Raw genomic sequence first — 70,051 nt, 5'->3', positions numbered from 1 at the left:
TGGATCAAGTATGAGGGAGATAAACCACCTGAAGGCAAGCTTGTCTTCAGTATTTGAGATGAAAGATTTAGGTGCAGCGAAGCAGATCCTTGGGATGAGGATTTCTCGAGATAGATCTGCTGGCACATTAAATCTATCCCAAGAGCAGTACATTGAGAAGGTGTTGTCCAAATTCAAGATGAATAACGCTAAACCCAGGACTACCCCCTTGGCAAATCATATTAAATTGTCAAAGGGGCAATCTCCCAAGACAGTTGAGGAACGTGAGCACATGGCATCAGTTCCGTACGCTTCTGCAGTTGGGAGTTTGATGTATGCTATGGTCTGCACTAGACCTGACATAACACATGCAGTGGGAGTTGTTAGCAAGTACATGGCAAATCCAGGGAAGGAACATTGGGAAGCTGTGAAGTGGCTTCTAAGATATCTGAGAGGTACATCCAATACTACACTTTGTTATGGCAATGGCAAAGTAGTTCTGCAAGGTTTTGTGGATGCTGATCTGAGTGGAGATGTAGACTCCAGCAAGAGCACATCTGGGTATATCTACACTATAGATGGAACAGCAGTGAGTTGGATGTCTAAGCTTCAGAAATGCGTTGCTCTTTCATCTACTGAAGCTGAGTACGTGGCCATAGCTGAAGCTGGAAAGGAGATGATATGGATGACAGACTATCTAGAAGAATTAGGCCGGAAGCAGTGCAAGAAGATCCTTTATACAGATAGTCAGAGTGCCATACAGTTGGTGAAAAACCCAGTCTATCATTCAAGGACAAAACACATTAGAAGACGGTACCATTTCACTCGCAGGTTAGTGGAAGAAGGCGATATGTGTTTGGAGAAGATAGAGGGTGCAAAGAATCCAGCAGACATGTTGACAAAATGTGTTGATGTTGGAAAATTAAAGCTATGCAAAGCCCTAATTGGTATGGTGTAGGATCAGTCTCCAAGTGGGAGAATTGTTGAGTTATGGAGTCTGCTCCCTGTATTTATAGCTTGGTCAATGGCTATATTAGGTAAAGCTATATTTGGTAAAGCCATATATGGTGTGGCTATATCCGGTAAAGCTATATATGGTACATAGCTATATATAGTAGATGGTTAAATCTAGTAAAGCTATATTTAGTAGACTGAACCATATATATATCCCGTCCAGTAAAGCTTTGAAATGTACTTTCTATTCTCTGTACTCTCTCTTGTTGTACATGCCTGAAGTCATCAATAAAAAAAATTCTTTTAGCCAGAGCTCTCCTTGCAATTCTCTCTATCATTTTCTTTGTGATCATCTAGATCGAGCATGTGCGTTGTTGTGCGATCCTAACACTCTAGTCGTACCCAATGCTTTCTGAAGGCTTTTCCAAAACTTTGATATGAAACGGAGATCCCTATCTGACACAATGGATACCGATACCCCGTGCAATCTTGTTACTTCCTTCAAGTAAAACTGAGCCCATTTATCCACAGAATAAGTGGGCATGAAGTGAGCTGACTTTGTGAGCCTATCAACCACAACCCATATAACTGTGTAGCCTCTGGCCATCCTCGGTAATCCCACTATAAAGTCCATAGCAATGTTCTCCCACTTCCATTTAGGTACGCTAAGTGGTTGTAATAGCCCCGTCGGCTTCTGCCTTGGGGCTTTGACTTGTTGACAAACATGACACTTGCTCACGAACTAGGCCACATCACGTTTCATATTCCGCCACCAATAATGTCGTTTCAAATTCGGATACATCTTGGTACTGCCAGGATGTAGGGCAAATGGCGAGTGGTGAGCCTCGGTTAGGATTTTTACCTTCAGTTCTTCTTCATTTGGCACACACAATCGCCCATGGTACAAGAGCCCCCCATCTGCTGTCAATGAAAACTCCTCTGTCTGATTGACATCTATCAAACGTCTTTTTCCAACCAAATCTAGATCACCATGTTGTTTATCAATAAGACGTTTCCTCAAGGTCGGTTGTATCGTTAACTGGGCCAATTGAGTGGTGACCTCCCCCACGGCCACTGCTAACCGGTGTGTTCTAGATCCTGCTGGATCGCTTTTTGTGTGGTGATTAGAGTAGACGTGTGTGCTGATTTCTGGCTTAACGCATCAACTACCATATTCACCTTTCCTGGGTGATAGAGTATCTCCACGTCATAGTCTTTAACCAACTCCAACCACCTGCGCTGTCTCATGTATAACTCCTCCTGAGTAAAGAAGTATTTAAGACTCTTGTGGTCAGTGAAAATTTGGGTCATTTCTCCATAAAGGTAGTGTCTCCAAAGCTTTAGTGCAAATAAAACTACTGTGAGTTCTAGGTCATGAGTGGGATAGTTTCGCTCGTATTCTTTTAGTTGACGCGAAGCATAGGCGATAACCTTCCCATGTTGCATGAGGACACACCCTAACCCCCTTTTGAAGCATCATTGTATACTACAAAGCCTCCATCTCTTGACGACATGGTAAGTATCAGGGTTGTTACTAGCCTTTGTTTCAGTTCCTTGAAACTATCCTTGCACTGATCATTCTAGGTGAACGACTTTCCTTTCTTGGTCAACTCAATGAGGGGGGTGGCAATCTTGGAGAAATCCTGCACAAACCGCCGATAATACCCTGCTAGACCAAGGAAACTTCGTACCTCAGTCACTGTGGTCGGGCGAGGCCAATTCGTCACCGCTTCAATCTTTGCTGGGTCTACGGTGATTCCCATTCGTGAAACTACATGCCCAAGAAATCCCATCTGTTCTGCCCAGAATTCACACTTGGAGAACTTTGCAAACAACTTGTTCGTTCTCAAAGTGGTCAACACTTTCCTGAGATGTTCCTCATGTTGTTCCCTAGTCTTGGAATACAGAAGGATATCATCGATGAAAACGATCACGAAGTTGTCTAAGAATTCTCTGAACACTTTGTTCATCAACCCCATAAATGCTGCTGGAGCGTTGGTCAAGCCAAATGACATTACCCTACACTCGTAATGTCCATACCTTGTGCGAAAGGTTGTCTTTGAGATATCACTCTCCTTAATCCTCAACTGATGGTAGCCTGACCGTAAGTTAATCTTTGAGAACACAACTGCTCCTTGCAACTGATCGAACAAGTCGTCGATCCGGGGTAAAGGATACTTGTTTTTAATTGTTACTTTGTTAAGTTCCCGATAGTCCATGCATAAGCGCATAGAGTCGTCCTTCTTCTTCACAAATATCACCGGAGCTCCCCAAGGAGACACACTTGGTCATATAAAGCCTTTGTTTAGTAGCTCTTGAAGCTGCAACTTTAGTTCTTTCAGTTCAGTAGGGACCATTCTGTACGGGGCTCTTGATATAGGGGTTGTTCCTGGATCAAGTACAATTTTGAATTCCACCTCACGCTTCGAGGGTAGGCTTGGGAGATCTTTTGGGAACACGTCGACGAATTCTCTCACTACTAGCACTGAGTTAATGCTTGCCTCGGTTCGCCCTAATTCCACCACATGAGCTAATATCCCCCAAGCACCCTGAGATAACATCTTCCTTGACTTTAATGTCGAGACTATCCTCGAGACCGTTCCCACCCTAGTCCCCTTGAACTTAAAGCTTGACTAACCAGGAGGTCTGAACACAACCTCCTTGTTCAAGCAATTGATGGATGCATGGTTTTTAGCTAACCACTCCATCCCCAAGATGACGTCAAAATTGGCCATATCTAAGGCTATCAGCATCACATCCATCGTGTGATTTGACACACACAACTAACAATCCTTTACCCTCTCGAAAGCTTCCATACTTACCCCTGCTGGGGTACCCACAGAAAACCCGTACCCTAGCAATTAAACTTCTACTCTTACGTGTTTTACGAGATTAGTCGAGATAAAAGAGTGGGTTGACCCTGAATCAAATAAGACTCATGCGTAGTACCCAAGAACAGAGAGCGTACTTGTGACTGCAGTGTTGGAGTTTTCTGCCACCTGTCGAGTGGTAGCATACATTCGCCCTTGTTGCAGAGCTGGCCTCGGGTTTGAGGTCGGTTGGTTACCAGGGGGTTTATTGGTACTAGTTGCTCTCTCTTGGGTGCAATGCGCGACAACGTGGCCTTCTTGGTGACAGTTGAAATGTAACGCCCCTAATTTTCTCTACCCTAATTAGCGACATTACCTTATACTCATCTAATCAACAGGACAACAGTTCACGTGAGCCAGCCTCAATAACGATAATGCATTCATCAATATAAGTAGTTCATACCTAGGAAAACAATAACGACAACCTAGCCTAGAAGTAATCAACAGAGAACTAGAGGAAACAACCGCAAAACTATGAACCCAAAAGAATCCAACAAGGCGCCTACGACACTACAGACTCTCCTCAAGATTTCCATGGCCCTTCGCATCATCCACCGCCAGCCGTACATGGGAGCCTTGCCCTTACCTGAAAATATGGGTAGCACGTGGCTTGAGTATTATATAAAATACCCAGTAAGTCGCCCCACTGTTGGGGTTAAGCATATATTCATACATCCGGACACAAGCAGTCACACACAATACACCTACATGTCACACACGATACACATACATGACGCACACAACACACATACATGTCGCACATAATACCCATGCATGTCGCACATAACAGCCATAACCTGTCGCACATAATAACCATATATATCGTACATAATAACCATACATGTCGCAAAGTGTTAGAAGAACGAAGCTGAGAGGGGGGTCTGTCTTCCATTCCTTCCCATGGCCTTAGGCCCTTGCCTTGTCCGGGCGAGGGTGGATGCATGGTAATTTCCCACACATGGCCCACGTGTGTGACTGTGGGCCCACCAGGAGAGCTCGCAAGCGAACTCCGTGGGCCTGGCTTGGTCGGGTATGTATGACATACAATACCGGACGCCATGGACAAAGGAGGGCCTGCATGATATCGTGGCGAACACAATATCGAATATACGCATCCATACCATCAGTAGCATAACGGGGGAGTGCCCCAGGTACATAACCATAGCGTGCATGAGGTTCTTAATGTATACCTCCATGACATTATACATACCACATTCCATCCCCTTGCCGCATTACATAGCATAACCGGGTCCACATTGAGCAAGCACGTCATAGCATACTAGTCATCTTATTCATGGCATGCGGGGTTCTCATTACAAATCATGACATGTCAACCAAGCTTATAATACATACGGGGTATCAAACCGTGTCACAACATCATATTCATAAACATGACATACATAGCAATTCACTGCAAGAATCACATACATAAACATAGCATGCATAGCATTTCACTGCAAGAAACATCTAACCTAGCATACAGCAACAACATGTGGTGCATGCAAGGGCCATAGGGCACGCACCAACATACATACATAACTAACGCAAACAGTAAGGTTACTTACCTCCTTGGCCTTGGCCAAAGTCACCCACAATGCTAACTCCAGCGCCTAACTACCTCCTATAAGATAACATGATACACTTAGAGCCCTTTCACAACTAGCTCTTATGACTAGCTACCAAGGTACGTCCCTATCACAATCTATTTTATCACAATGGAGTTATACTGACCTCAGATGGCTGAAACAAGGGTGGGAATGGCTCCAGAAGGGTCAAAAACCTATAAATCGGTATACTATTCGGATGTCGAGCCATCGAGCCGCGCCGTCAAGCCGCACAGCCGAGCCGACAAAGCCGAGCCGGCGGTGGAGCAGAAACTAAAAGGCTGCGAAGAACCCTAACAGCGCAGGGTTTCTGGGCGCACCTCTGGTTTGGGCCGAAAAGGAACGAGGCCCAATGGTGGTGTCTGAGCGCGGCTTGCGAGGTGTGGGCTGCACGCCAGCCGAGACGAACCGCAGAATGCCGAGGGTCGACCCAAGCCCGCCGCTTCGTCTTCCTCGCCCGAACGCCTCAATAGCCCTAATCGCGGGCTTGGCTGCTGTCACCTGTGGAAGCGTCGTCGTTCGTCCATCTCCGGTGGCACGTCTGTCCCTCCTTGCCCGATGTACACTAGCGCCTGCTCCTACCTAAAGCTCGCGGCGTTATTGAACCCGATCTGAAGTCTTGCGACGTTTTCGATCCCTCACCTAAACCCTTTGGCTCCTCCCTCACAGGTATGACAGTCACTCAAAAAGGAAAAGACGGCTACTAAGGTACCTAGGGTTTAATACGCATTAATATGCCTTGGCTGGCAAGGCATGCCTCACCAGACCGGTGAGATTTAAGGAGTTTCCCCTTTTCTTTTCTTTTTTTTTTTTTTGCCTTTTTGAAACCCCTACCGTTACCTGAAACATACCCTATTCTTAAACCTGCACTGTCCTGGGTGACGTCTCCCACAGTTCGTGCAATGTGATCTGTCACGTGGCGTGTTCTATGGGCGAGCCTCTGGTTGCCTGCGCTCTTGGTTTAAATTTGCCTTTGCCTGGTGCCAAGGTACCTTTGAGGAGGTAGGTGACGTCTGCTCTCTCTTTCTCTTCTGGTCAACCGACGTGTTTAAGTGGGATTGGGTGTCTTATGTTGGATATTCCCTATCAACGAGCGTCTCGACAAGTTAGAGTGTTGTTGCATAGTCAGGTGGAAGGTGAGCTAACACCGCCCCTCGGACATCGGGCCGCAAACCCATAACAAAACATTCTACTTTCAGCTCTTCTGTTGAGACCATTATCGGGGCGAAATGGGACAAACGGGTGAACTCTCGTTCATACTCCTCTACTGACCTGTTTTCCTGTTCTATGCTTAGGAATTCATGTTGCTTCTTATATCGCACCACTGGTTTGAAGTATTTTCGGAGAAACGCTGTTCTAAACTGCGTCCAAGTGATGTCATCCTCGTCTGCAGCAATTGCCTGGGAGGCTGATTGCCACCACAGTTTAGCATCTTCGCGTAACAGGTAGGTCACGCAACTCAGTCTATGTTCTTTCAGACACTTCATGCGTCAAAAAAATTCATCAATAGCCGACAACCATAATTCAGCTACGCGGGTCCTTGGATTTTCCCTCGAATACTTTGGGGTCCCGACGTTTGAAAGCTTGAAAATACTTACTTTCTTCTGATGCGTCTGCGTCCCCCCGGTTGTGATGGGTCGTCTGCCTGGCACTTTGCGCTAAGGTCAAGATCAGTTGTGCCAATTGCCCATTTGTCTGTGCCATGGATTGCATCAATCCCATCATCACAGTCATATTAAGTACTTCCGGAGTATCAAGGTTTGCTCTCGGTAGACCAGATGGGGGAACTCCTATCCCTAGATTTGGGTTTGCATTTACTGACTATTCTTGAAGTCGGGCCTCTAAAGATGGGTTCTCCTGTACCCTTGCCGGCCCGCTTCGAGCACGTTTACCTCCCCAATTTGTTACTTGGTCAGACATCCTTTCACCTATTTCGTTCCTAATCCACAATTAATTACCTCGTAACTTTTTTTTTTCAACCGAGTATTATGTAACGTATATTATACACTACTTTATGACTGACGAGTACATAAAACCACACATGGTAGTCAATCAAAATATCAATACTCGACAATACATATTCGTACATTAAGCAACATGCATTATCCCCTAATTTTGATTTACAAGCGTATATAAAATCATCCATGATAACCAATGTAATTTCAATATTCGACAATACATATTCCTCCATTATATGGCCAAGCGTACCTGGAAGTGACCAGGGTTTGTCGTTCAGTCATGGGCGACTCTTTGGCTTACGATGTAAGCAGTCTACAAAACCCCATAACTAGGCTCTGATACCAACTGTAACGACCTGACTTATCATATAAGTAGCGGTCAAGGCCGTTATGAAAAATAATGTGATTTATTTGGAAAAGAATGAAAACTATGCAAAACGATCAATTATTAGAAATCAAGCGTGGGGTACCCCCTTTAAAAAACTAAAAAAAAAAAAAACAATGCCTCCTAAAGATATTCAAAACAAAATAGGAAATTTAAAATCAAAAGAAAATCTTGTGTGACCGCCTAGTTCCCAGAAACTAGGCGTCCACAACATAGTTTAAATTAATAACAAAAGTGCGGAAACGTCTCTCCCACAAAATGAGACTACAAAAAAAAAACATAAAAATCCTTGAATCGCCCCGTGGCTGACTTTGGCATCCTACTCGACACCTTAGTGTCACAGCTTCGCCTGAAAAATCATTTTAAAAACAGGATGAGTATAAAAATTGTAAGGCCCACGTTTTGGGCCCATGGCTCAATAACAAAAGAAGAGTTATAAAAAATAAGCTCTAGGGATCATCATGGAGCCAAACCCTTAGCCTGTCGCTGCTAGTCGCTTTTCCTTCTTTCTGCCGCCGCCCGCCGCCCTTCCTTCTCTCTTTATCACTTTTCTTCCTTAAGTCGCTGCCACCCAACGCTCACGATCCTGCAGCCAATTGTTTCCCACACCGCTCCGCGCCCCTTCCCACATCGCCGCCGCGAGGGAACACCATCATCATTGCCAAAACCGACCTCAAGAAGATTAAACGCAGCAAAGGTTCAACGCCTATGTAGGAAGAAGGCTCAGTTTGAGGGGAGTCGGATCGTCGTTGATTAGGAAAGGCCAAGAAAGTAGCTCCTCAGGTAAGGGACACGCCTGTTGAAACTAAATGTTTTGTTTTTTTGAAAAATGGGTCGAACAGAATTGTCCTATGGCTAGGTTCTGTGTAATCTGATTGTCGAGTGTAATCTGATCGTTGTGTATGTAATCTGATTTGATCGTTGTGTGTAATTGTGTGTAATCGAATATCTGTGTAAGTTGATTGTTGTGTAACCTGATTGTTGTGTAACCTGATTGTTGTGTAGCCTGATTGTTGTGTAGCCTGATTGTTGTGTAGCATGATTGTGGTGTAACCTGATTGTGGTGTAACCTGATTGTGGTGTAACCTGATTGTGGTGTAATATAGTTGGTTAGGTTGTGTAGTATGGATAGGTGTCTATTGCCGACATATTGTGCTTGTAGGTAGCCCCGATTATGGGGTTTGTGGTAATAGTTACACGCTGTGTGTTTCGGGTAACTCGCCACCAATAGTCACCTTTGGGGTGATTCTAGAAAACGACTATCCAGGTAAGGGTTACACGGTGTGTGTTTTCGGTTAACCAACCGTTGATAGTCAATTGGAGGAAATAAGGAGGTGAAGTCCTTGTGGTAATGGTTACACGCTGTGTGTTTCGGGTAACCAACTAGGAATAACCACTTTAAGGAGTAAAGGTGGCGTTGATGTTGTGGTGGCAATAATCACCTGCTGCGTGCTTTGGTTGATTGCCTTATGACGATTTATATGTTGACCCCAATAGGGGAGTTCCTTACTGATATACTCATCCTGCATGTTTTGGTTGATTTCCTTATTGACGATTTATATGTTGACCCCAATAGGGAAGTTCCTTACTGAATATTTTTATACTCATCCTTTTTTTAAAATGATTTTTCAAGCGAAGCTGTGGCACGGAGGTGACGAGTGGGATGCCAAAGTCAGTCACGAGGCAATTCAAGGATTTTTGTGCGATGAATAGGATGCCAAAGTCAGTCACGGGGCGATTCAAGGATTTTTATGTTTTTTTTTTTTTTTTTGTAGTCTCATTTTGTGGGACAGACATTTCCGCACTTTTGTTTTTAATTTAAACTATGTTGTGGACGCTTAATTTGTTGGAACTAGGTAGTCACACCAGATTTTCTTTTGATTTTAAATTTCCTACTATGTTTTGAATGTCTTTATGCGGCATTGTTTTTTTTTTTTTTTTTAAAGGGTACCCCGCACTTGATTTCTAATAAATGATCGTTTTGCATGGTTTTCATTCTTTTCCAAATAAATCACATTATTGTGATGTCCCACATTGGTTGGGGAGGAGAACAAACCACCATTTATAAAGGTGTGGAAACCTTCCCGTAGCAGACACATTTTAAAGCCTTGAGGGGAAGCCCGAAAGGGAAAGCACAAGGAGGACAATATCTACTAGCGGTGAATCTGGGCCGTTATACATTGTCCGTCCGTTGTCCAATTGACACCAAACTTGACAATCATTCATATTTTATGGACGAACTTAACTCCCGAACCGTATGCCCAAATTCCTTCCGAAACTCTGACTTTTGAGAAACTCTGACTTTTGAGGTTAAGGCTCGGGGCCCTACCGAGCCCTTCAGCAAGCCTATCTTTGCCCTTCATGTCTATTCAATGTCTCTGTCTTGCTTATGTCTCAACTTGTCTTCAATACCCACTCTGCGTGGTGGTGTGTTTGATGATGCATCGTCCTTCTCGATTGCATCATGACACTCTTCAATATTGGCCCGCATGTGGCCGGATGGGCGTCTCTTGAGGGACGCCACTTTGCTTGTCATGACGTGAGGGTCACAACCTACTCTCTTCATAGTATGTTTGTGACACTGAGTACCTCCTAAGCCCATGATAGTCCCCCTCATTGGGGGTGCGACCCCACCCTTATCCCATGCCGCTAAAGGGTTGTACGACGTGGGAACACGTTTTCCATGCGAAACAGCTAGAATAGTGAGAACTGATCAAGAACCCCTTATCCCCCATGAAGCTAGTCACTCTAACCACAAATCCCTAAAATAATTCTGGATCATGAAAACTAACTGAGTGTGCATACAACTATTATCTAGCATCATCATACATAATTCATCCAAAATAAACATACATGCTCAACGGGGCGATAACATCCATCAAGCTTCCGGAGCGCAGAGTTCACAAATCCCCATCATCCTTTCAGCATGGATTAAAGGCATACATATATAGTGGAAGCTTAAAACATAATTGCAAGAGACAGACAATTCACATAATGCTTCACATATTACATCCAAACTCATAATAATCAATTTACCTAGATTCATTCATGGAAAACTACCAATTAAGGTAAATATACTAGCATGCATGCATTCAAAGCAAATCCTACAAGTATTTCTTTCTAAATACCGTGTGTGTAACGACCCGAGAAAGAAAAAGAAAAAAAGAAAAAGAAAAAGGGAAAGAAAAAGAAAACGAAAAAAAAAAAAAAAAACTCATTCGCCGGAAAACTCGCGAGTTTTCATGCGACCACCGAGTTTTGCAAACCTCACGCGAAACGACGGCCACACCACGCCCAGCCTTCAGCCCACGACTCCCAACACCTATCAGAATACCTGCAAAGGGAGAAAAGAAAGAAAATACAAGAGAGAGAGATTTCGGATAAACGTCGGCGAGTTTTCAGTTTCTCCGACGAGCCCCCAAACCACCCGAAAACCGACACCAAACGATTAGTTACCAACATGAGAAGGATCCCTAATGAAAGCACAATAACTCAAGGTGCGTTTTGTGCTTTTTCGTAAGCGCTGTCGTCGGTAACCGAGGTCGGCAAATGGGGTTTTCCTAATCGTTCTTAGATCTGTGGTTTTAGGAACTTTTCGACCGTAAAACTCCCAGAAAAGAAAGAAGAACAAAAAATAAAGAGAAAAAGGAAGAAAGAGGACCGAAATCGGCAACGGAGACGCCGCGGGAAGGAGAGAGAAAACTCGCCGAAAAATCGGCCGAAGTCGGGTAAGGAAGACGAGATCCACGAATCCGGGTCAACCCGAACCCAAAACCCAAGAGAGCCAGTCCATTACTTCCCTCGGCCTCTGCTTTCGGCCCAGCCCAACTACAGCGGCCCAAACCTCAAACCAGCCCAGAAGCTACGGTTTAGTTGAACCAACCCGAGACCAGACCCACGATCCAAGCGAGCCGGTCTGCAACCCAAACACTTGCGGCCCAGCCCAGTAAGTCGAGACCCAACGATTAGTCTTGGCCCAGTAGCCTTTCGCAGCCTACGACCCGGACCACGACCCGTGCTTCGACCCGACGCTACCGCACGACGTGGCTCGCTCTGCTACTGCCACGTATCACACAGCGGCGCAAGCGGTCCCTCGGCTCGAGCTCCCTCTAGTGACGCTCCAGCGGCTCCTAGCGGCTGTTCGGCTCGGCTCACCTGTTTCCAACTCGGTTTCCACTATTTCGACCCTCCCGGATCTGTTTTCAGCCCCGATTAAGGTATTCGAGGCCATTTTAGAGTCGTATTTCACATTTATTGAATTATAGGTAAATTAATTGTGAAATACGAACGAAAAGTGGTGAACGGTGTGATAGGAAACAAACCCCGGCAATGTAAGAAGCAGCTCTCACGGAACAGGAGCTTACGTTTAGCTATTTAGGGAGTACTTCGGCCAAGGTCAACCAAGTAAGTGGCCTTACTATAGGATAGGCTAAAGATTGTTTGAATTATGATGATGTGTGTGTATGACGTTGAGTTGTGATGATGTCTGTTAGATGTATGCTATTTATGTTTCGATGCATGACGTACATGTTATGTTTTATGCGCTTAATGGCTTCTCTGATGAGTATGATGTATGCATGACGTACATGTTATATTTTATGCACTTAATGGCTTCTCTGATGAGTATGATGTATGCATGACGATGTTATTAACATGATGATGTTTTCCATGTTGAACATGCCTTATGATGTTGTTTGCCATATTGCATCATGTCGTTAGATCGACATAGGACACAACCCTAAGAGTATGAAAATGATATTATTGTAAATATCCACAAGCACGTGTTACATAGTGTAACCAAGAGATGAGACTAGAGGGTTGTGTCAGAAGAGATGTATAATTGGACTTAGAGGGACCTCATGCATATTGTATGTTCATAAGCATAAGCATAGGGCTACTTGCCCTAGAGATGATGAGTGCGGACGCACACCGTATGATGAGCGCGTATGCGCACAGGTGCGAATGCACACAGATGAGGGTGTTCATGAGGTGCATGACACTATGGGGTTCCGCTGACCTCCAGACGTCGTTACAGATTAGCTTGACCAGAGGGTCCAGGGGGTGTGCGAGTGCCCTGGGGATTCACACTCGCACGTGTGAGTCGTGTGTAGGGAAGTACTACACATCCAATTTGTCCGAGACTGGAGGCCACCTTAAGATAATTAGAGATAGGTCCCTAGTTCATGATTGCATGTGTTTGCATTAGCATGGCCCCTATAGTGGGGTCACTTACTGAGTATTTCTTCGCTGTGTGCCATATTGTTTTTTTTCAAGTAAAGGCAAGGCGCCCATGTACGGTTGACGGCGGCATCGTGATCAGAGACTGTGGCGCGTGCATAGAATAGTTGTATATTTAAATCCCTAGTCTTGGTTAGGATAGGGCGTTTGCATTTCATTCATTTAAATTATTTAATTTGTAATTATTTTTATCTTACTTCGAACTCTAGCATGATGTTTGAAACACATAAGTCCGGTAGTGTTTTCTAATGTTTGAACGTATTTTGAAACACAAAAATCTATAGTCACTAGTCAGAGGTCTGGTTCAGTTTGCTCAGGTGGACCACGGGTCGGTTTGGGCTGCGAGTTTCGGGTCGATCAGGGATGTGGGTTTGTAGACGACACGGGTCACCGTTTTGTTGGAGCTGCAGCCGACTCCAAATGCGTGTTCTCCACCTTGCCAAGCCACGCTTCGCCACTCGCCCATCAACACATAGCTCGTCAGAAAATTCTCTCTCCTAGCAAACAACAAACGCAGAATCCGGTCACTTTTCTTAAATCTTTACATTTTTGTATCTTTCGATCTATAACTCAAAACAATATGATTCCTTTTGCAAAGTCGTAGATCGTAATATATGCCTTAGTATTTTTTTCATGAATTCTTACTTCATTACAGAGCAAGATATTAGCATCGAAAGATCACTTATCGTTCTTAGACGATTCTTGGATCTCTGCTTTCGGATCAAGGTTTTTGGCCAAAATTCCTCACAAAATCCTATGGAGAGTTACTCCTAGATGAACATATCGAGATTTCAAAACTCGATTTACACAAGAAAGACTCAAATTTGAAGAAGTTTGTTAAAAAACCTTACCTCACGGAAAGCTCTTAGATCTTGACAGAAAATAAACTCTCGCCTCTCATACCTCTCTTTCCAGAACTAAAAAATCAAAACTCTTACATCTTGATCCTCTTCGTTTCTAGACGTATTTGGATAATCCAAATGTCTAAATTGAATGTACTCACAATTTTGATTAAGTTTTATGAAGAAATTTCGGCCGAAATCATACTCTACATGACTCGATTGGAAGCTCTCGACCGGTTATGCTTCTAAAATGATTTTTTCTCTCCTCCCTTTCCTTTTTCTTTCGTTTTTTCTTCTTTCTTCTTACTTTCTTCTTCACTAAAACCCCCTCATTTGTCTACTTTCAGGCCCATAATTAGGTCGAGGTAAATTTACAAAAATACCCCCTTCAATATTGACTTTGACTATTTATTTTTATATTTTTATTGACTTCTTACTCACTTCTTAAGATTTTTCTAAACATTTTTATCTCGTAAATTATCTCAAATAAATTAATTAAATAGAAACCCAATAAAAACTATATCCCTTGACTAACAAAGACTAATGACCACCTCTAATTCACGTAATCATACTCACGTTGAGATATAAATTTTTTTTATCATATTCACAATTTTTAGGATATTAAAATTCTTTGTGTTACTCTATCGGAACCTATACAATAAGTGCTACGATCTTCACCTCTCAAATAAATTTTATTATTAACGTAGACCTATTAAATATAAAATAAAAAATTTAAAATATATGGAATATTTTTAAATAATAGAATTAAAAAAACGACAAACGAGAAGATTGGATCACAAAGGACAGAGTTCACATATTTTAAACTCCAACCAAAAAAGAAAGCTAGTGGCACTAGAATCTAAGTGGTAAAGTACTAACCTACCCTTGGGTGAGGGAATTCAACCCTCCACATTATTTTACCCGCGGGTGAACCAAACAAACCCCAACACTACGCACCTAAACAATAAAACACCCTCCACGTTGAGTATCGAAAGTCTTTGTTGTCTCTCAGCTCTGACGCTTCTGTTCTGTCCCCAACGGAGTTTCTAAATTTTTCCGTTACAATTTGTATGTATACAACCCCAACTTCCCTTCTTCATTTCTCATCCACATTCATCTTCCTCTCACTACCTTTCTCGTTTGGAATCTCCGGCGGCTTTTCTGAATCGGATGGGGACGATGGTGGCTGGAAGAGAATGAGGGATACGCACTTCCGATCATGTCGATCTCTTCTTCCTCCAATTGCTTCATTGACTCTCACCTACTCTGTGATGAGGAATCTTCCGGTATTTTGTCTGGAGAATCGCTGGAGTACTTGACGGATTTTGAATCGGCGGATAGTAGTGAGGATTCTATCGCTGGTTTCATAGAGGACGAGAGGCACTTCGTTCCTGGAATTGATTACTTGTCGCGCTTTCAGTCTCAATCGTTGGACTCTTCCGCTAGAGCTGACTCTGTTGCATGGATTCTCAAGGTATTGGATCCGATTCCTTTTCTCCTCTTTTCGCTGTAGTGACGTCTCGATGATCGGATTTTTTCGTTTTTACATTTATGCCTCTACGATGGACCGGCGATGTCAATCTATTGATGAAAATCGTCGGCGGTAACTCGCGGTGTAAATCTAGGTTTGAGGAGAGTCTTGGTTTCATCTGTTGCGATTTTATCTCTCTCTGTCTAAGAAGCCAACGCTTGACCGTAATCGAGCGATTCCGATTCTATGGAGGCTTCTGATTCTCTTCAATCCGCAGTGTTCTGCCTTCGTTTCCGAATTTATTTGCAATTTCGCATAATTAACCCTCTCTTTTAAGAAATACTGTATTTAATTTCTGAAACAAGTGATGAATGAATGAATGAATATGTATTGTGGATTTTAAGTGAAACGACGAGTACTGATCGATCGTGCTGGATTTGTTCTTTCAGGTTCACTCATATTACGGTTTTCAACCACTCACCGCATACCTCTCCGTGAACTACTTGGATCGTTTCCTTTATTCTCGCCCCTTGCCGGTAAAAGTTCCTTTTTCTTTTTGAGAAAATGATAGCGTCAAATATCTTCATTATTATGTTCTGCTGTAAAGTTAGTTTGATGGTACTGTGATTGATCATCTCTTTGATCATAATATGTAATTATCTCTGAACTGTTCTGAATTTGATCGCTACCGCTTCGACGATTCGTAATTTTCTGTATTGACTTTTGTGAAATCTGTTCTTCGTTATTTGTATCCCAAAATTAGCATCTACAGGTTTAACGTTCTGATTAGGGCCTGCTCTTTATCATCCATTGTCGAGCTGTTTGTTGATTGAAAAATGAAAGAAAAATTGTATTCGTTGATGTTATTTAGTCATTGGCGGGCGTTTCATTGATATCGATCTCTGGTTCAATCGTTGAATGTTGTTTTCAGGAAACAAATGGGTGGAAGATGCAACTCCTTTCAGTGGCTTGTTTGTCACTTGCAGCAAAAATGGAGGAACCCCTTGTTCCTTCTTTCCTGGATCTCCAGGTACATTATATTTAATTCACTTGTGGATTTCATGCTTTTAGAGTAATGCGATTGAAGAGATTTAATGGAATCATCATAGATTGGAGGAGCAAAACATATATTTGAGCCTAGAACAATACGTAGGATGGAGCTTCTTGTGCTGACAACTTTGAATTGGCGGCTGCGATCTGTAACACCCTTGAGCTTTATCGGATTCTTCGCCCACAAAGTTGATCCCAGCGGAACATTTTCCAGTTTTCTCAACTCACGCTCCACAGAAATTATTCTGTCCAATCTTCGAGGTACTCAAATGAACTCATCTCATTAAGACATGAATACACTTATTTATTATTTATTTGGTAGCAAGGAATACATCTTCGTTAGTATGAGGCCCTTCGAGGTAGCCCAAAAGCAAAACCACGAGAGCTTATGTTCAATGTGGATAATATCATACCATTGTGAAGAGTCGTTATTCCTAACATGATATCAAAGTCATTCTCGTCAATAGAATCCTCAAATGTCGAACAAAGAAGTTGTGAGTTTCAAAGGTGTAGTCAAAAGTCACTCTCAAGTGTCGAACAAAGGGTGTACTTTGTTCGAAAACTCTAGAGAAGGAGTTAAGTCTCGATTAAAGGGAGGTTGTTCGAGAACTCCGTAGGCCTCAAGGGAAACTCTGTAGTTTACTTTGTTCAAGGAAAAGATGGTTGGGAGCTATCATGAATTTATAAGGAATTTATAAGGAATTTTGGAGAAGTCAAAAAACAAAGTACCGGAGAGTAGTTGTTACTAACACAATGGACATCTAGCACATTCAATCTCAGCACCCCATTTGACAATTTAGTTTAATAATGGTTGATTATTGATGATTACAGACGCTAGCTTTCTCGAGTACTGGCCCTCCTGCATCGCTGCCGCAGCCTTACTATGTGCGGCAAATGAAATTCCAAATTTGACCCTGTTGAATCCTGAACACGCCGAGTCTTGGTGCAACGGACTGAGCAAAGTGAGTGCATACATCCATTACCATTACCAAATGTAAACCGATAATATTGAAAGAGGGTGGTTTTAGTAATAATGTTTATGTTTCTGATTTTGTTTTTTGTTAGGAAAAAATTGGTGGGTGTTATCGGCTAATGCAGCAGCCGTTAGCATCGAAAGTGATAGTGCCACTCCGAGTCCGAATCCGAGCTGGGTTGAGGTACATTGACTCATCATCCTCATCCTCCCCACCATCAACATTACCTTTTAAAAGAAGAAAATTGAATAATTGCGTGTACCCAGAAGATGACAAAGAAAATTCCAAACTTAGAGCAGAGCAGTAAATTTAAAAAGAAAGAAAGAAATATCTATATATAAATATAATTAGAGGAGAAAGGATCAAGGAGAAAACTGGAAGGGGACCAAGATTGATGATTCGTCGTCGTATACATTTTGGGTAATTTCCAAACTAAGAAATAAAAATTTGTTGGTGGGGGAGAGAGTGAGGCTTGCACAAGGGAAGGAGGAAGTTTTGTTGTTGTAGAACATATTATTATCCTGGTGTGAAACAAAGGAAGGTTACATGATTTTTTTTTATTTATTATTTATAATGTTTTTGTTTAGCATATGAATGAATGTAAAAAATAATAAAAAGAAAAATAAAAAGGAGTAAGTAAACTTAGAAGTGGTGGGGGGTTGAGCATTTGTTAGTGATCTGGAAGAATATGGAGTGTGGGCCCAATTTTGAAATGATTTTGGTGCTTTGTTTGTGATAAAAGGGAAAAAAGAAAGTGTTCATTTTAGTTTAAATTAATTTCGGTGGGCACGTATAGGGGTGTACACTCAATCTGACAATCTGGACTAACCCAATTCAAACTATAAAGGTTGGATTGGGTTGGGTTACTAATCCAACCAACTCAAACTTTTGGGTTTGTTAAAAAAAAATCGTAACTCAACCCAACCCAACTCGGACCATGTACACCCGTAGACATGTGTGTGGTTTAGTCAAGTAGTTATAATTTTGGCGGGAATTGCATTACTATGTTTCTAGTGTTGTCTTTCAATATCAATGTCAATGTCATGTATATTTATTTATAGGGAGACATTAAGCTTGTTAATCCATACCGTTGGTGCTCACCCGTGTCAAAACGTGTTATTTAGTTTAAACTTATAGGAGGGTTCTTGCGGGGTCTTTGGTATTTGTCACTCAATTGATTGACCGACTCTTTTTTAGAGTCCAACCTAAACTATATAAAAAAAAAAAAAAATAGTGAAGCAGGATTTTAAAAAAAAAATAATCCAACCCAAATCCAAGACAAGATATTTATAAACTCAAAATCTCATTTCTATATCTTATATTATTGGCTTAGAAAGAGAAATGGAAAATTGGGTTTTGAGATATAAATTGGAGGAGAATAAATACTTTTTGTCAATCTAACTTTATTGTTTCTTCTTTCTACAACTTTAAATTTTTTTTTATTTTTTTTTTTTTGTTACTTCATTTAAGTTATTCAATATTTAAAAAACGGAATTTTTAGGTTGTAAACACGAAATTTGAATATAGAGAAGTTGACCCATGTATTTATATCTCAAATATACCACATTCATACATGAATTACTAAAACAACATCGGAATAGTGAAAATTGGGTAAAATGTGAATTCAACTCAAACCGATTTGTTTGTCTTTACAAAATGATGGAGCGTCAATTTCTGTCTTGCTTTAGGAAACTTTGCACGTCTCTGTTACTTTTAGGGAGGTCTATGCCTCATAGAAACTGTCTACTTGAAGCTGTCACTTGGCTGGTAGGTCCTAACACAATGTTAGAATTTTAGTTCTTCTAGAGTGATATTTCAGTGATGGACCGGTAGACTTAACCTTGTTCCTACATACTCGATCAATTCAATTAGGCACTTGCCATCTATGTTCATTGTTAACTCTTTGACAACACGAGGAAAAAAAAAATTGTGCCTTGGAAGAATGAGTCGGCGACTCTTAGGCTAATCGTCATCAGATAAGAACTCAAAGGAACTAGTGGAAGGGCAGGGCCATAAAACCCTATTGAGCTCATCTCGTTGCTTCACCAACGTGCAAGGATCGAGTATTGGCAGTCAAAATCCTTCTAAATTCAGGTAGAACTTGTTCACTATCATTCAATTAGTTCAATCGAGAGGGAGTAGGGAAGGGGGATAGGCCTTCAACATGTGGGATATTGGTTTATTTTATATGCATATAGTAACAAAAACTGAATGTAGTCATGATTTAAGACAGAAGTTAAGATGGAAGATAAAGGGCATATGAGAGCCACCTCTAATAATCCAAATGGAATCCATTCAATGGAGCATCATCCTCTTTACTCTCCCACATCATCACATAACTATTCTCTCTCTCTCTTTTCATCTCCTCCCATTTTTCAATTATTGCTATTCAATTCCCTTAATAATCCTAAATCTACCATTTTTTCCTGTTGTTTTTCAGCTATTGTCCCTCTTTGTTTAGGAGCTTTAGATCCGTTCTGTCTTGCTCTTTTTCAATTGAAGTTTGTTGGTGTGACCTCAGTGTGATTTTGATTTGGTTTCTATGATTTTAAAAGCTTTATTATTATGTATTTGATGTGATTTAATTTGATTTGATTTGATTTAATCTTCTAAAGTATCGTTGAGTTTTATAAAATTAGTATTAGAGTTAAGGAGCCAAACTGAGTATAGCTCAATTAATGTACATATTAATCAAGAGATTAGAAATTCTATTAATCAAGAGATTAGGAATTCGAATTCTTTAGGGAGGGGTGGATGGAGAAACAATTTTGATTTTTGAAGATTTGTAAGCAAACCACTTCTTTTCTACCTAGTTTGTTTACTCTTAGTTTGGAGTTCGACTAAAGTTCTCTACTAACGGGAAAAAGAGAAAAATATGAGTACACAAGGGAGGACAATATTTTATTAGTATGAGACATTTTAGGTGAAACTTAAAGCAAAATAATGAGGGCTTACGTTAAAAGGGGACATTATCGTAATATTGTGGAGATATGTGAGTAGGTTTGCTGTCCGTCACAAATGGTACCCAAGGTACCATGACCTTGCCTTAATTTTTGTCGCTTGAATTCTTTAGTGTCAACAAAGAAATTGATGAATGTAGAAAGAGGAGACTCAATGATTCTTTGTTCATGAAAGAGAAATTGATGAATGTAGAAAGAGGAGACTCAATGATTCTTTGTTCATGAAAGAGGATCCTTAGGAGTGCCACCAAGGTACCCATATGTTAAAAAAAAAAATGGGAAGGTATCATAAATATAAATGAAGATAATATCTTTATGGTTTGAAAACTTTCGGAACCAAAAGCAAAATAATGAGAAATATAAATATTATATTATTTTAAAGGTACGTGGGGATGATTGTTGTCCTTAACCAATAGTATAGTATTGGTGTGATGCTTCTAGCTTAGTCGTGTCAGTCAAATTCTTCAATGTTTGACAAAAAAAAAAAAAAATTGGTCAGTTAGAGACAAGAAGCGATACTTTGTTCAAAGGAGGGATGATTGGGAATACAACCATATTTTCCATAACGGATAGAAATGGGGAAGATGTTATGGCCATCTATAAATGAGGACGATATCTTTATTGGTATGAAGTTTTTTTAGGTAAAATCAAAAGAACAACCGAGGCTTATGTCCAAAATAGACTATATCATATATCATTTTTTAAATATGTAGTTTAACGAGTCTATTTTTCTATTAAAAATAAGATTCTCACTGCATGCATGACATGAGTGTATATATATACTGCAAACATCCATTTAAAATATTTTATAAAAGGTACTATAGACTTCAAATTCAAAATAATTTAAAACAACACAATCATAAAATAATCATAAATAACAAGGTGGAAAGTAAATATCATAATTTAAATAAAATAAACAAAGTCCTCAACTAACCTAAGGGCTACTAAACTTAACTCATTGTTCCAGGTTATGCATGTAGTGAAAATTCAAGGTGGAATTTATTCGTAATTAATTATTTAATTTGTAACAATAATTTTTATTACTTTATCTACAATTTAATATTATCCATTATGAAAATTCAAGGTTACTATCGTAATATTGAACATATGTGGTTGACATACAAGAGAGTGTGCGGTTGACATACAAGAGAGTGTGCAAGTAACTTAAAGATCTATAGTATATAGATAAGGTTGGGTGTCTTATCTTAGTAACATTATTGATGTTACAAATGATTTGACCTAAATTATTCACGTGGATTATTGATGTTACAAATGATTTGATCTAAGTTATTCACGTGGAGACATGTGAGTGGAAGTATTCTACAATGAGTTCGACTTGACGTTGGAACGTAATATTATGAGATAGAATTCACTCATTTCCATATTAAAAAATGCATGAGTTTCTTTTAAATACTGATTTTAAAATTTGAACAAGGGAGCCACCTTACCCTCTCATTGGTACGAGAGAGACTTTGGTTTGTCATCGAATCATAAATAAATAAATAAATTTTGCTTTATAATGATTCAAATTTAGTTTTTCACTTTTAACGTTACGTCAGGTTTCAAACACGTTGTTAGCTAAATTTAAAAGCAAAAATAGAGTAAAATTAATTTTTAAAAAATATACGTAAACTAAATTATCAAATAGAAACAATGACCTGATCCAAGCCATTGAGCTCAATCATTTCTGGAGAATTGCTTTATCTTTAGCATATGCACGAAGATGACCACACCTGAATCAAAGGCAAAACAAAAAACAATAATAAATTACTCGCCGCCATCTCTAAGCCATAGTTTTAATTGAATTGCAATGCCGTTACCATACAACAAGAAAGTTCATTGGTTTACAGAGCCTGGAGGATTTTTCTTCAGATTGTTCATCTTTATAACTGGGCATGTTCTACTGTTATGCCCTTTTTCATGACATAGTTTGCAGCTGTATGTTCTTCTACGACTTGTATGGTTAACTTTCGTGTCGATATTGGGACAATTCCGCCGATTGTGACCATTTTCTTCGCAGATCCTACAACGATACTGCCTCACTCTGCTGCTTTCATTAGTCATCCTATCTCCCTTGATCAAATTCAGGCTCAACACATTGCCAGACTTCGAACAGTTCCTACTGCTGTGACCCTTACCACCACATATCGTGCAACGATGCTGAATTGTTGCGCTCATCGGTTTACCATTCAACCTAGACTTCTTACAGGTCCTTCTGTTATGGCCCTTCTCCCCACATACTCGACATCTGAATCGCCTATCGATTGAATCACCCTTAAGTTCTGGACAATAGTGTCTTCGATGCCCCTCGCGTCCACAGTTTTTACAGTAAAATTTTATTCCTGCATTTGATAAAGAAGCAGCTGAGTCAATGTCAGCTCCAGGAGTCATGGAACTACCTGCATGCATGAGATGAACCTACGGCAATCACCTTACCAACTCAGATTTGTAAATTTATAGTTGTTCATCAACCACACTCAGAGAAACTTCAAATACAGACTACTAGGTGTATAACTCTTTGTTCACCAATTCGAACACATTCAGTTAGGAAAAGATATAAATAAAAAGGCAGTTGGGAATTTATTGGACAAAGAAGTACATATTTAGAATCACTTGCCCGTCGGGCCACTTTACAAAGACAAAATTGGGGAACTCACAGATAGCTGATTCTAGAAAGTCAGAAACAAAACCACCTCCTCAATTGTCGGGGCAAAGCAAGGAGGGTTGAGGATTGTTGGGAGAAGAGTCCTACATTGGCTAATTAAAGGGAAGATCATGGGTTTATAAATAAGGAATACTATCTCTATTGGTATGAGACCTTTTAGGGAAACCAAAAGTAAAGCCATGAAAGCTTATATTCAATGTGGACAATATCATACCATTGTGGAGGGTCGTGGTTCCTAACAAAGAAGGAAAGAGAGTCGATTGCCCCCTCTTTGACAAACCACATGTAAAGTTAAAATTTTAAAATTTTCTATTGCTTGCCCAAAATTTTTAAAATTGTAAGATCATATTAGAATGTAAAATTTTTCCCCTCAAAATTCCCTGCCGATAGGCTTTCTTGGAGTTTAAATAGCACAGGAAGTTTTCTTGTGTTGTAACATGACAATTTTAATGGGGAAAATATTCAATATCCCATTGGTAATCTGAAGTTTTATCGAAGGTTACATTGTTTATCTAACATTTGTTGTTGGAGGTATGCTACAGCAATGTACTAACAAGTATGTACTGCCTTTGCAACAGGAAAGGAGAAAACCACAATCACTTGTAATTTCATAGCAGTTATACCCAAAAGATTTTATTATCCTTGTTAGAAGAAGTCAACTGGTCAGCGTTTCCCTCATTCTCTAAGCCTTGAACAATTTATAGGCCATCCCTTCAAGAGAACTTCAAGATTAAGGAGGGAACTCAGTTAAAGGAATAATGGTATGATCAGTTTGCTTGGAACAGAATTATAAATCCCTTTGGAGTTCCATTTCAAAAATTCTTCAAATTACAATTTTTGTTTAGTTCGGAGTATTTTGGGGTTCCCTATTTCAGCGCCGATATTCTTGGGTCTTTTTGGTTGATGGATCTTGGCTTTCTTCATTTTAAATTTTTTAGTGGTGGACCTAGGAATTTTTTGTAAACCCCTCGACCTCTTTCAAGTTGAAACCTCATCAACAACGTACTGTTTTTTCTTGACGGTTAACGCAAACTCGTCTTTGTAAGGTTTCCCCTTCATTGATTCCCCAGAAAAAACAGAATAACAATACTACAACAGAGAGACAAGAACACGCTGTTCAATGATCTCCTTTCAACAGGAGTTCCAAAATAACACAGAACCACAAGACAGCACAATGAAAAGAACACAATATAACGGCTATTTCGAGAGAGATGAAAATCTCTCCTACCAAGACACTCAACCACAAATCGACGATGACCCTCAAACTCACTCCTCCTTCCCGACATAGCAACACTCACTTTGTCATACTCACGAACAAGTTACACTACTCCACTAACTAACAGTCATTGCTGGTAGGACAAGTGTAAAGTTCTCTCCAACTTTTGATGAAAGTGACGATATCAAAGGAAAAGACCGTCGTTTCTACTTTTGGCAGAAGTATAATGCCAAAGTGAAACTAAATTGTTAATCAAGAAAGACTATGGCATCGCAAAACCAAAACTACGGTGAAATGTTTATTTTCCTATAGGAATCTAATCACTTGAAAGCATTTAACAATAAAAATACTATAGCTTTCTTATTATAATAAAAGCTGAACTACGCATTTAAAAAGTTGAGGACAATAATTGACCTTTCATTGCAATGCTCCGCTTTTGACGATTTTTTGGATCACTGAAGAATGCTTTCAAAGCTTCAGAAGTACGTTTTCTGGCTTCAGCACTTCCTTTGGCTTTCTGTGTTACAGAGAGAAGATCATATATTTCAAGGAGAATACAGGTGTAAGTGGCTTGAAATTGTTTGATAATTACATGCATTTTGCAATATGAAATAAAAGTTCTTTTAGCCTGTGAACCATTTCTGGTTTTCAGGCATAATTCCCATAAAATGATAAATAAAAAAAGAAAAAAGGAAACGAAAGTCTGTTATCCACATACACATCACCTGGTAATATCATAATCATCTTGTACAACCAGAGTAAATAGAAATTCATATTTATTTCGACTACATTTATTTATTCTATTAAAATTAATTTTTATAATCAACCCTATTATATAAAAAATTTATTTTATAATAATGTATTGAATAACCTAATTAACTATTCAATAGTAACAAATTAATCCTAACTAATTGATGGATTAAAACATACCCAACAAATTTTCATTTATAAAATGAAAAAATAATCAATTTTCACTCAATTATTGAAAAAGTATGCTCATGTGCTAAAAATGAATTATAAAACATACGTATGATATAAAATTGTTAAGATTTCAAAGAAACAAAACATGAAAGCTACATTTTATTGAAATTTGATAGTTTTGTAAAGTTATCATTCCAAACGGTAGAACCAAACACAGCAATCTACGATTCTCTTCAATCTTATTCTCACACAACCATTATTTCTAGTCATATACGAAACTTTGAACCAAACGGTCCAATATGGAGATTACAATATATATATATATATATAGATTGGCTCACCAATTCAGCTAAATTTAATCAGCTCCTATAAGTATGGAACCACTTACTGCTTTACCTAAAGATTATCCCATGTTCTAGGAACATGGGATAATAACGAAGATATTTGACATGTGACCATGGTTCGCTTCTTATTGCATCATGTATGTAATGGCACGAACTCCATTAAATTTCAGGCTCATTGATTTCTCAAACAATTAAATTTTCACAAAACTCGTAGTAATATATAATTGTCTAAATTCAGGGTTTTATAGATGGGGTCACAACAGATAACCATTGACGTTTTGGTTTCTCATACAGTTAAATGTCATAAACCTTCAGTAACATAAAAGTGACTGAATAGATTAAAATAACTGGGAAGTTTACTACTGCACTTCAGCTCATTGCACTTCATTAACCTTACAAGTAGGTTAAAAAAGGTGAGCTGTTACAATATTCAGAAACAGAATGCTAGAAGACAAATTATCTCAAGAACATACCTTAATTGCAGCCACTCTCTGGGCATGAAGAGTGGGGTCACGATGGATAATCTTCATTCTCTTACTAAATAGACCTGTTTTGGCATTGAGACTCTGCAATCATTCAACTAAACAACAAAGATTAAATTTATGAATTGGTAAATAGAAACCAAATATATTTAGAGAGCCATATTTCACCTAAATCTCAAGTTTAAAATCACTTGGACTATTACCGTATTCCTCAACATCAATTGGAGAGTTGAGAGGCTACATGCTTGCTCTATTTATGAATGCTTGCTCTATTTAGCTTGTTTAGGTTATCTTTCTGAGAATGCAGATGCATGAAATAGCTAACAGGTCACATTAAGAAAAGGTACAGAACAAACTTTTAATGATCGGCTGATCTTCAATCCAACTTCAGGAGGAGGTGATTGGTAAACACGCTTCGATTTCTTCTTTTCTTCCAGCTTTATTTCCAAGTTATCAACTTCATCGTCTTCCTTCATTCTTAATGGAGAACTAACATGATATAAACACATGAAAAATCTTAGATACCCAAAACGACTAAGATTTATCGGAGGAAACTGATGACAAGAGAAAAGAAATGATTCTCTTTTGCTGAGATGATGACATGATCGAGAATTTATTCAATAAAAGTAGAGCCTTTGAAATTGTTTTAGGCTTAAAAATCAAATTGGACATAAGCCTTTGATACTACAGTTGGTATTGAGAATTTCAGGATGGAGAAATTACTTATCATTTTGGTTGAAATTGAAAACTTGAAACCCCACCCTTGTGTTACACAGGACGTGAAAATGTTGAAAAAAAAAAAGAAAAAAAAAATCCAAGTGCCGAACAGTATTCAAGGTTTCATACAGACATTAAGTCATTAAAAAAATAGTTGGAAAATTGAAAAATCAAATTAGAATTTAGATTGTTGAATGGAATTTATAAATGGAAACAAATTTAAAAAATATAAAGAAATTGGGTCTGGATCATCTACAATGAACAGAAGAAAAAAGAACGATTAATAAAACACCAAGGGGCGACATAATTTATTGATATGGGGGGAAGGACAAAAGAAACTCCCTTTTGGAGTTGGCCGTTGTTTCATAGGGGACTTCGGCAAGGAGATGGTTCCCTATGAAGGGGAAAGGAGCCATTGATTCTGGAAGGTCCCTACCTGTTTTCGAAGTGGTGTGCTTCTCTCTCTCTTTATTTATATATATATTACTTTTTTTTTTTAAGGGGATATAATTGGTTTATTTAAGTCCAAATGAGAAATATTATGAAAAAAGTTTAAAAGAATTAATAATTATAATTATTAACTAAACTTGTTTAGTTTAAAGTAATTTTTTGTTAAGTGATTTTTTAGGAGTTTTATCCATGTTGGACCTAACGTAACGGGTTAAAAAAATTCAATGATCCGAAAAACTAGATCAATCCAACCCAACACGTTACGAACTAATTTGGGTTGGACCGAGTTCAAATAAATTAAAACTTTATGCATTGGGTTGATTCATGAATTATCCACGAACGGAANAACACTTCTCAACCGATTGAAATGACGGTTGGTTTTTCTTCAAGAGAAGCTTTTAGCGTTCTGTCATCAAATCAGCAGATTAACGATAATGTTAGTTTGTTTATTGATGTTTCTTTGATTGAGAGTTCGAGTTTGAACGGTGTGAACGGTGGTGGAGGAGTTCAAGAGGTCAAACTTAATGAGAAAGAGAGTGGGAAATTAATTACATGTAGTCTGTATGATAAGGAGGCTCAAGTTAACAATGCTGATTGTTCCACAACATATTGAATGTGTCAAGATTTTATTACGCAGCTTGGGAATTTGGGAGATACTAATGAGGTTTTGACTGATTTTAATGCTTCAGATAATACTGCCCCTTTGTAAAAGGTTCTAGATTCTTCATTGGCCCACAATATTGAAGGCTCAACACTTATTCTTGCCAAGTATTTGGGCCCTTTGTTTCCATCCAGCATTAAAAAAGTAAGAACAAAATTGCAAGTCCTATCCGAATAATTATACTCGAGAAAAATGTCCAGGCTCTTTAGAAGATCATTCCCCTATCAATGCTGATGTTCTGGAAGAATATATCTCCGAAGTTTAGACTCTCAAAAGATTAATTCTATGCAAACAAAGCCTGAAGTGTTTAATAGCAAGTGTATTGTCACTAAATGTAATAGTGGACAAGAGGAAGTTTCCTTTACGAAAGTTTTACTGCCTCCTAGCAAAACTACTACAGAATCAAAGGAGGATTTTTTTTGGGTCATACTGAAATTTGGACATTGATTCAGAGGTAAGTCTTAGTAGTGATGAGCCTATTATTCCTAACTTTGTCTAATAGTTTGATTGAAGATCCTCTTGCAAATTGTAATGATGTTGATTTGAGTTTTCCTTTTACTTCACAACAAAAACAGATTCGTAGTGTAGGTGGATTTTCAGCAGCTTGTTTCAGATTCGGCATACAATTTGGAAAACTTTTCATCACTTATTAAAGTCAGTGGGTTGCAATTTAAGGAAATTGTGTCTTTAACACCAGTACTAATGCGATAACTCAAAAGCAGTTGTGGGGTTTGTTTAGAGTTTTATGTTCCTCAGGAATTTTGTCTTGGAACACTAGGGATTGGGGGATGCAACTAAACGTGTGAAGTTGAAAAAACTATTACAAAATTTTAGTCCTCATATGGTACTTTTTCAGGGAATGGAGTTAACTTTCATTGAAAGGCAGTTCATTAAATCTCGTTGGAGTTCTAGGGAGGATAACTGGGTCCACATTTAATCAACTGGAAAATCAGGGGGTATGTTAATTTTGTGGGATGAAAATAGAGTTGATGTGCTAGAAGTATTGAAGGGAGGTGGTCAAAGCCTCTTTTTTCAGCAAGGCAAAGCTGGTTGGATTTCAAATACTTATGGACCAAATGATTTAGAGAAAGAAAACTTCTTTGGAGTGAATAAGATCACTTTCTTACTATTATTGTGAGGATTCATGGCATGTGGGAGGTGATTTTAATTCACTCGTTGGGTCCATTAGCGTCATCCTACAAGAAGGTAGACTAACAGAGTGAAGATTTTTAATAAGATCATTGTTTGATGGAAATTCCCCTTTCTAATGGAAAATTCACATGGTCCCAATCAGACGAAGAGAATAAGCTCTTATTAATTGACCACTCCCTTTATAAATAAAGAATGGCATGATCTTTTTTATATTTGAAGAGTTAAAAGAAAGGTTCTTACTTTTTCTGATCATTTTCAGATTCTTATAGAAGCTGGTGGTTTTCTTTGGGACTCTTCGCCTTTTTTTCTTTTTTTTTCCTTGAACTCTTGGGTTGCATATGAAAGATTGTGTTGAAATTGTTGAAAAGTCCCTTTCTGAAGATAGATCTTATGACTGGGCTGGATTTGTGATTTCTGCCAAGCTAAGAATGTAATATCTAGGTCAAACAATGGTATGCTGATTTGAAGTTTCAAGAAAATGAAATGAGAAGCAAATGCTAGAGGAAATAGAGCGCCAAAGCTGAGAATGATTCCCTTTCTTTAGAAGATCTGTCTGCTGTCAAAGGTTTAATGGAAAGTTATTTGGCTGAGGAAAAAAATTTGACTCAAAAGTGTAAACTACAATGGCTTTGAGAAGTGGATGAAAACTCAAGATTCTTCATCGATTTTTAGCAGCAAAGAAATGTAAATAATTAATTTCTGAACATTCTTCAGTCAACAATCAAAGTTTCCTGTTGTTTAGGGAAATCGAAGCTGAGGTTTTGGATTTCTTTTCTTCTTTGTGTACTAATAGACCGGTTAAGCACTTTCTTCCCTCCAATTGTCTTTTGGACGTCGCTGATTAATCCATTCTCTTTGGATGAGATTTGGCTGGCTATCAAAAGTTTGGGAAAGAATAAAGCTCCGGACCCGATAGGTTCACCACTGAATTTTTGTTAGGAAACCATTTGTTTCAGAGAATTTCATCATAGGCACGCTAATTTGGTTTTGAAGGACAACTTCATTTTCCTTATCTAAAAGAAAGAGATATTTTCTTTGGCCAAGGATTTTGGGCCCATCAGTTTGACATCTTCCGTCTATAAGATTCTTACTGAAGTCTTAGTAGAAAGATTAAAAAGAGTTAATATTTTGACGGCAAACGAGGTCGTGGAGGATTATAGATTCAAGAAGAAAAAAGGGTTGGATTTTAAAGTTGGATGTCGAAAAGGCCTTCAACAATGTAGATTGGAATATTCTTGAAGAAGTGGTATTCAAGGCAAAGTGGATTCAGTGTACTAGTGGCTATGTGAGGAATTCTGTTTCAAGCATAGAGGTCATATTTTAGCTTCATGAGGAATCCGACAAGGAGACCCTCTTTACCCTTTCTTGAAAACCAAGAGCCTCAACATCTACAAAGCCTTACATTTGACTCTTGACCATTTATTCCCAAGGCCTCGAACTGTGCATTTCCCTCAATCATTTGTACACAAGGTGCACCTTCCTTTTTTATGTTTGTGTTAGAGCAATTTTATGTCAGGTGATCTAGAAATTTTCCTAAATAGACATGTGAGTGAGAAGAATGCATACTGAAAGGACTTGTATTGGTTGGTGGGAGCAATTTCTTATTTATTACATGTGTCTACCATTGAAGCAAAATACCGTCACCCTTCATGTGGCCAAGTGATGCAAAGGAATGTCGAAGAAATTAGGCATCAGTCTAAATTCTAAACCTTGGAACTAGGTATTACAAGTAAAACTGTGTGCACCCTAAATATTTTCACAAGATAACAGCCAACCTACTACATATGGTTGCAAGGGAGCAAACCATGTAAATGTGATAATGCAGGTACACAAATTGCTAAAGACAAGACATGTTCTTCTTAATAACCCTATAAGAGTTGTGTGCTTTTTGTAGATCATTTTTCTAGATTATCATTGCCCTACACTCCATCTTAAAGACCAAATTTATGCTATTTTTCTTCATTTTTTATTTTTAAATATATGATTCATTACCCAATTCAACACCGCGATCAACTCTGTTGGCCTTGCATCAAAATTGATTTCAAAAACCAGAACTCTCGTCAAGATTGACCTAAAAACCCTAAACCCACACCCACATCTAGATCATTCTAAAACGTATCGCTTGCACCTTTCAAATATCCATAAAATAGTTCTATGTTTTATAGAACTATATCCTTTGTCTTGTTCTTTACTTACAACAAAACCTAAGGTTTCCTATTGAGTTCAACCAGACCTTCTGATCTATTCTGAAAATCTAGAAGATCACCACCCTTTATTGGAAAGAGAGGCTTTAGTCAAAGGAATGATTCTCAGTAATGGAGTTTTTTTCTAGTTTTGGATTACAAAAACTGAAAAGAGGCTTGATTAACATCCGTGATTATTTCTCCCAGTAAAATAGGGAATAACACCAAAAACAAATTTTCTCTGAGCCCAACCCCTTCACTGACTAAAAGCTAGTATTCAATTAAAACTACACAAAAAATAAAATCAACAGGGAGAAAAAAGAAAGAGAAGGTTGTAGTTACGTGGAGCGTGCTTTCTCCCATGGTCGTTCATCAATGGACTCTTCCCATATGACACGATCTCCCAAGCATTGGTGGCAGGTCACTATACCCTGGCAACATGAGGTAAAGGTAAAAAGTCAAATAGAACGTGGCAGAACAACCAACATTTCCATGCTATATGACTATTTCCAAATCTAGATGAATGTGCTAACACGGGGTGAAACAGAGTTATGACAAGTATTTCAGGTCCTTCAAATCATCTGACAGCCATCTGTTACCGTATAAGTCGATCAGGCATTATCAACTCAGTTCAAAATGTTTGTATCCTTGGGGACCTCCATTTTACGTATTAAACTCCAACACTCAGCATGAGAGCAGAAGTTAAACTAATGGTTTGTTTGGGAGTTCTTCGAAAATAACAGAATTTTACCAAAGTACTATGATTATTAAAGTATTTAATGATAATCCAGTGTCATATTTTGTTATATGTTCCTAAAGGTGCTTTTAAATACTTCCCAAACATTTAGTTATGATAAAAGCACTTTTCTCATCAAGCAAGTGGTTATGATTTTTTCTATAAGCACTTATTAATCATTTCTAACCGGATGATATTAATCCCTTTTCTAAATTTCAATCATCAATGAAATTGTCTCTAAAAAATTTTAAAAAGAAATATATATGTGGTGATTCTAAGCGAGAAGTATGAATCAACCACATAGTTAGAATTGGAATTGAAGATGGAGGAGCCAGCATGGTCAATTGGTCTGATAGAGCATATACCTTTCCATCACACACGGAACAGTCTGCACGGGATCTTTCAATTCCACATTCCGTACACGGCGCATAGCCCCTGCCTCGGCAACTTGGACACGGTAGCTCTCTAATATACTGACCATTTGGGCCAAACCAGGACCTGGGTTCAGGAGCGCTGGAATTTGAATTCCTGAAATGCAAAATTAATTTCTAAGTTCGATTTCAAATCAATGTAGAACTGACAGCAACCACAGAAAAAAATCAGCATAAAATCTCCTCAAATCACAAGAATTAAAACCGAATAATCAAGAAAAATCGTAGACGTAGAACTCACAGCAATCAAAGAAAAATTCAGCATAAAATCTACTTAAAATCACAAGAATTAAAGCCCAGTAGTAACGTAACTGAAGATTAGATACTAAACCTTGGTTTTAAATCGACGCCAAGTCCGTACATCTCCTCCACAGGATCGAAGGCGAGCTGCGATCCAAAATGAAAACAAGTAAGAAATAAACAAAAAGACGATTAGAGGTCGACTTCCAAAACAAACTTTTTGAGAGAGTGAATACCGGCACCGGTTTGGGGATTGCAACAGAGTCGTCATTACTGCTCAAACAAGCAACAAAGCGAGGCGCGAAGCCTACACATCTCTTGGATTGAAGCAATATGAAGAATCTCAAGTTCGTCCGCCGCCAACACTGCGGTGCCAATGCCCGAATTGACGAACAGAGTGGTGAGGACATCGCATAAATCTATAGAAGTAGGAATGTGTTTCATTACATGGCAAGAATTGAAGAAGAGAAAATGGCAGCACTACCAACGAACACAGCGCGAACTGAAGAACGAAAATGGAAGAACCGTACGAAAGATTTCGGGTTTGATTTTGTATGTGTGATCAGCAAGGCCACACGCCATTTATCTTTATACGTCGTGGTTGGAACAAGTGCGACAATTTTTTTTTTTTTTTTTTTATACCTAACCTGAAAATAATAAAACAAATTCAATAAAAAAGACCGCGAAAATGATAACATATTAACATAGTTCAACATAGTCATAAAACTCAAAGATAACTAAATACTTAGAATAGGTTAAAGTAACAAAAATATAAGGATAAATATCTTAAACTAGACTCAGTACCTCATTAATATGAAAGGATTCTTAATATATTTTATATTTTTTTATTTGGCTCGAGTATTTTTAATATATTTTTTATTTGGCTCGAGTTAACTCGAAAGTTTTACTCACGAACTCGAAACCGAACCGATTCAGTTCGAGTTTAGAAAAATAAACTCAATCCTACTCGAAATGTTAATCCAACCCAACCCAACCCTTATAGTTCGGGTTGGGTTGGTCTGAGTTGTCGGGTTGAATGTACACCTCTAACAATTACTCACGTGAGAGGTACGAGCTTATGAATTTAAATGTAGCACGAATAGAGAGTGCGAGACCTTTCTTTTCTTTTTTTTTTTTTTTTTTNAGTTGCCGTTTTTTTTTTAAATTTTATTTTATTGACCAAACCAACCCAAAACGGAGGTACAATTCAACTCTAAGTTACCTTACTTTTAAAATTATTATGAAATTTAAAAATATTTAATTGAATACCGTATAACTTAGGAATATTTGATATTTGAATTAAAAATAAAATTGGTTTGCAAAGTGGAACCTCTTTCCTCCTCCCTTTTCTGCTCACTCGTACAGTTCGGACCTCCACAAAGTGGGAGAGAGAGGGAGTCAACTGAAAATCTCAGCCATTGGTGGAAATTTCGCCGGCATTTGATCCCCAATTCTTGTTCACCACCGATGATCATGTTGGGTGAATTGTGACCTCGTACGATCGTGTCGGGTGAGCAAGAGCCGCTTCGTCACAGTATAGGTTACCGGGTCACACTTTGGCCAAGTATCCTACAAAGAGACTCCCGAGAGCCAAAAGGATTAAAGGAATGGGCATAGGAATGGGCGCATCATGACATCTTACGATGTCTCGCCCAAATGAATTAGTTGTGTAATGTCCAACCTCAGACAGTTTAAATATCATGTTTGAGAAATTTCCTTACCTTACGAACATCAAGGTAGGCCTAATAAACTTTGTAGTCTTCTTTCTCTTTCGCATTATCGCTGTCAATCAGTGTCTCGGGTTCCATCGATAATAAAAAAGAGAAGTACGAGTATACACTCGGTAAGTAGCTCGCTTATGATCTAATAAGAAAATGATCTTAACATAACGTTTGCGTACATATTATCTGAGTCCCGCTAAACTTAAAAGACTTATCAAAGATCCCTCTAAATTCATTCTAGATTAAAATAACACTCGCATGAGCACGTTCAATTGTCACGTGGTCTGTAAGTGAGACGAGACTACCATTTTATGTACTCCGGTTACCTCACTTTCACCCCCTAGCTCTATACATGTTAGAGTTTCCTTCCATATCGAGCATACTCATCTTGAGTTCATGAACCGGTAAACTCTTTACCTAACCCTCATCATTGAGTTCTTCTCGATTTACTATCCACATGACGATCAACTCTCTAGAGCTTGATTTTTCACGTTCAGGAGTCCTAGGGTGTTATGACTAACACTTTATTTACTATGTTTCTCTAATTATGCTTTATCATGTACTCTCTTAACTCATCGTTTAAGACTCGCTCTCGGCTATCTACGACTCGTCTATTAGACTCTTTGGTTTCTCAAAGATCGTTGGTATACTCATGGCCCTAACTTAGTTCTCGGCACATCAGTCAAGTGGATCTACGAGACCTAGTAGACTACATGATTAGGCTCTAGATGACCTATTAAACTACCGACGTATACTATGTGGACCCCTACTTCTCAGGATAGGTTCACAATTAAAGTACCTATCGTCCCTCTCTGATAGTTCTCACATTGTACTTTCATCATTCGGGGCATAGTCTCGTATCACTATCATATAGTAAATCATTATTCATCCCTGCATAGCAGAGAACATGTCACATAAGAAACAAGCATAATTTAAGAGAAACACGATATCCTAGCCAACCAAGAAATCCCGACACACTTATATTTCAGACTGAGTCACCCAAACACTAACAAACCTTCACATTCAACTCGCTCGAAGGTCTAGCAACTCATCTTACTTTTTTAGAATTCAATCTCAATCGAGAATTTATCGTCTCATAAATCTTCGCTATTTAAGCTTTTTAAGAGACACCAGTAACCTATAAACTACTATAACGTGCCTGCTACCCTATATAAACTTAACAAGTATAAAACGAGCTGATCCAAATAGCTACTTACATTCGTTGACGTCCACTATTCCTTTTTAGTGAAATTTGCCTCACGTGGATCGACTCGAATAGCTCCACCTTTACCTCGGTTTGATTAGATGAATTCATTTCTTAATCAAACATTTTTAAAGGGTAAGAAAATCTCGAAGGATGGACAAAATTTTAGGTCTTGATCTCTTTATCCATTAACAAAAATACACGTTACGAGAAGAAACAAAAAAATTCACGGCGGTAAAAACATATACCTAACTTAACATTTACGATCACATTATTATTATTTTTTTACTTAATTTCATATAAAAATAAAGAAAGGATTGTTTTGAAATAATTCTAATGATAAACTCTACGACACCTAGAGATTTATATTGATGGTATGTACATTTATAGAGAATATAAAGAATACATCTCCAAACACTACCTGAGAAAATACACGACCTCTATGCCCGCGCGCCCTCCTACCCTCGTGCACGTCCCTCACATACTCCGCCCACATATCCCCCACAAACCCTCGCACGTCACCGCAACCCCATGCTAGCACTTCAGTTCTAGGAGTGCTAGGAACAGTACTTCCACCCATACCTTTGAGTTCTTATCTGATGATGATTAGTCTGATCCCAATATCCTGCCTTACAAAGAGTCAATCAAGCTGCACAGGCCACTATTCCATAAATGGCATAGAGCTCTTACACAGTCCCTAATAAGACTCCTGTTATTTTGAGATCATATCTAGTATTCAGAGTTTGCCTCAATTTGGTACCGCTCTCACAGCTCGCACCGAAACAGTACTTTACCCCTAAACGTCCCGTCGTCATTAATTATAATCTATTTTTTTGAAATATAATCATAATTAAAGAAAATTTTCCCAAAATCGAAAAAAAACAAAAAATGAAATGGTTATAGAAAATCAAAATATTCTCTCAAAAAGATGCATTTAGCCCTTTACTTGAGTTGGAAATAATTGCAAAATGATTCTTCTATTTTTAATTGGGTTGGCTCCTACTTTTATATCAACCTAAATTTGTCTTTATTATATCAATCCCGGTTGAATATCATAAAATATCTCCTAAGTAACCATATTGTTAGGATCGAGAAATGTACACACATACAAGCATGTTATCGGGCACCGTACGAATGGTTCATAGTTTTATAGAACCAGTCACTCATATACAGATTGAATAGCCAGTGCCTCCATGTGCCGATTAGGATCGAGCTAGATGATCTTAATTTAAGACAAGTCACGAGTGAGTAACCCCATATGTTGTATGCATATCCGACTCTAACAAAAGAGTGTCGTACTAAGTATTTTAATACTCGAACGTTTTTAATATGATTTTCAAATAAGGGCAAAATCGTCATTTTAATATATGTATGTTAACAATACTCTTCATTTATTGCATATGGGAGCTTAGAAACTGGCTGTTATTTTCAAATAAAATTTTGATATTAATTTGATTTTTTTTTTTTTTTTTTTTTTTAATAAATGTCCCTTCAATGTCTTCAAAAGGTACTTGGGAATATCTTAAAATTCAACGGTTGGGAATTTCAAAAGTCTTATTTTTTTAAATAATAATTAATGATCGTGTGGAAAATTGAATTATAATAAATTTAATAGATAAGACATCTATTATCATTTAATATTTTTAATTAAATTACAATTTTAATCTTAAAAATATTTTATTTATACGTAATAAATATTATATTAAATATAAAATATAAATGGTGAAGATTAAATATAATAAAATAATTAAAACATAAAAGGACATTAAATTCACGTGAAACACATGCAGCACAGACATGTTATAAAAGAGAGAGCCAAATAGAGTGTCGGTTAATTACAAATTAGGGCAGCTTTGAGTTTCTTTTTTTATTTTGTTATTATTTAAATTTGGTTTAAAGAATTTTTGGAGGTTTCTTGATTCTGGAATGTTCTATTTTAGTCTCAACACAAACAAACTTCATAATTATTTTGGTTTCTAAATATGCTATTTATTTTCTCATTATTTTTTAATCCTAATTTCATAATTTTCAACAAATTATTTCAATTATTAACTTTAAAAAAAAAAAAATAATAATTTTTAAAATTAAAGGTGTTTTTTATAGCAATTTTATTATTCTTAAGATGCACGTGAGTGATGACAAAATATGTTGAAAGGGCTAGTAATTCATGTAACGGTCCAGATCCACTGCTAGTAGATATTGTCCTCTCTAGGCTTTCCCTTTTCCCCGAAGGGGGTAGACACCGGACGATGTGCCCGTCTTCTTGCTTTTCCCCGAAGGGGGTAGATACGAGGCGATGTGCCAGTAAAGACGCTGGGCCTCAAAGGGGAGTGGATTTGGGGGCGATCCCATATCGATTGGAGGAAGGAAAGAGTGTCAGCGATGACGTTGGGCCCAAAGGGAGTGGATTTTGATGTCCCACATTGGTTGGGGAGGGAAACAAACCACCATTTATAAGAGTGTGGAAACCTTCCCTTAGTAGGGGAAGCTGGAAAGGGAAAGCCCAAAGAGGACAGTATCTTCTAGATGTGGATCTCATGCTGGAAGTGCTCAGGATGATCAAATCTTGGGCATGGATGGTTAAGGTTTTATTTATTTATTTATTAAAATTTAACTAAAATATTTTAAAGAAGAAAATAAAAACAATTTTTAAAAAAATGAAGACCAAATGATTAAAAAGAAAACTAATTAATGGGAAAGTTGGAACAAAAATGGAATATATCTTTATTTAAATATTAATTTTAAAAAAGGAATATAAATCTAAACTTTAATTATGAATTGAAGTCTGTAGTTACGCAGCCTCCACCTACCGTCATTGTTCCTCACCCATTTCTCAAACCTCAAACGCTCAACCAACCTTCCTTCCGATCTCGCGATTCCGATGGCTCTCTCTCACGCAGCTTCCCGATCCAATCTCCTCAAGCCGCTCGTTGCCGGTTTCTCATACTCTTCCTCTCTCCGCCGCTCGATCTCGTCGGCAGCCGATAACTCTTCCTCGCTCACAATCGAGACATCTGTCCCTTTCACCGCCCATAAGTGCGATGAGCCGTCGCGTTCTGTCGAGACCAATCCCAAGGAGCTTCTTGGATTCTTCCGAGACATGGCGCTGATGCGGCGGATGGAAATCGCCGCTGACTCTCTCTATAAGGCTAAGTTGATCCGCGGATTTTGTCATCTCTATGATGGTCAGGAAGCCGTCGCTGTTGGAATGGAGGCTGCGATTACTAAGAAGGATGCGATTATTACTGCTTATCGTGATCACTGTACCTTCCTTGGTCGTGGAGGAACGCTTCTGCAGATTTTTGCGGAGTTAATGGGTCGCCAGGCTGGGTGCTCGAGGGGGAAAGGTGGTTCTATGCATTTCTATAAGAAGGACGCTTGCTTCTATGGTGGACATGGTATTGTTGGGGCTCAGGTGCCTCTTGGATGTGGAGTAGCCTTTGCGCAGAAGTATTCCAAGGATGAGACTGTAACTTTTGCTCTTTATGGTGATGGCGCGGCGAATCAGGGTCAGTTGTTCGAGGCGCTTAATATCTCCGCGCTTTGGGATCTGCCTGTTATTCTCGTCTGCGAGAACAACCATTGTAAGAATTTAGGAAAAATTCAACGTCCAATTCTATTCGCTTTATCTATTTGTCACAATCTTGTTTGACTTAATTTGATTGTGGTTGTGATTTTTGTTAGATGGTATGGGGACTGCAGAGTGGAGAGCAGCGAAGAGTCCAGCTTATTATAAACGTGGGGACTACGTTCCTGGATTGAAAGTGAGGCTTCTCTATCCCCATATTTTGATGGCTGAATATTTATAATTGACGCTGGTTTTCTCAAATTTTCTTATTCTCGTTATATATTTTGCTTCTTTAAGAAATGTTGTGGTAGTTTGTGTGATTCTTGCGTAGTTAGCGAAAATAATTTGGGTAGATAGATAATATACAAAGTCACTCATATGAACGCGAACCATGAATATGAGGTTCAAAGTTGCTACATGTTCTTTGCTATTTTATCGCTTTCACATGGTTTACTCCGAAGACTTCTCTGACATTTCCTTGATCAGCTGTGTGCGTGATGTTGTAAGTTGCAATTGAAAAGTGGCTTAAGACTTAACACATGTATCTGGGCTAGAGTTTGAGGTTGTGGTTGTGTCAGTGTCACTTTTATGGTTTTCACCGGCAATATTATCAAATTTCTGCCCATTCATGGAAAGAGATTTCAATCATGAGGTGAAAGAAATGGCTATGTTTATCCAAATTGCAACTAAATGAGTTGTCATTCTATGTTGGCTAAGACCTGCAGTTTCCGAGTAATGCCTACTAGAGGTCGTGTGTTAGATTATTTTCGTGAGGTTAATAAGGAAAACCCTTAATGTCTCCAAAGTGTGGGGCTTGAAGTGGGTGTGGATTTTTTCAAAACAAACAGTGTTGACAATCATGTCAATGGAAACTTGAGCCAACGTGAGCAAAGTGAGGTTAAGGCATCTCTACTTCTCCAAAGAGGTTGTAATCTCCACCCCGCCCATGATGATTTTTAAAATATGATGTCAATGGAAACTTGAAGGCATATTTGATAAACTTAGGATATTGGGACTACCATTGAAGTACTAGCTTCGACAATTGGACAATTAGATAATTTCAGGGATGGTGTAAACATCTTTTTCACGGTAGTGTGTCGTATGGTGAGATAACGAACATACTCAAATATTGAGAATATCACCATAGTTCTATGCTTTTACGGCAATTTTGTGTCATATATATATCACACACACACACGGAAGTGTGTGATGGGCTCTTCAAGTTTCTTTGAGGCACTGTATGAGGCAGGACACACCACTAGTGCTGGATGGCTATCCATGGCAAGCACCTTCCCCCAAACATTGCCTTATGTGTCTTTTGCAGGTGATTGAAGAAGTCAAACCTACAGTTTCTTATAGCATATTTGACTAAAATATCTTCTGAGTCATTAATCTCTTAAAAATAATGGACGCCATCAAAGTATTTTGACAAGTAAAAATATATATATATCTAAAATATCCTCTCTGTTGTTGTGTGTATATGTATATATTGACGAAGAAACCAGCTCTCATTAAAATTGATGAAGTACAAAAAGGGTTGCTCGAGAACAAGACCCAACCAACACAAAACTCGGAAGCTACCAAAAAGAAGAAAAGAAAAGAAAAAAAAATGTGACTATTCTATGGATAATAGCCTAAATGTGAAGATGTTGTATGGAGGTTCGGTAGCTTCTGAGTTTTGTCACATTTGTTGCTTCAAATAGAGTTTTCTCATTTTCAATTGGAATTCAATTCTTTTAGTTTTTTTTTTTTAATATAATTGTTGCTTCATTGTGGATGGGGAGGTTTGGGAACTTTTCAGGTTTAATGATTCTTTGTGGGCATCGATCACTCCACCTTTTGTAATTATGGTCTTGGCTTTGTTCTTTTGGATTGGAGCCTCCTTTCATAGTTAGGTTGAGCTCCCTATTATTTTGAGCTTGTTTTTTGTACGTCCTTATATTCTTTCATTTGTTCATACATATACATATATTTTTTTTTTCTTTAAAACAGAATTTGCATGTTCCTTCATTTCATGTAACCAAAGATGGAGCCAGTACTACACAGTATTGTGTGTATAAACTAATACCCTCCTTGTGCTGCCGCTGATGATTTCATTAGAGTTTTTGTTACTATTCTCGTCTTTTTTTACTGCCTTCTATGTTCATATCTTGGTTATTTTCTCTTTGTGGTAGTGCTCCTTTTGCAATCTTATTGAACTTCGTTTGAACATAACAAACTGGATTCATTCTGATATTCATTCTGGAGTTCCTTTGAAAGTTTGGGGATCCTCAAATGATACCCTCTAATGTCATATGTCTTGTTTCTTTATGGCTTCTTGTTTGGATGTTGTTTCCTTGCTTACTTGGGTTGTCAGGAAAAAAAAGGAAAGGAACTTATGATCATTATTTTTGGGTTATAGGTGGATGGTATGGATGCTCTAGCTGTCAAACAGGCTTGCAAGTTTGCGAAGGAGCATGCTTTGAAGAATGGACCAATTGTGAGTTTCCTCTCTATTAAATGCATCATGGTTGCTAAGGGGAACATGTTTTGAAGAATGGACCAAGTTTGTTAAGGAACATGTTTTAAAGAATGGACCTTGTTGTTCAGTACATGCTGGTTTAACCTCATTGGGAGGGCGTACTCCCCGATCCCTAAGCTATCCCAAAAAAAGGCACATTATTGTTCCCTTCTAGTAAATGTAAATATATTTATGTTTTCTCTTTGTTTCTTGTCAGATCCTTGAAATGGACACCTATAGATATCATGGTCACTCTATGTCTGATCCTGGTAGCACATACCGAACACGTGATGAGATCTCTGGTGTTAGACAGGTTTGCTTCTTTTAAATATTCATCATTTTCTGAATAGCATTTCACTATATGTTTTTTTTTTCTAGAATCAGATTCTGATTTTTGAATGTTTTCATTATGATTTAATACCAGGAACGTGATCCCATTGAAAGAATAAGAAAACTGATAGTATCCTATGATCTGGCAACTGAAAAGGAGCTAAAGGTATATTGTTGGACTCGGTTCTGGATGCTAACTTTTTTCGTTTGCAATTTGGAATATAGTTAATTGGTGAAAAAATTAGTTATCATGTTGTCTCCTACCTTGACCGATCAAGTGCTTCACTTGCAGTGCATCATTTTGTTCAGTGGATTGGTCTGTTAGACCGAGATCTTTGAACCTTTTTGACAACTAAACTTTCTTTTTTTTCGTTCATTAGGATATTGAGAAGGAAGTCAGAAAGGAAGTCGATGAAGCTATTGCTCAAGCTAAGGTGAGCAGCATGTAGTCAAATAAATTAATAGTTCGAATTGTGTTTGTACATAACCAAATTTATGGAATACATTCATTTATGAACTAATCTCTAGGAAACATTTTTCATGTTGTCTTTACTAAGAGTAAATACAAATAATAGTTGTTTGCGCCATGTTTCAGGAAAATCCGTTGCCAGATCCTTCCGAACTCTTCACAAATGTGTATGTGAAAGGTTTTGGAACTGAGGTATTTTTCATTTCCTTTGTCTTAACTGTTCCATTGTAAATATTAAGTGAACTCGAGCATAAATGCTAAATCAGAGTATCAGTATGAAATTCACGCGTGAAGCGGAATGATGGCTAATCCGTAAAATATCGTTCGTTCTTCCTAACACAACTCTTTTCTAGAGAAAGGAAATAGAAGTAGGAACAGTGTGTTAAATGCCATCTTGTTCTTAATTCTACAAATATTTTTACTCGACGTTCACTTGTTTTCTTTTTGTCAATGTTCACCCACTTGATTCGAGGGAAAATTGTGGTTAAAAGTTGTTTTTCTATGTCAAACTAAGTACTGTCAAGGGTGCCTTTAGAAGTCCCTTAGAAGTCTCCATGATTTTCTTAGCATCTGCATGGAATGATTTGTGTTCATGCGTCGATAAAAATAACGTTATAGTTTTAAGTAATTCTGTACTTCTAGTTGTCTTATCGCCTTAATTTCCACTGCAGTCATTTGGAGCAGATAGGAAAGAGCTGAGAGCGGTACTTCCATGATTTATTTATATGAAGTGTTCAAGAGGCCTGCTTGGGACCTCCAAACTCCCCCCAAAATCCATCAGAAGCAAAAAATGGATAATAAGGAGGTTTGATTGAAGTGATGTTTCCCTTCACGGCTGTAAGTTTGGTTACCACTAAATTTTCATGTAGATTATGAATATATTTTGTTTGTTTGTTTGTTTGTTTGTCCCTTTCGAGATATTTAACCCTTAAATGTCGCTATATTCATTCGTAACTGTGAAATATGCTTCTTGCATGAGCATTCACAATAAAGAGGAAGCATCTTATGGGATCACTTCCTATAATATTACCCTAAAGTTGGGATTCCTCAACGAAATTACTTTTTTGGTTCGAGTTGGGTTGTTTGAGATTGTTTGTTAGAAACTTGATATAAAAATTTGATTAGCTCGATTCAAACGTAGAAGGTAACAGTTCAGGTAACACATATATATGTCATTACTCATCTTTCATTGTTGGAATATTGTGAAATAGATGACTGAACCCTTAGCATTTGTGATGATAAATAAATTCTATTCATTGAATTAACTGCAGATTTGGTGGCTTCTTAAATGGTAAGATTTAGAAGAAGTGATTATATGATTTTAATGAAATTGATTTGTTTAGAAGTGATTTATGAAAAAGGATTATGATGTTTGGTTGTAGTTTTTTTTAATAGGCAAATGATATCTCTCTTATTATTAGTCTTTCATTAGTAAAAAAGGAAAGGATTTTAGAATGTGTAAATGAAGCTTTATATTAGGAACCACTTGATTTATACATAAGCTTAGAGTGAACTTGAACAACCAAGTACCTTGACATTGACCAAGCGTCAATGGATGCGAACAATAAAATCTCTTGGGATTGAACTTGAACAATAAAAATACTTTGAATCTTGATCAATCTCCCCTTCTTAAATGTGGACTTACACATTCAAATCTCCCTTATCTAAACCAAGATTAAACCTAAGCTTGGTTGGTTGGGAATCAACATCTCATTCCGGCTAGAAAGGAGACTTTATGGATCTATATATTACTATAGGACACTTTACTGTAGGCGCAATAGGTCACTTCATTGTAGGTCACTTCATTGTAGGACAAGTTATGTTCATGAAATTTCATTGTAGGACAAGTTATGTTTATGAATATCTTCACTACAGGCCAGTCGAGATTTTCATATTTACATTAGGGTCAAAAGTTTGTTTTACCCTGAAATTATATCTTTCATGGTAAGGACCAATAATTCTCTAATAAAATCTTTTTATGATTCAATCATAAACTAAATTTCTCTCTGGGGAGGGCGGAGTCCTTCATTTAAGTCTCAAATCAACCCTGGAGAACTTCTCATGTATTTATTTTGTATAGAAGGAATGAATTATATCTTGTTAAATAATGTTTCGTACCCTATTTGGTCAAGTTTCTAAAGTATTTAGGTATATTGAATCGGCTACAAAAATCATTTTAATTTATCTAAAGCAAAGGACAAGCCCTTGTAGATAGGAGTTCATACCGCACTTAAAATTAATGATCGAGTCAGGATGTAATCATTCTGTCAAATATTAATATTCTCAATTAATAGATTTGCAAAGATAGATTAAATATTTTGTGGATAAGTCTTATGTCATCACATGAACTATTTGATACAAATCATTTTTAGTATCATTTTTAATAATTACAAAGTGAATTGTATCAATAGTGTTACCAAGACAGTGTTAGATTGAATGGCACGATGTGGGTCATGACCTCATGTATTTATAGATACGTATAATGAAGATTACATTCCAAATCTATGATTTGGTAACAAACCATAAAATCATAGATATAGTGTTACCAAGACAGGATAAATTATTATTTGAACACGATCATTTACTTGTATTAAGTTATAAATAAAATAATTAAAAATATAACGGCCCCTCGTAGGTGTAATTGCCACCTCGGTACCGTTCTTCCTTCTTTTCTTCCGATCGCCACCCACGGTCGTCACAAGCCTCACCGCCGCTATGACCAACGTTTCATGCCGTAGGCGTCTACAACCGGCCACACCGAGAGCAATCGCATGCTAGTGCAGCCACGAGCTTCACTACACATTGACGCTACTGCCCATGCTAGTTCGCACCTCACCACTTGCCGCTACAATCCTACGCCAACGCCACCACCACCACCATGTGTTGGTGCACATCGCTACCATCGCCGGTGGTTGGCCTCTACTTCTCCTTCCTTGCACGTCTTCGCCACCGCTACAGAGTATTGCAGTGGCGGCTCTACACGTTTTCACCATTTTTTAATATTTTAATTATTTATTTACTTATTCCTTCATTAACTCACTAAAATACAAAATTTCCAATATATTATTTAAACACTTTAATTAAATATATTTTTCTCCTCTCTTTTTAATATATCAAATAAATATTTATTTCAACCTTTCATTTTTTTTCTTTCAACTAAATTAATCTTTTTAGTATTACTAAGATCTAGTAAGCGATCACGAGAAACTCTTTAACAATTAATCCTCATTCATCAACTATATTAGATCACTTTCTCGTAGTTTTTTAGTTGAACTCTTATAATCATGAGAGGTTCATAATTATAATTGGTCAAAAGTTCGATTTACTCTCATAATCATATATTTCACTATAAGTACCATTGATCCATAAGATACGACCAAAAACTAAGCTTTCTCCGATTTACACAATAAGGAATTTGTCCAAGGCTACTGTTTATACAATTTCAAGCTCCGAGAACAAAAAGAAAGAAAACTCAATCCTTGCTCGGATGAGGACTTTTTCATTCTCAAGAAAATAAAAAAGAGTAATCTAAAGCCGACTAGAGGAATAGACCAAGCGAAGAATTGGGTTGGAAACAAAAATCTCTTTCCTTCAAGAATGGACAAGAACTCAAGCAAAAGAAGCAACTGGACCTGATACGACTTTGACCGCTCTTAGGACTGAATCGAATGGAAGACTAGGGGATTCAGTCAAAGACTACTTCCTCTACTTTTCAGTAAGTGAAACCCTGTTATTCAATTCTCAAAATCAGGTTAAGAGAACTACTCATCTACTTATCTTGTATAGGAAGCAGTAAATTTCAGCGATCGAGTCAAATCATTTGCAATAATGTCACGACAACGTTATCCGTATAGTATACACAACATATTGTTATTTTACATAAATTAGTTTCATATAAATACATCACCCACCAAGACTCTTACGAATATGAGCGATCTCACATTCGCTAATTTCAAAAGACTTCTTCAACACTTCTTCAGGGATTTGAGGTTTAGAGCCGAACGCCGCCAACGCCACCAATTGGGCGCCAGGGTTCTGGCTATTCAGGCCAGAAACCGCAACGGCCGAGTTCTTCACATCTTCATTGTACATGAAATGAACCAATCCCTTCGGAAAAACAAACGACTCTCCTGGCCCTAATTTCTTCGTAAACACCCGATTCGAAGTGTCCACAAACCCCACGACCATTCGCCCAATCAAGCAAATCGTCACTTCCGAGGCTCTCGGGTGCGAGTGGAGCGGCACAATCCCTCTGGCGCCGATGTCGATTCGAGCCAATGTCAAGCCCAATGTGTTGATTCCAGGTAAATTTTGGGTGTTTGTTAGTGTAACGCTGAATCCGAATAGGTTTTTGGTGTTTCCAGGTAGGGATAGAGCCGATGTTGTGAAATGTTGTGTATTAGCTAAATTAGGGTTTATGCAAGGAATGCCATTGAAGAAGGAAGATGTGGAGGCTTTCGGGTCGGCTACGCAGTAATCTTGAAGCGGGTCGGGATCGGAACGAGCGATGTCGAATTCCAAAGCTAAATACAGAATTATTAGTAATGAGAGAAGCAGAGATGATGGAGTTGCCATTAGAGTAAAGGGATTAGAGATTAGATGTTGAGTTATGGTGGGGAATGGGAGAAACATTATAGTTCATAGATATATATATATAGATATATATATATAGATGGTGGGGACGGTATTGAGTAGCTTAAGAGCATTGAGGGAGGGGAAGCAGTGAAGGCAAGCTAAAAGTAAAGGTGGATTAAGCCAAGTTAGCACTTCTAATTCATTGTTTTCAACCTTTTCAAGTGTATTATTAGCATTCTTTTCTGGTCTCATCGTCCAAGCAACCATTTTCTAGTCTCTTTTTTCTTGCTTTAGAGATTAGTTTCATGAAGTTGTTTATCATGTTTTCGATTTGGCTCGAATATTGCTATACATACGTATGGTATGTTCGTTACTTTAGTGCCTAAGAAGACTAGTCTAGAGAGGTTTGAAGATTTTTGTAACAGCCCAAGAACACCGTTAGAGGATATTGTCCTCTTTGAGTTTTTCCTTTTAGGCTTCCCCTCAAGGTTTTTAAAACGCGTATGCTAGGGAGAGGTTTCCACATCCTTATAAAAAATGGTTCGTTATCCTCTTCAATCGATGTGAGATCTCACAATTTTCACAATTTTCACAATTTTCATTTATCTCGGTTGCAATATCATTTGCAAGTTGTTATCGAAGATTTTGAAAAATAGGTTGGCTATGGCGTCCTAAGGTTATTGGTCCTAATCAATCAACTTTTGTGCAGGGGAGAAGGATTGTGGATAATATTCTACTTTTGCAAGAGTTGGATGAACAATACCATATGGGTCGTGGTCCTCCTCATTCTATACTCAAGGTGGACTTGCAAAAGGCATATGATTCTGTGAATTGGAGTTTCATTTTTTTGTCTGGTTTTGACCTTGTGAAAACAACATACTTAGGTTTTGTAGATGACTTGATGATTTTTAGTCATTTCGATTATCATTGTGAGATCCCGCTTCGGTTGAAGAGGGGAACTAAGCATTTTTTATAAAGGTGCGGAAACCTTTCCCTAGCAAAAGCGTTTTAAAAACTTTGAGGGAAAGCCTAAAAAAGACAATATCTGCTAGCAATGGCTTGAGGCATTACAATGATTCTCCGAGTTATGTCTTAGAATGCTTGTAGAAATGCTAGCAATGGCTTGAGGCATTACAATGATTCTCCGAGTTATGTCTTAGAATGCTCGTAGAAATTTGAGACTTTGTCTGGGTTGTACGTGAATTCTAATAAGAGTGTTTTTTTTATATGTGAGTTTGTGTATTCCTGATACCTTGATTTTGGTAGATGTGCTATCTTGTCTCCTCATTTGAGATGATTGACGTATCATTACTACAATGTACAACCCATGTGAATAGTTGGTATGTGCGAGTCCTATCCTGCACGGGTAGGTTACATCTCATTCGGTTTGTTCTTCAGAGCTTCCATGTATTTTTGTTCTCCCGACTTGTGTTGTCGATAAGGTTGATCGAGCTCTGTGTGTATCTTTGGAGAGGTGATGCTTCTGCTCTTAAGGGCTCTAAGGTGGCTTGAGAGGATATCTTCCTTCATAAACATTAATGTTTGAGGATATATAATTAATGTTAACCAAATTCATATTTTAATATTATAACATACTATTTACTCTCTAAATTACTATAATAATATATAATAATATATATATAATAATATATATATAATAATATATATATATATATATATATATATATATATATATATATATATATATATTTTGGTTGAAAATATATTTATATTAAGCAAAGCAAGGAATATAATCCCGTCATCTTTGGTCCCGTTTATTGGGCTCTCCCATTCCCGTCTAAGCAAGAAATCCCCTCCCTATTCAAGCGAGAGAAATTGACATTTCTATATAAAAGTAAACTCTGAAAAATTAAAATACTTCAAAAACAATATTAAAAACTAATATACAAAAAAGATATATAATATTAAAATATTTGGGTTTAGAGATATATTAGGAAAATGTAGACCCATAGATAAAAAAAAAAAAAAAAAAAAAAAAAAAAAAAAAAAAAAAAAAAAAAAAAAAAAAAAAAAANAAAAAAAAAAAAAGCGACTAAACTATCATAACTAGTGAAAGATCAGGATAACTGAAATAAACTACAATCATCATCTTCAGCCTAAGGAAAAGTAGAAACTATCTGCTCCATTCGAACCCACCTGACTCACCACCATACCTGGGATTGGCGTTATTTACTCGGCTGCTATCTTCAGGCCTCGTCATGGTGTTCGCAATCGTATGCCATCCCATGAGGTGCGGCAAGATAAACTGCAAATTAATGAATTCAACCCTATCACAAACCCAACCTTAAACATCCAATTCATCAATTATATTCACATAATTTGGAGAAAACAAAAGGGTCATCACAAGTAAGAGTATAAGAGTTCGTCGGTTCAGCTTGGATCCAATATCGATGGGGGAGGAGAATGAAACATTCTTTATAAAAGTGTGAAACATCTACCTAGCAGAAGCGTTTTAAAAACTTTGATGGGAAGCTCAAAAAGGAAAAGCACGAGGAGGATGATATTTGCTAGCGATGGACTTGGGCTGTTACAAAAAATAACTGATCCCAATAACCGACTAATCTTCAGTTTTTAACTTAATGAAACTGAACCAGCAAATAAGAGTTCTTGAAACCAACCGGACCAATTCAGTTTTGGTGAGTTAAGTAGGTTCTTTTTTCTCAAATTTTGCAGTTTCCACTGTCCTGATCCAAATCATACACACAGCTTTTCTCTCCTTTAATCTCAATCACTGATACGGAATGAATCAAACAATCATGAAAAGGAAGTAAACAAGAAAGAACTTTACCTTGAAAGCCTCGACAAGTACAGTATACTCGGCTTTGGTGATGGGAATATAAATGCTCTCATCTACGTTGATTAGCTTGTTCTGAACGCCTTGTGCAACAAAATAGAACAGAAAAGGTAAGGAAAAAATGAAACACTTTCTCAAGCATCATTGCACTCAAAGAAATATTGGTTGCTTTGTCCAACTAGGGTCTAATGCATATCTATTATGCTAGCAAATGTTCTATTTGTGGTGGCTAAGTATCTGACACGTGTTGGACATGGAGATGCTAGCCAAATTAAAAGTGTCCCTGCTTCTTAGATTGCAGTTTATAGGACCCAACCCTATGTATAGAGAAAAATGAATTTTAAAAAAAAAGTTTCATTAGGAACAGATGACAATTATTATGACGATTCATATGTAGATTATTTATTAACTTGAATAAGAAAACCAAAGGGTAATTTAAGTTCTTAAGACGATTCCCGAGGTCTACAGGACGGTTGAAATATAGTTATCCATCAAACTATAAGTAAGCAAATACTTATTACACTCGCTCTAACGATCTAGCACACGAAGCTGCATCTATACTAAAGATATACTTCCTCACGATTCATACACACCAACTTATCATATACTATTTCTCTCGCTTCTTTTTGAGTTTGCGTATTTGATAGGACGTGTACTAATCCTATCAGAAAACAACATCATAGTTGAAGTTCCGAAAGAAAAAAAGGTTGTATGGGAGATAAAATGACAAGTAAATGAGACATAAATGCTTCCAACCAATTAAAATCAATTAGAGGTACCACATTCCCTCTCTTCAATTGAACACCCATTAAGCAGAATTCAGCTTTATATTCAACTCAAATGCATCATAGAGGTTTCAATTCAAGACTTACTGAGATTGAAGAAATGTCCAGAACCATCTGGAAGAGGCTCGACTTTTAGTATCTTTCTGACCTTCCCTTCATCACTGTAGAACAAATATTTTGCCATTTCTTGTTATCATAAAATAGTGTGTTTTCAAACCTGCAAAGCTTTCCTTACAAATAACTTATGACGTAAAAAACATTTTGTTTGGCTAGTAAAGAGAAACGGCCGGCATGTACCCGCGAGAGGAGGTGGTATTTGGTTACTAAAGCCTACAGAGATCAAGACATCATTGTTTGCAAATTTCAATGTTCAATGTGATGCAATCATACAATTCTAAGAACTAAGAAAACACGCTTGGGCAGACTGTGTAAATGTTTGGGATAACCAAAGAATACACACAAACACGAGCATGGCACAACAGAAGAAACTAATGGTATAGTATAGATTTTTATTGTGCTTGTAAACAGATAGTACCTTTTTCCCTTGTAGGGATCGTGGAAAAATTCGCAAGACTCCCGTGGGCCAAGGGAAACTAAACTTCCCAATTCTGTCAGTGATAATGAAAATACCTATATACAAAAGAAAGTATAATCTAATTTAGTTCATTCTCACAGTAGGAAGATTGTGATTTCAAATCCACAATGACTTTAACCTTTTCAAGACATCATCTAATTATAGTTCATCAAAATAGTTTGATTTTAGTAAACAGAAAAATGATTGTAGTATTTTCAATATCATCTACTCCATCATAGTAATGGAAATGATACTACATTTTCACATATCTATGATGGCAAATATGAAGCCTGTGGAATAGTAATCAGCATAACCTAGAATTTCAGTTTAGCTCATTAATTCAGAAACTTCAATAACTTTAGGAGTTAAATATCAGCCTGTTTTAACGAACACCTGTTTTCTGCTCCAATCATATTGACGAACACCAGCTGCAGGGGCAAGCTGAAGCATTACAAATCCTTGCCTGGATACTTTGAACGCCCCCGACTGAAAAATTTGGAAGAGATAAATAACCTTACAACGCTAAAAAACAAAGAAAATGACCCATAATGTACTATGACTAAGGGGAAGAACATATTCTTGTGATGAATATAGAATCCATGTCAAACATACATCTATAGGTGTAAACTCTGGTGGCCTAGGCTCGATGGACAGGGCAGCCTTTCCTTTGTATATCGAATGACCGACAAAAAACCTTGGTGGCAAAGCCGCGGCAGCTATAAACAAGCCAAACCATAATACTTCAGAACCCGAGAAATCAAAAACAACTAATACAGAATACACAAAGAACTTCAAAAAGCCCCTTGGATTGGGAGAAACCCTTCGAAATTGAACCATGTCTAAATAATCCCAGCTTTGAGGGAGAGAAGAGAAACAAACACCGAACAAGGTCATAATAATTCGACCGTGCATGTGGTCAATGTCACAAACAGAGCTATATACTTCATTTTGGTTCCAACATAAACCAAATTTCCTAATAGCATCAAATTCCACCTCTCCACCATGACCGACAGGATATACGAAGTTCTTCCAAAAAGAAAAGAGAAAGAAAACAGATAAGCAAGTACCGCCGGCGCTTGTTTGTGGCGAAAATGAATCGGTCTGAGAGGCTGGTTCGAAGGCAGGCTGCTGCGTGTTCCAGGACGCGTACTGGCATTTTGGAGAAGGTTTTCGTGTAGCGGTGAGAGTGAAGAGTTGGCGAGAGGAGTTGAAACGACATCGTCTGCGGTTCGAACAGGGTTGTGCGCAGAGCTCGGGGGGGTTTAATGGCGGAAGCAAGGAAGAAGACAGCCATTGAAGACGCAGCATGGTTTCGGCTTTGTCCTCGCGGCTATTCTATCTCGGCGAGGGTTTAGGGAGACAACCAAACCAAGACGAGTTAAAGAGTGCCACTTTTTTCACCCTCAAAACCATGTACGGTTAATTTTAAAAATATCCTAACATAATAAATTTAATAATATTTCATTCACCCGGTAGTTAATTAACTGTTTTCGAGCGTTTTTACCACGACAGTTACCTTACGTAGATAACATAAAAAGTAGCACGAGTGAGTATAAAATATTTAGTAAACAACATACTACAACACACTGTGTAGTTTCTAATTCAATCCTATAATGTTAATTATCACGTGTCTGGGTCATATACTTTTTAGTCAACTAACTCGATTTTACGACTATAAACCAGCTCCTGTAAGGCACTACGCCCTCTCGGATTCTCACTACCGAACTGCCCTTAAGACCCTAACTCCCTATTCATACTCACTCTATCTGAGCTCGTGTTGACTCTCAATGCGTAGTACTCGACTCCTTTGGAGCATATTCAAACCCTTCTAGGGTTCTTAATGGGTCTTAGGCTCCGTTACGGAATGTGCTTACTCGTGTCACTCAGCCCAAATATCAAGTATTTGTGAGGTGTGATCTCTATCTATTCCCAACTAATGAACTAATAGGACATGGGGGAAATTATCACTGGATAATAGTCGACTATAAGGGAGTAGCTGGTAACTCTCTAGTAGGCCAACAATTGAGAGGGGGGTGACCCTCGTGCTCGTCGAGCTACAGCCCTCATGTGGTTCGTCGCGCCCTGTAGATGAGTTTCTAATCAAGGAATAGTTGGAGATCCCTTAATCGTATCCACATAAGGTCTCTCTGTGGCTAACAATATTTCAAAGCACGACCTTGTTAATCTAGCTTCTTGAAGACTACTAAGGACAATGCAGACCCGTATTCCTAAGATAGGTTCACTAATAGAAGCTACTATTAGTTGTGAGAGGGTGCAATATTACTTGCATCTTTTCACAAAAACGTGCAAGTATACGCAGTCACAAGCTCAAGTAATAAGTAACTTAACGATTCATATACTAAATGTACACGGGGTATTAATGCTATTTTAATAAATAAATAAATAACTTTGGGTATTATTTCCCATGATTTATATTTTTATTTAATTTTTTCTTGATAAAAAATATTTTAATTATCGATTATTTCTAAGTAATTTATAAAGGAAATAAGAGAATATGACAAATAGATGTATTTTAGGTTGGAGGGAGTAAAATAAAATAATTATATTTACAATTAATTCAGTAAATAAAAGTTTCTATTAATATTGATTGATAAATGACTAAAAAAAATAAAAAAAATTTAAAATATATTTATTAATAAAAGAAAATTAAGTTAATGGCTAAAATAATTAATTATCTAAGGTAATAAAATTGTTAGAAATAATTAAGATAATTAAATAAAAGTATTATTTATTTATTTGAAATTTTCGATCAATATATGGATAAATTATATGTGTGACGCCTCATATATTATCTCCAAATTTTTTAAAATTCATCCGTATAATTTAAAAGTGATACTAAAAATATAAGTATTTTTTAACTTTTTAAAAGATGTTTTTGCTGTTGTTACAATCGCACCTTGATAACAGTGGACTTGCAATTATGCGACACTCACTTCATAGCAATAAGTGAGTTAAGCCTATTCGTTTTTATGTTGTCTACGACCAAGCGACGTATACTCGAGCTTCTAGCCTCAATTCAAGAAGAAAGTTTCGAAAGAGAGTTTTGAAAGTAAGATTTGAGAAATTGAAATTGGTGTTATATGAGAATGTAAGGAAAAGGCAACAACAACGGCGTACTGCATATAATTATCGGGTAGGAAGAAGTTGACAACTAGTCATATTAACGTCTTTAAATTCAACTATAAGGATACCAACTGTAACGCCACTAATTCTCTTTAACCTAAGAAGTGATGTCACCCATGCATACATAACTCATCAAGCCGAAGCTCATCATAAATAACCTTTGAAACAAAACAAAGTCTTTCATAAACGTTCCTAAATCCAAAACAACCTATCTCCAAAAATAAACTTTCAATAACTAAATTTAAAAAATGAATCTAAATAAAGATGCTATAACTTAAAACAGTCGAATAAAGGTAAACTCTTATCAAATATCTCATCTCTAACTTACATGGCGTCCTCAGATCCGCCGTCAACCGTACATTTGCGTATTGCCTTTACCTGACAAATGTAAGTAGCACGTGGCTTGAGCGGGACCTAACTTTTCATGGCTTTGGGCGCTTTTCTAGTCTGGATAGGGTTGGATGTATGGTACTCCTTTACACATGGGTCCAGGTAAGTTTTTATTTATTTAATTATTTTTATTTTTATAAGTATATATATATTATTTTAGTATTTTTTTTAATTAAAAAAAAAAATTAATTGGCGGACGGAAAAGTCGAGATAAAAACGCGGTAGCCTAACAAGAAAAGTATAAGCGTAGAAAAGAGAGTCCGTCGTCTTCCATTTGTTTCTTCCACCAAATTTCATATCTCTTTCTGCCTTCCTTCGATTCCCACGCGACTCTTCCCATTCCCCATTTTATACACTCCATTTCACTGTTTTTCTTCATTCTCACACTCCTTTTCTCTCACATTTCCGTGTTTTAAGGTCAGTCTAACACTTTCATCCCTTTCCCATTACGTTTCCTTGCATAATTGCTTTAATTTTCGCTATCTCATCAATTTACTTTGATTTTTGAGTTTCATACTTCAGCTGATTCGGTTCTCATACTTGTTGTTAATTCCGCTCTGGGTTTGTAAATTTGCTTCGGTTTCGATTCTCTGTTTCTCGTTCAATTGTATATTTTAGTGGTTTAATTGTACAACAAGGGATAATGAACTCTGTTTTTGCTGGATGAATTGTTTGTCGAAGTAAATTTTGGAATGGAAGATATTGTTCGATGGGTTTACTTTATTATGTTCCATTCGTTTTTTTCTTTCTTGTTGTATTGCGGTCTTCACTAAGTAAACCTGTGTACGTGTGAAATTCTTTATTATCCTTTTGGAAAAACATGTGGTGCTTGCTTTTCTAAGGCAATCTTTTCAATAAGCAACCAATGAGAGTTTACTTTGACTTCTTCTAACATCTATCCATCAAAGCTTTGTGGTGGGACCAAACATTTGACGGACCGTATTTCATCCACATCATAATTCAAGTCTTGTATAGGAATCATTAGAAAAATTATCGAAAGGATTATTGTTTTTTTTTTTTTTTTTTTTTTNAATCATTTCAGGGCCTTGCAATTGAGAAGGCAAGGGATAAAGGTTTGCTTGTTTTTCTTATTGTGTTCTTTTTCTGCTCATCCAGCCAAAAAACAATTGAAGTGCCTCTGGATTTTAACTGCTCTCTGTCATCTATATGGTTACCCATGCAAGGTATTAAATTTTATGATTTGAGGCGTGAAACCCATTTCTTTTTCTTTTTCTTTTTCTCTTCTTAAATCTGGATCTAATAAAAGGAATTTAGTGTGATTTGTTTCAGTTTTCTTCAAAACCTCATGATCTTTATTTTCTAACCCAAAGATCTTAGTAGAGATGTGTAACGGCCCAAGCCCACCGCGAGCAGATGTTTTCCTCTTTGGGCTTTCCCTTTCAAGTTTACCCTCAAAGTTTTTAAAATGCGTATGCTAGGGAGAGGTTTCCAAAGATCTTAGGTTAGGTATTCCGATTTGAATCGTGTATGATTGGAATTGAAGAATTTAATTTCTAAGATTATGTACCTGCACGAAATCTCTAAGTTTGAATATGCAGTTTTGGTGTTGGCATATATCATGCCAAGCTGTTTGGCTTTTTTGTTTTAAAGTTTTAAATTAGGCAATATCATTCACAAAATTTGATTTCAGAATATGTAGTTTTGGTGTTGGTGAGCTTCACTCACCAATGTTTGACTGACTCCAAATTTCTAAAAGTTTGGTTACTGAATGTTCTTTAGTTTTTCTCCATCTCTCAGCTTTAGGAGCATTTAAATGAAGTTGATTGGCCTTCGATTAAGAATATGTATGGTAGGAAGAGGGGAAGATGTGTTGAATGAATCAAAGGTTTTATGTGTCGGCCCACGTTAGTTACCAATTAGGCTGTTTGTGGGAAATTGATTATTTTGTTCCTTGGCTCTTGTAATCTCTATCCAATTGTCAATAATAGAAATGATTTCTAACACAAGTTTTGGTGTTAAATTTTAAAAAAATTCATATTAAATTATGAGAGGAGACTTCATTTATAGTGTCTTAAGCATCAAAAGAAGAGTTGATGATTTGAGTTAAATTGTAAATATAATGTTCTTGAGGAAGATAACAAGTTCAAAAGCATTTTTCTTTCTTCTCTGACTCTGTTCTTTGTTCGATGGTCATGGATTTCTCTTGTCATAACAGTTGAGAACTCCAAAAATGGGTCAAGCATTAGGTTGCATTCAAGTCGACCAGTCAACTGTAGCCATTAGAGAAACATTTGGTAAGTACGACGATGTGCTTCAACCTGGTTGCCATTGTCTACCTTGGTGCCTTGGAAGCCAGGTAGCTGGTCATCTCTCTTTACGTGTCCAGCAACTTGATGTTCGCTGTGAGACAAAGACAAAGGTATGTTGCCTCCAAAAAATTAACAATCGATTGACTTCTTTTCTAAGATTATCTGTAAAAGGGCTTATTCATGAAGAAGAATAAGAAGCTCCTTAAGCTAAATGTTCAGGCTATTAATGTTTATTAGTTTACTATTCTTAATGTTAGTTTATTTTCTGGATCTGTTCAGGATAATGTTTTTGTCACCGTCGTTGCCTCTATTCAATACCGAGCCCTGGCCGACAAGGCTTCAGATGCTTTTTATAAGCTTAGCAATACAAGAGAACAGATCCAAGCTTATGTCTTCGATGGTATACTTTGTTCTTTTTGTTCAGTTCTTTACGAGCAATTTAAGTTTGATAGTATCTTTTATTGGGCTGATTTTGATGGGTTCTACTCCAGGGAACATTTACTGTTGTGTTTAATGATAACTCCTCAATGAAATAAATAATTATTTACCAGGGCAAGAAATTCTAACTACCATAACTAATGTTTGAAATTTAGCCGTTAGCACCAATCCTCTTCAGCTTATTACTTACCGTTTTTTGTTAAAAGAAAACTTAGAGTCCACTGATAGTAGGGGTGTACATTCAACCCGACAAACTAACAACTCGGACCAACCCAACCCAAATTATAGGGGTTGGGTTGGGTTGGGTTATTTTTTTTGAACTCGAATTGACTTGGTTCGGTTTCGGATCAATAAGACAAAAACTTGAGGCTTGTTTTATAACCATTCTTTTTGAGAAAAGTCATTTTAGACACAATTGTGCTGTATTCATTTTTTAGTAGTTTTTTTAAAATAAAATCTTAGCTAAATTTACCGAGATTGTAACGGCCCAGGTCCACCGTTAGCAAATATTGTCGTTTTTGGGCTTTTCCTTTCAGGCTTCCCCTCAGGGTTTTAAAACACGTATGCTAGGGAAAGGTTTCCATACCCTTATAAATGGTGTTTTGTTCTCCTCCTCAACCAACCTGGACATCACATAGACAAATTTTTAAAAGCACTTATAGTTTTTTGAAGTTGGGTTACTAAGGCTGATGTTCCGTTGTTTTATTCTTTTAGTTATTAGGGCAAGTGTTCCAAAGTTGGACCTTGATTCAACTTTCGAACAGAAGAATGATATTGCAAAAGCTGTGGAAGACGAACTGGAGAAGGTAAATTTCTTCTTTTCTTCATGATTCAGAATTAACCAACTGGAGAAAGTGAATTTTTTTCTATATATTGTGTTTTGGTCATGTAGGCCATGTCAGCTTATGGGTATGAGATAGTTCAGACTCTGATTGTGGACATTGAGCCAGATGAGCATGTAAAGAGAGCAATGAATGAAATCAATGCAGGTAGTAAAAGACTGAGCAATCAATGATATATGGCTTGTATTTGCCTTTGGCTATGCAAATCTTTGACATGTGTATCATTTCCTTGTATAAACAGCTGCAAGAATGAGAGTTGCTGCAAATGAGAAAGCTGAAGCAGAGAAGATACTGCAGATTAAGAGAGCCGAAGGAGACGCTGAATCCAAGTATCTGGCAGGGCTCGGTATTGCACGGCAGCGTCAAGCCATTGTTGACGGGCTCAGAGACAGCGTGCTAGCATTTGCCGAAAACGTCCCCGGAACGACATCTAAGGATGTCATGGACATGGTTCTGGTGACCCAATACTTCGACACGATGAAGGAAATCGGAGCATCGTCAAAGTCTAATTCGGTTTTCATCCCACACGGACCTGGTGCAGTTAAAGATATAGCTTCACAGATCAGAGATGGTCTTCTCCAAGCAAGCCAAACTCAGTAGATTGGTGAAGATTGAAGACACTTGTGAAGATGATATACAAAGTATATAAAAGGTGGCATGTGATTAATGATGTTTGGCTTGTTTTAGTTGCAAATTTGTGTGTTGTGTAGTGCATTGTTTCTCTTAAACGATCTATAAATATTTACTAATATTATTTACCTTATGAGTAGATGGAAAGCATGAAGTATAAAAGTTATATATCATATTGGAAGTGTTTGTATGGGAGCTTTCTTAGACCATTTTTAATGCAATCCTGTTAAACAAGCTTCTTGCTCATATCTTCTGATCTGAATGTTTGGTTTCATTTTAGCTTTAGATCAGTTTGGGATACAATTACGAAACATAATACAAAAGACTGAAACACAAAGACGGATTGACGCTCTAAAATGATTCTCTTTATGGATGCACGACGCTTGAACACTCCTCTACCTTGACCGTTAGCTATGAACACTTGAAGAAAGGGAAAAGGGTGAGTATATAAACATATCGAGTAAGCAACCTACTTATATGCTCTCACGGCATCCTTGACCTAGCAAAATACCACAAACTTTACTCTAGGCTCTAGGTGTATTGCTCTTGCTGTGTGTCACAATCGCGGTTTCTGGGCAACGAATTTGGCGATTGTGCGGCACTCACTCTCAGCACTGAGTGGGTTAAGCCTACTTCGAAGTATGTTGCCTGCGGTCAGGCAACGTGAATACAAACCTCGGGACTCGATTTCAAGAGAAGATTTTAGAAAGCGAGGGAGAGAGGTTTTAGAAAAAGAGTTGAGAGAGAGAGAGAGAGAGAGAGATTGGTGTTATATGGGAACGTACGCAAAAACGCAACAACAATGGCTTACTGCATATAAGTTATCGGGCAGGGAGAAGTTGACAACTAGTCATATCTCCCTATAGTACATTTTGAGGCATTTCATGTCTACCAGGCGTAGCCATGACATCGCCGAAACGTCATACTCTTAAAGAAAATAAGAAAGAATCAATACAACATGAAAGCGGTAAAAGAAAGCAATAAAGTAGAACAAGGCAAAGGTTTCGGCGTGTCACGGGCATGCAGCCATGGGCGACATGCCTTGGACAAGCATGACCGTGACACTGTGCATAGTCTTGGGTAGCCAGTTTAGCCTACATAGCAGTAACTAGTGTTTGATGTTGAGGTGTTACCTTAACGAACTCTCTCTAACAGGTGGGGATAAGATGGTGAGTGCTAGTTTGCTTGTCATCCATGAGAAGTAGCTGGCGAACTCATCCCACAGGCCATGTAGTCATCCAAAGTTGGGTGTGCTACCCTCTATACATGCTAGCTCCATTGACTACTCGCATGATCAACGCTCATCCACAAAACAGATCCACCATGTAGGGTAATCCAACCAAACTATTACATCACATATCCCTAACCAGCCTTATGCCTAGCTCAACGGTAAAATACCAAAGTGGAAAAGAAAGTTGAAGCTCCACAAACACTATACGAGCTGCTATCAACCTAGAAGGCTACCTTTGTCTTTTAGGGTTGCAGGGGTGGTCTTCTAGGTCTCTAGAGTAGTTGGCAGTCTTGACTTGGATTCACTTCGATCCTCAATTCTAATTCTCCGAGTTTGGATCAGTTAGAAGCACTAGAGGCCACTCCCTTTAATCCTCTCTTACGATTCTAATGCACTCGGTCTACTGGAGGAGTTTCATCTTAGGTCATAAAATAGCTAAACTGACATTATCACCCTACTTAAACCGATTCTACTACTTATTCTCTATAGGAGAATCATAAATTCAATCACCGGGAGTCAATGTACAATTCAACCATGCATACAATCACACATGTTCAACGGGGCGATATCATCCATCAAGCTTTTAGAGCACAAATACACAAATTATCATCCTACGTTTTAGCATGATTATGTACGAGCAATAGAGATACAATTCATTACATCAAGCGAGGATTAAATCAGACAGGCCGTTAACAAGTATGCTTATTCTCTAGCTTATCCAATCGTCCTAGGCTCAGGTCATACCAAATCTATCCACCTAGGGTTTAGTTTTACTAGCCAAGTAATCCCTACAAGTATTACTTCCTGGAATCATGTGGTTATTTGAATCACGTGTGTCTTCCTAAGCTAGCTTTTACACATGTTAAAAGCTCCAAAATTCCTGAAATTTCTCCCGTAGGTTTTAATTCAAGTAAAATTAGGGTTAGTATCGAAATCGAGATGAAAAATTGACAAGTGGAGGCCGAACAGATAAAAAAAAAAACTCACACAATCAACACGCGCACTCACATGCCCGAGAGGTCTTACGAGCGTTATCACAATGCTTGTCGTTGCCCAAGGCCATATGCGTTTCTCTGCTTTGCTGCTAACACGTGTCCCTGGTGCTCGTAGACACGTTCTCTACCTAGCCGTGCGACAAGTGTCCCTCTGGTTTTAATCAGTAATCTACTTTCTAAATATATTTTTCTTATAATTTTTAAGCAATCACGTATCATAATAAATGCATCCAAACTTCAAGATTTAATCATTCTTACAAAATTTTGTAGCGTCACAAAACTCCACTTTCCACCTCTTAGCCAAGTTTCAACATGAAGTCTACGAGAATTCTTTCTTAGATGAACATATCAAAATTTCAAGTTCTATCTCTCAAGAACACTCTCGTATCTTTGGAAAAACTGAATCTAAAAACTCGTACATCTTTGAGGGAGGATGAGGGACTACATAAGTAGATAACATGAGGAACTACTACTATAGGTAGAATAAACCAACTTTGAGAGGGGACGAAGGATACTACGTAAGTAGTTCATTAAGAAACTACTATTATTTATAGGATAAACCAGCCCTGAGAGGAGACGAAGGGCTACATAAATAGTTTAGCTCAAGATAGGTACCACTAACATGTGTGACAACGATCAGGAAATTTCTAAACTAGGCCCAACCTTCATACCATCTACAAAAAAGTCTATAATAACTTTTAAGGATGCGATGAACTCTTATAAATAGGTTGCTTAGTGAGTCAGTTTTTGTTTGATTTATTATTGAAATCAACCACACAGACATAGGAGTGGGATTTTCTAAAAAGCCAAGATCACAAGTGACCTTATTCATGAGACAGAACTACTTTACTTCACTCCCTCTTCTCGTAACCCTTAGAAGTAAGAAAAAGAGGAAGTGGTTGACATGAGAGCTCTGGAACCAGAACCGAGGTTACAGTCTTTATGTGAAAGAAGGGAGTCTCTTCATTACCACGGTCTAATATAAAATCATAGCTCATCAATTTATACCATTCTCATACGTCCTTTCAAAATCACATCCAAACATGTTCGAAGCCTTTTGCAACACTGCATGCCCTTGATTCAGATCTAAAGCTAAAACTAAAACTAAAACGAGAACAGACATTGAGTTAGAATATATGAGTTCCAATATCATGCAACTTTTATGCTTCATGGTTTCCATCTACTCATAAGGTAAATAATATCAATACGCTTTGTTAGATCAATTAAGAGAAACAGAAATTTATTCAAACAAATCTACATAGGACAGAAATTTGCAGCTTAAACAAACAAACCAACCACCAAACCCATTATTCACATGCAATCTTTTATATACTTTTGTATCCCATCTTCAATCCTCACCAATCTACTGAGTTCGGCTTCCTTGGAGAAGACCATCTCTGATCTGTGAAGTTATATCTTTAACTGCACCAGGTCCGTGTGGGATGAAAACCGAATTAGTCTTTGACGATGCTCCGATTTCTTTCATCGTGTCGAAGTATTGGGTCACAAGAACCATGTCCATGACATCCTTAGATGTCGTTCCAGGGACGTTTTCGGCAAATGCTAGCACGCTGTCTCTGAGCCCATCGACAATGGCTTGACGCTGCCGTGCAATACCGAGCCCTGCCAGATACTTGGATTCGGCGTCTCCTTCGGCTCTCTTAATCTGTAGTATCTTCTCTGCTTCAGCTTTCTCATTTGCAGCAACTCTCATTCTCGCAGCTGTTTATACAATAAAAATGGTAAACATGCCTAAGATTTGCATAACCAAAGGCAATACAAGCCATTTATCATTGATTGTTCAGTCTTTTACTACCTGCATTGATTTCATTCATGGCTCTCTTTACATGCACATCTGGCTCAATGTCCACAATCAGAGTCTGAACTATCTCATACCCATAAGCTGACATGGCCTACATGACCAAAAATACGATATCGATAAAGATTTACATACTCAAGTTGGTTAATTCTGAATCATGAAGAAAAAAGGAATTTACCTTCTCCAGTTCGTCTTCCACAGCTTTGGCAATATCATTCTTCTGTTCAAAAGTTGAATCAAGGTCCAACTTTGGAACACTTGCCCTAATAACTAAAAGAATAAAACAATCGAACATCAGCTTTAGTTACTGCTCAACGAATCTATGAGCAAATTAGCGTCAACAAAGTGCTGAAAGAAAACTTGGTGCTAAATCCTCTCGTTCATAGTTTAATAACATTTTGGAAAACTTATCCCAACTACAAAAGCTAGAACTGCTTTTAAAAATTTAGCTAAGATTCCAAAAACTACTAAAAATAGACTACAGCACAACAATTGTGTCTAAAATGACTTTTCTGAAAAAGAATGGTTATCAAACCAGCCTCAAGTTTTTCTAACAATTATTTATTCCATGGGCATATATCCCTAAACACAACGATAAATGTTATCTAGAGTAGTACTCATCAATACATAGTAGGTGAGGAAAGGGGAAGCAGCACAATGAAAAACACTATTGAATTTAAATTTTCGAAAAAAGTAGTGAACAAAAAGAACTTCAAACAGAGTATACCATCAAAGACATAAGCTTGGATTTGTTCTCTTGTATTGCTTAGCTTATAAAAAGCATCTGAAGCCTTGTCGGCCAGGGCTCGGTATTGAATAGAGGCAACGACGGTGACAAAAACATTATCCTGAACAGATCCAGAAAACAAACTAACATTGAAAATAATAAACTAGTAAGCATTAATACTCTTAACCTCTAGCACAAAGAGCTTCTTATTCTTCTTCATGAATAAGCCCGTGTACAGATAATCTTAGAAAAGAAGTCAATCAATTGTTAATTTTTTTGCAGGCAACAAACCTTCGTCTTTGTCTCACAGCGAACATCAAGTTGCTGGACACGTAAAGAGAGATAACCAGCTACCTGGCTTCCAAGGCACCAAGGTAGACAATGGCAACCAGGTTCAAGTACGTCATCAAACTTCCCAAATGTTTCTCTGATGGCTATAGTTGACTGGTCGACTTGAATGCAACCAAGTGCTTGACCCATTTTAGAGTTATCAACTGTTATATCAAAAGAAGTCCATGATCATCAAACAAAGACCATCAGAGAAGAAAGAAGAACATTTTTCACAATTTAATGTATAATTTTAAAAGAAGTTTAATATCTAAACTTGAGGGATTCGAGAGTTCCCTAACCTTCCAAAACGCTCCCTAACAGAGTAGTCAAAAAAAGAACCTCCTTTCTCTAATGCTCCACTATATACAAAATACTCAATTCCCACACAATTAGTAACTAACATGGGCCCATACAAAAACCCTTAATTCAGTCGGCACCTCTTCCACTCTTGCTACCATACACATTCTTAAACGAAGGCCTATCAACTTCATTACATGCGCCTAATACTGAGAGATGGAAAAAAACTAAATAATATTCAGTAATTGAACATTTAGAAGAACATTTACAGAGCCACACCTACATTGGTGAGTGAAGCTCCTCCAACACCAAAGCTGCATGTTCAGTAATCAAACTTTATGAATGATCTTACCTTATTTAAACCTTTAAAACACAAAAGCCAAACAGCTTGGCATGATATAAACCAACACCAAATCTGCATATTCAAACAAAGAGATTTCGTGCAGGTAATTAATCTTAGAAATTAACTTCCTCAATTCCAATCATATGCAATTCAAGTGGGAATATCTAACCCAAGCTTTCTACTAAGATCTTCATGTCAGAAGTGAAGATTATATGGTTATGAAGAAAACTGAAACAAATCACACTAACTTCCTTCTATAAAATTCATTTTGAAGTGGTCCAGATTCATGAAGATTAAAATTGGAGGAGAAAAGGCAAAAGAAATAGGCCTCACGCATCAAAATCATCAAATTTAAGACCTTGCATGGGTACCTGTCATATTTCCTGCATAAATATATCTGATTGGAATTTGGTGACCTCCTGTGTTCTTAGTCTCAGAACGTTAAGACTATGTTTCAAAAATTTAGGCTGGTGGGGAGGGGGATTTATCTTGGAAGGCATAGGCATAACTGCATAGGTTAGGAAGAAATCTTTTCCTCAACCTAATTGACTGGTTTTAGCTGTTTTCCAACAGACTATACATGTAATACTGCTAAAAGTCCTAGGTTTACCGTCAAAACATTCCAGGCCTCCTTTTATTACCGCTGTTCTAGTAAGGGAGGACAAGGGCAGAGGAGAGAACTGTTGATTGAATTATAATGTGCTGATATTTAAGTTCCCAAGAAAATAGATCAAATTTACAAAACCATGTTCATGTAGGGAACTAGAAAAACAGATGTCCCTGCTTAATATGTTAGGAAATGCATAACTTTGTACTGGCTCATCTTTTTGAAACAAGAAAAGAAAACTTTTCAATGATATAGAAATTACCAAAAAAAATGCAATAAAAGTTCATCACAAACAGGGTTTCATTACTAAACAATTTGTGTAATTTGCACCCAGAAAAGGTACCAAATTTAGCCTTTTCACCTACATCTCCCCATTTCTTTCCTTACGTACAAAAATTATTGAATCTTTTTTCCATCTTTAACTCCCATATTGCTTTAAAGAGATTTTCTCATACAATGTCCATCTACATCTTTTTCCAACATACTCCTGCCAGCTGCTGCATACGCTCTTTACTGAGTTGTTAAACACATTCAGGAGATTCAAAATCATTTAGTAGCAATTTGTCCTGAACTCCTTGTTGAACAGAATATGATTTTGGGACAAATTTTTTCGGCATCTTCTCTGCTGCATTAAGAGCTTGTATACAGCAAGTCCATAATAAAACTTTCACCTTCTTTGGAACCTCCTTTCAAACCAATTTTCTAGCCTTTCCTCTAAAAAATTTTCCTTTTTCATTAATTTCTACAAGTGGTCTTAATCTTTAAATCTGTCAGCTTTCCAAGCAAAGCCTTGTAGACAAATTCCTCCTTTCAAGTTGTATGCCATGAATTTATTTCTTTATCCCAAGACTCCTTTACATATCCTTCTTATCCTGTTGCCGTTCCAAAAACTCGGTAAAACATCTTTTTCATAGTCCATTTCTCAGTGCAATGATTATCCCAGGATGAGGTTGTTGTCCCCATGCCTCGCCTCAAAGTTGAAAGCATCTCAACTGATAGTCTGACTTCAGAAAGTAACCACCATGAAATGGAAAAACTTGCATTTTTCATCACCTCACTCCCACCGGGAGGGGTCGTATTCAAATTTGCTTCCAACACCTTCACAGCAAAGCTCAGTCTTCTCCTTGGGAAATCTCGAAAGCCATTTAACCCGGAGAGCCTCGTTAAACTCCCTGATGTTTCTCATTCCCATACCCCCACTCCCACAGCCTCCACCAGACATTTTGTAATCTAATATATCATCTCACCAAATTGTTTATCTTCATTTTTTTTCATCCCAAACAAAATGCCTTTTGTATCTCGCTCAAACCCCTCATATTCCAGCTAAGTATCTTCATGGAAAATCAGGAGAATAAATTCACTTGAAAATATACGTCTATGCAACTTATGAACTACGGAACTAATAAAAACCTACTCCCAAAGTTTAACTGATAAAAATAAAATCAAAACAACTAAAAATGGATGTTACAAATTCTGAAGGAGGTAAAGCTCTCCTTTGGGTCAGTTTCTTGGCGCATGTGAAGGAAAAACAACGTCTTATCCTCTTGATGTTAAAAGATCAAAACCTCCTAAATTATAAGCTCAGATTGAAATCAGAAACTTCATCTTCAAAAAAAAGAAAAATTCAAAGCCAAAGACACACTATATCAAATCTTTAAAGTTAGATGATCATAAGAGAATATTCATGTTAGATCCATATACAGCAGATGAATATGGAACTTCATCTTAAGGAAAGAAGTCGGCCCATAAAGCACCACTAGCCATTATATTATTAGATGTTATCATACGCCAATTTGCAATACGAAAAGAACTCAGCAGAAGCCTTATATGTCACCGAGAGAGACTTGAAGAAAATAACGAATTATGTTCCCATAAACGCCATAGAATCCAAAACTCTAATACAAATAGGAAATTCCTTGGATTAGCTGTCGAATGGCTTCATAATTAAAACAGAAAACAACCAAAAAATTACAAATCTACACGAAAAAGGAAGCCAAAACACAGTTATAGCAAGGAGATGAACAAATATTGTAACATTGAAAAAAGACGTAAATAATCCAGACAGATTCAAGAAACTTCTTTTGCAATCAAGAGCAAAGCATTCTTACGGGAGAAAGTCAACGCATATACTGAACAACGGGAAATGGTGCAGAAGATTGAAGCAACGCTCACCAAATATCACTACTAAATAAAGTCGGAAAAATCAGAAACTCAAGGTCTAAAACATCCCTTACCTTCTCAGTTGCAAGGCCCTGAAATGATTTAACAAAAACAATAAATCCTTATAATTTTTCCAATGACTCCTATGACGACTTCGAATTATGATGTGGTTGAAAAACAGTAGCGAGCACGAAATGAGCTGTCAAATATTTGGACCCACCACAAACCCCACCAAAAAAAAATTGATGGATAAGTATTAGAAGTAAAAGTATACTCTAATTGATTGCTTATTGAAAAGATAGAACAATAAATCCTTGAACTGGTCCAATAACTGAGATTTAGAAAAGCAAGCGCCACATATCATCCAAAAGGGCAATTACTTCAATTTCATGATTTCACTTTGACAAATAATTCATCCAGCAAAAACAGCAAAAACAGAGTCCATTATCCACTGTTGCACAAGTAAACTCGTAAAATAGACAATTGCACAAAAAANAAAACTGAAGCATATTTACAAACGAAGAACGGATTTAACAACAAATATCAAAACCGAACCATCTGAAAGGAATAAGACCCTAATTCTTAGCCGGCGGTAAATTCATGAGTAAGAATCCAAGAAAAAAGCCGGAGATAACAAAAATTGAAGGCAAATACGGTAGGAAACGTAAAGGGAAAGGGATTGAAAGTTCTTACACTGACCTTAAAAGTATTATGCTTCCCGGTGGGAGAATCGAAAAGGGAAAAGGATTCAGATCACGGAAATCTGCGAGGAAAGGGGAAAAAGAATGAACAACAACTGTGAAATGGATTCTTTAAAATGGGAATTGGAAAGGATTGCGTGGGAATCGAAGGAAGGCGAGAACAGAGATGCAACAGAAAACGATGAACCGACACTTTCCCAAAGCTTATACTTTTCGTTCATTCCGTTGTGCGGCCAAACGCTGGTTAGCGTGTTTTGATTTGGTGATAACGCCCAAGCCTCTCGACATTTTTTTATTTATTATTATTATAAATAAACTTATTTTGAAAATAAAATTATTTTAATATTATTGGGTAAAAGAATATCTAAGTATATAATACGTCACTATTTTCAATAATTTTATTATATTATTTAATTTTAGATAGTGTTGTTGACTATTTTATTTTTATTAAGTTAAATTATTAAAATAATTTTAATTTTAATTTTCTAGTTTATTTTTATAATAAATCTTAATAATTATCTTTAAATAAATCATTTTAATAAAATTTTAAATAAAAATAATTGGTTTATTATTATTAATTTAAATTTGAATTTGAATTTGAATTAATTAATTATATTTCAACCTAAAATACATTTAATTGGAAAAAGAAAATAAGTTAAAATAATTATAAAAGAAAGAGAAATAATACTAAACAAGATATATTTAAAATATTAATAAAGTGAAACACTCGTGTTATACATTAAATAAGTCGTGATTGACGTTTGTTATACTCGAAATATTACAATAATAATAATAATATTATTATTATTAAATATTATTATTATTATTATTATTATTATTATTATTATTATTATTATTATTATTATTATTATTATTATTATTATTATTATTATTATTATTATTATTATTATTATTATTATTATTATCGACTCATATTTTATTGATTTACTTAAAATATTACTAAAACGATATATTCATGAGTTTACCTCCCATGAATATTGATAGGTGATTAATATATTATCAATATACTTAAAATATTATTAAAAGAACCCTAAATGCCTATAATAATATATTTAAAGATATATTCAAAATATTAAAAAAAAAATGATATATTCATATTTTACCTATTCTGATACGACCCGACTTTCAAATAGTAAGCAACTCCAAACCTCTCACGTCATGGGCCTTCATCTAATTATTATCTAAAAATAGTAAAGAACTTGATTGAATATATAATACTCAGTAAGTAGTCGAGCATGGACCTAGACCCACTACATAACCCGCGACCAGTAGATGCGCGCAACTCCTGACCCATGCGCCTGAGCGACACGACGCAACCTGCTTGAGAACCTATGCGCGCCTCTAGCCTTCCTTGCACGTGCGTGACGCGTGTCTCCTCTTGGTCTACTCAGCAGCTCGATTGATGTCGCGGCTTCGTCTCGGCAGCTCCAACGACTTGAAAGCAGCGTAAACATTCGGGTTGGTATATTTGATACCGATACTTACAATTTTTACCCTCTCGAAGCTTATTTTGACCTTATTAAAAGGATTTAAGGTCAGTATAATTATTGGAATTAGTGAAGAAATTAGGTGAATATTTCTAATAGGGTGAAGCGTCTTCGCATGAGTGGCTCTAGTATCGATTTGGTTGGAAGAATTGCTTTATGTATGATACATGTGTCAATGGCCCTACACATGACATTTGTGTGATATGTTTGATGATATGATTATGTGTCGCTATATGATATGTCAAGATATGCCAAATAACATTATGGTACAAATGAAATGTTAAATTATGTTGTGTCATGACGTACTATGATATGAATATGTTACGCCATGATATGTTATGACATGTCATGATGTGTTTTGAAATAAGGAATTTTACGATGCACAACCCCTTATCTATGATTTGAAAGTTATGTTATTAATGAAATTATGTATGAATTTTACTAATATAACATGTGAGGAATTGACGAGGATGTCTTGCATGATTTATTTACAATGAAAAATATGGAGACCTGATGCATAATTGTATGTTTACATGCATTGGGATACTTTCCTTTTATGATGAGTACGGACCCATATACTATGACATTAAAATGA

General features: G+C 37.4%; 7 protein-coding genes across 18 annotated transcripts; 3 read left to right on the top strand and 4 right to left on the bottom strand.

Annotated features, from left to right (window-relative positions):
* Positions 1-14,824: 14,824 nt before the first annotated feature.
* On the top strand, positions 14,825-17,899 carry LOC111799045 (cyclin-D1-1-like). The gene is made up of 6 exons (XM_023682432.1): positions 14,825-15,304; positions 15,751-15,837; positions 16,233-16,331; positions 16,411-16,612; positions 17,183-17,313; positions 17,417-17,899. Exons 1-6 carry the CDS (start codon positions 15,050-15,052, stop codon positions 17,630-17,632), a joined length of 990 nt encoding a protein of 329 aa, XP_023538200.1. The 5' UTR covers positions 14,825-15,049; the 3' UTR covers positions 17,633-17,899.
* A 3,877-nt stretch (positions 17,900-21,776) lies between these two features.
* LOC111799114 lies at positions 21,777-33,026 on the bottom strand. Of its 2 annotated transcripts, none has more exons than XM_023682518.1 (9): positions 32,720-33,026; positions 32,575-32,630; positions 32,178-32,340; positions 31,419-31,507; positions 26,270-26,402; positions 25,905-25,997; positions 24,581-24,683; positions 22,106-22,627; positions 21,777-22,018 (listed from the first exon to the last, which is right to left on the bottom strand). In XM_023682518.1, the coding sequence occupies exons 1-8, from the start codon at positions 32,891-32,893 to the stop codon at positions 22,122-22,124; spliced, it is 1,317 nt and encodes a 438-aa protein (XP_023538286.1). In that variant the 5' UTR covers positions 32,894-33,026; the 3' UTR covers positions 21,777-22,018; positions 22,106-22,121. The 2 variants fall into 2 exon arrangements, with proteins under 2 accessions (XP_023538286.1, XP_023538287.1); XM_023682519.1 differs by having other exon boundaries at positions 22,111-22,627.
* Positions 33,027-38,185: 5,159 nt separating this feature from the next.
* LOC111798266 (pyruvate dehydrogenase E1 component subunit alpha-1, mitochondrial-like) lies at positions 38,186-43,405 on the top strand. Its single transcript, XM_023681316.1, has 8 exons — positions 38,186-38,992; positions 39,093-39,172; positions 41,378-41,455; positions 41,694-41,789; positions 41,901-41,972; positions 42,187-42,240; positions 42,402-42,467; positions 42,947-43,405. Exons 1-8 carry the CDS (start codon positions 38,290-38,292, stop codon positions 42,989-42,991), a joined length of 1,194 nt encoding a protein of 397 aa, XP_023537084.1. The 5' UTR covers positions 38,186-38,289; the 3' UTR covers positions 42,992-43,405.
* Positions 43,406-46,094: 2,689 nt separating this feature from the next.
* On the bottom strand, positions 46,095-47,339 carry LOC111798265 (germin-like protein subfamily 1 member 1). Its single transcript, XM_023681315.1, has one exon. It carries the CDS (start codon positions 46,905-46,907, stop codon positions 46,179-46,181), a length of 729 nt encoding a protein of 242 aa, XP_023537083.1. The 5' UTR covers positions 46,908-47,339; the 3' UTR covers positions 46,095-46,178.
* A 1,429-nt stretch (positions 47,340-48,768) lies between these two features.
* On the bottom strand, positions 48,769-52,406 carry LOC111798264 (single-stranded DNA-binding protein WHY1, chloroplastic-like). The gene is made up of 7 exons (XM_023681314.1): positions 52,092-52,406; positions 51,637-51,740; positions 51,418-51,510; positions 50,986-51,080; positions 50,538-50,611; positions 49,660-49,748; positions 48,769-49,116 (listed from the first exon to the last, which is right to left on the bottom strand). Exons 1-7 carry the CDS (start codon positions 52,330-52,332, stop codon positions 48,985-48,987), a joined length of 828 nt encoding a protein of 275 aa, XP_023537082.1. The 5' UTR covers positions 52,333-52,406; the 3' UTR covers positions 48,769-48,984.
* A 2,402-nt stretch (positions 52,407-54,808) lies between these two features.
* LOC111798263 (hypersensitive-induced response protein 1) lies at positions 54,809-58,972 on the top strand. Of its 4 annotated transcripts, XM_023681310.1 has the most exons (7): positions 54,809-54,975; positions 55,675-55,742; positions 56,735-56,938; positions 57,108-57,228; positions 57,981-58,072; positions 58,159-58,255; positions 58,350-58,959. In XM_023681310.1, exons 3-7 carry the CDS (start codon positions 56,750-56,752, stop codon positions 58,706-58,708), a joined length of 858 nt encoding a protein of 285 aa, XP_023537078.1. In that variant the 5' UTR covers positions 54,809-54,975; positions 55,675-55,742; positions 56,735-56,749; the 3' UTR covers positions 58,709-58,959. The 4 variants fall into 4 exon arrangements, with proteins under 4 accessions (XP_023537078.1, XP_023537079.1, XP_023537081.1 ...); XM_023681311.1 differs by lacking the exon at positions 55,675-55,742 and having other exon boundaries at positions 58,350-58,972; XM_023681313.1 differs by lacking the exons at positions 54,809-54,975; positions 55,675-55,742 and adding an exon at positions 55,608-55,631 and having other exon boundaries at positions 58,350-58,972.
* Positions 58,973-62,113: 3,141 nt separating this feature from the next.
* Positions 62,114-68,224, bottom strand: LOC111798262 (hypersensitive-induced response protein 2). Of its 8 annotated transcripts, none has more exons than XM_023681304.1 (7): positions 67,947-68,224; positions 64,417-64,451; positions 63,802-64,004; positions 63,511-63,631; positions 62,962-63,053; positions 62,781-62,877; positions 62,114-62,686 (listed from the first exon to the last, which is right to left on the bottom strand). In XM_023681304.1, exons 3-7 carry the CDS (start codon positions 63,988-63,990, stop codon positions 62,328-62,330), a joined length of 858 nt encoding a protein of 285 aa, XP_023537072.1. In that variant the 5' UTR covers positions 63,991-64,004; positions 64,417-64,451; positions 67,947-68,224; the 3' UTR covers positions 62,114-62,327. The 8 variants fall into 8 exon arrangements, with proteins under 8 accessions (XP_023537072.1, XP_023537073.1, XP_023537069.1 ...); XM_023681305.1 differs by having other exon boundaries at positions 64,421-64,451; XM_023681301.1 differs by lacking the exon at positions 64,417-64,451 and adding an exon at positions 64,140-64,346.
* Positions 68,225-70,051: the final 1,827 nt, after the last annotated feature.

This window comes from Cucurbita pepo, chromosome LG07 (genome assembly GCF_002806865.2).
Source record: "Cucurbita pepo subsp. pepo cultivar mu-cu-16 chromosome LG07, ASM280686v2, whole genome shotgun sequence".
Lineage (NCBI taxonomy): Eukaryota > Viridiplantae > Streptophyta > Magnoliopsida > Cucurbitales > Cucurbitaceae > Cucurbita > Cucurbita pepo.
Note: the sequence above shows the minus strand (reverse complement) of the source record. Positions and strands in the feature narration are given on the sequence as shown.

Bases quoted from the DNA above. Each gene is read 5' to 3' on its own strand.
- LOC111798264 (XM_023681314.1), bottom strand. From the start codon at position 52,332: ATGCTGCGTCTTCAATGGCTGTCTTCTTCCTTGCTTCCGCCATTAAAC. The intron at 51,741-52,091 runs GTACTTGCTTAT...GCTTGTTTATAG, and splicing joins GCCACAAACAAGCGCCGGCG to CTGCCGCGGCTTTGCCACCA. The intron at 49,749-50,537 runs GTAAGTCTTGAA...TTGTTGCACAAG, and splicing joins TGGACATTTCTTCAATCTCA to GCGTTCAGAACAAGCTAATC.
- LOC111798262 (XM_023681303.1), bottom strand. From the start codon at position 63,990: ATGGGTCAAGCACTTGGTTGCATTCAAGTCGACCAGTCAACTATAGCC. The intron at 62,878-62,961 runs GTAAATTCCTTT...TTGGTCATGTAG, and splicing joins TGGAAGACGAACTGGAGAAG to GCCATGTCAGCTTATGGGTA. The intron at 62,687-62,780 runs GTAGTAAAAGAC...TTGTATAAACAG, and splicing joins CATGAATGAAATCAATGCAG to CTGCGAGAATGAGAGTTGCT.
- LOC111799114 (XM_023682518.1), bottom strand. From the start codon at position 32,893: ATGTCCTCACCACTCTGTTCGTCAATTCGGGCATTGGCACCGCAGTGT. The intron at 32,631-32,719 runs GTATTCACTCTC...TTTGGATCGCAG, and splicing joins CAATCCCCAAACCGGTGCCG to CTCGCCTTCGATCCTGTGGA. The intron at 24,684-25,904 runs GTATGTTCTTGA...TCTGTAACACAG, and splicing joins AGAGAGTGGCTGCAATTAAG to AAAGCCAAAGGAAGTGCTGA.
- LOC111798266 (XM_023681316.1), top strand. From the start codon at position 38,290: ATGGCTCTCTCTCACGCAGCTTCCCGATCCAATCTCCTCAAGCCGCTC. The intron at 41,790-41,900 runs GTTTGCTTCTTT...ATTTAATACCAG, and splicing joins AGATCTCTGGTGTTAGACAG to GAACGTGATCCCATTGAAAG. The intron at 42,468-42,946 runs GTATTTTTCATT...TTTCCACTGCAG, and splicing joins TGAAAGGTTTTGGAACTGAG to TCATTTGGAGCAGATAGGAA.
- LOC111798263 (XM_023681311.1), top strand. From the start codon at position 56,750: ATGGGTCAAGCATTAGGTTGCATTCAAGTCGACCAGTCAACTGTAGCC. The intron at 56,939-57,107 runs GTATGTTGCCTC...GGATCTGTTCAG, and splicing joins GCTGTGAGACAAAGACAAAG to GATAATGTTTTTGTCACCGT. The intron at 57,229-57,980 runs GTATACTTTGTT...TTATTCTTTTAG, and splicing joins CCAAGCTTATGTCTTCGATG to TTATTAGGGCAAGTGTTCCA.
- LOC111799045 (XM_023682432.1), top strand. From the start codon at position 15,050: ATGTCGATCTCTTCTTCCTCCAATTGCTTCATTGACTCTCACCTACTC. The intron at 15,838-16,232 runs GTAAAAGTTCCT...TGTTGTTTTCAG, and splicing joins TTTATTCTCGCCCCTTGCCG to GAAACAAATGGGTGGAAGAT. The intron at 16,332-16,410 runs GTACATTATATT...GAATCATCATAG, and splicing joins CTTCTTTCCTGGATCTCCAG to ATTGGAGGAGCAAAACATAT.
- LOC111798265 (XM_023681315.1), bottom strand. From the start codon at position 46,907: ATGTTTCTCCCATTCCCCACCATAACTCAACATCTAATCTCTAATCCC.